Source organism: Xiphias gladius, chromosome 11, assembly GCF_016859285.1.
Source record: "Xiphias gladius isolate SHS-SW01 ecotype Sanya breed wild chromosome 11, ASM1685928v1, whole genome shotgun sequence".
Lineage (NCBI taxonomy): Eukaryota > Metazoa > Chordata > Actinopteri > Istiophoriformes > Xiphiidae > Xiphias > Xiphias gladius.
Genome location: NC_053410.1, coordinates 11,587,327 through 11,648,274, shown reverse-complemented (window position 1 = coordinate 11,648,274; position 60,948 = coordinate 11,587,327). Strand labels below are relative to the sequence as shown.

Sequence of the window (60,948 nt, the reverse complement as noted above, 5' to 3'; positions counted from 1 at the left end):
AAAGTACTCCTCTCAGAAAAATGTCCTATCAGTCATATTATTGCAATAACTATTCCTGGTGCCTCAGTGTGTCAGTAGCATTTCGGTGCTGTAGCAGGGTCAAAGATGACCTAATTTTAATCACTTTATTTTGTTGGGTACTTTCTTCTATAACAATGCATCATATTTTATAAGGTAATAATATGTTTTGTGTGTAAAATCTTTATCTGCAAAGTAACTAATAACTACAGCTTTCAGATAACTGTAGTGAAGTAAAAAGTAATGCTTCCTTCTGAAATGTGGTGGAGTAAGTATTACAGTAAGTAGTATAATTTGGAAATACTCAAGTAAAAGCACAAGTACGTTAAAACTGTACTTAAGTACATTACTTGAGTAAATGTACTTTGTTAAATTCCACCACTGGAAAGCGGTACTGATCTTCTCGTCGGACACGCTGCCACAAAGTGAATAAGCGTATTTCCCAAAGCTATTCCTTCAAGTGAAAATCAGTTGACACAGCCACCGAGTCTTTTAGGAGAGTTATGTTGTCTATATTCTTGACTATGCAACAATTAAATATTCTTACATTTTGGACACTATAGCCATACATATAAAACAAACAGTAATAATTCTCTATAGTAGCATTGACAAAATAAATAAACCTCATAATGTACAGTTAATATTACACTCATCAATTTCATTTTTCTATCAAAAATGTTTCACGATATTTTATTTCCGCTAGGTCATATTCGGTCAGGAGGAAAAACAAAAACAGGTAGAAGTGTAAAGGCTGGGCGTCTCTCAAGCACAACGAAAATTCCAGTATTATGCAAAGCAGTGACAGAGGGAACAAGGCGATGTTTAAACTTTTCATCTTAAGCAGTGAATAAATTCACACAATGATATTAAGCACACGGAAATTTTTGCTTCAAAGTCAAACACGACAGTTTTGTATTGGTAGGTTGTGTGGTTACACCTGCTCACGTCAGCGACATCACAACCAGTTAAGAGTGACTTTAAGATGAATATGAACCTCAGTATTCCTGCTTGTTTTTTTTGTTTTGTTTTTTATAGTGAGGAGCCCAAGAGAACAAAGTTTGTCCTGACTTCTCTTTTGAAAGGCACACAAGAAAACTTAACTGTGATGCAAAAGTTTTTACAACATAACTGCTAGTTTTTCCGTCCACAGTGGCAAAATGACAAGCTTCAACACCTTGAAAAAAATAAATCAGCACTTACTTCTTTACAAATTGCTGAGTAATGTTTCAGCGAGGCAAAAAAACACCTGAAAATAGCTTGTATTTCTTTAAAATTCAAAGCAGTATATAATGCATGATATTAGTCAGTTGAAAATGACCTTGGAGTTCGCTTTTACCGACGGAGAGCAGCACTCAGAAACTGATATGCAAATGAAATTCTCACAATGTCCAACAATAACAAGCTACATCCTTGTCACTGACTGTACATGTGAATTTCTTTCCACTTGAAGACACAGTGTACTGAAATACGTCGTCATTGAAAGAAGATCTTTTACTTAAATGTACATAATGAAAGAGGAGTGTGTAACCTGAAGTAAGCAAAGCCATCTGCAACTTAGTCTTTCATGGGTTCCTCGCAATAATGAAGAGGTTGATTTGTCATCCTTATATGCTCTTTCTGCATTTTAAAAATACTTCACTGCCCACCAATGTTTATTTAAATGACTTTTGTTCAATCGCAGTATCCAGCAGGCTTACTGAGCAGCAAGAGATGGCGGGGACGGCTGCCAAGAGGCAGGACATGCGAACCAAGCAAGTCCCACATTTCACAGGCTTTCATACAAACTTCTGATGTATCTGGTTTGCCTTAGTGAGCAAATTCTTTCTTTGCACTGAAACAATGTGCAGACACACAGCAAAGGTGCCCCTTCCTCCAATGTCTACATCCCAAACTTACAACATCCTCTCTCCTCCCTCGCTGCCTCTCCACTGATTTACATCCTCATTTCACCGCAAGCGTGACCTTCTATGGTGACAACATTCACACTTTTTTACCCTTCGCACAATCTGGCCTAGCTTGAAGTTCACAGAAGTACAGCAGATAGTGAAATATCCAACAAAACACTTTTCATTTATTATATGACTGAGTTAAGGATTTCTTTACCCTTTCGGTTTAGGCAGTTTATTGTGCTTTATTGCAGGAGGAGCATTTTAGAAATGCGGCAGCACCAAAAAATCTCTTTCTGTCTTTCTACTCATTCCTCACTGGTATCTGGAAACATTCTGGAAATCAAAACTACCTTGTCTTGATTTTCTCTCAGATTTAGTAGAGAATTGATTCTTGACCCAAAGCTTTCTGACAAGCAGAGAAGGAGCAGCTGGAGAAACCACTGACTTATTCTCCTTGTTTCTTCCAAAGATCTGGACAATTTTACTACTTACAGTTGCCTCTTCAGATTACTCTCTCTCTTCAACAGATGCACAAATCACAGAATCACTGGACAATAGTAGGTCAAGGTACAATCCGCTATTTCTGTTGGTCACACTGTATTTTTTGATGGTCTCTGATGAATCTCGTTGCTGGGTCCTCACAGGTCGGGACCACTGTGAGCTTTCCAATGATGTACATTAGACATAACATAGATACAATGTTATAATGATGGAGTTTAAAGTCCTGCTGTTAAGTACCTGAGCCAGATTGCACACACAAACAAGCATTTTCACTTGTGCTGTGTCCGTCTTTACAAAGTCTTACATGGCTTTGACAGCCTGTTTGAGCTGAACCTGATGATGCGACACATTGTTTAGCACAAGCCTACGTGCTCCTGTAGGTCTTGATGATATCTTTGATTGTCCTCCTACAGATGGGGCAGCACGCATTGGCCATCTTCTTGAGTTTGAGGCCACAGGCGTAGCAGAGACACATGTGCCCGCAGGCGTAGAGGACTGTGTCCACCACGTTCTCGTAGCAAATGGTGCATTCGTCACTCCACGAGCCCGAGCAGGATGGGAAGGTAGGGGACTCTGGGTGGCTGGAGAATGGAGAGCTCGGGGTTGTACCTGAGGTGATGAGAGAGAAAAGACATTAGGGACGTGTGAATGAGTGTGAGATTGAAAAAAAGAAAACAAAAAATGGAGGAAACCTTCAGGGTAGTTCAGGCAGACTACACACTTTGACACCCTCTGTTCGCTGAGACATATATCCAACGCACCTTTTATTTAAGCTGTCAATACCGCGCCCACTGTTTTTCTCTACCAATTAAGTGTTACGACAACTTTATGGAGGAGTAAGTGTGTCTGTGCTGCAATCGTTGCTCCTTCTGCCTGCCATTATCTGCCAGGGAGTTTTCCTGTCATACCAAGTGCATCTTGGGACTGCGACTGATGCCGGGGATCACTGCTTCACATCACCGAGGTAAATGTTTGCCTCATGTGCTAGCTTGCATATCATGAGTTGATGTCTTAGTGCTGTTTAGTCAGTGTTTGTGTGCTGCTGGCTTGTTTATTGCTCCCCTGCATGTTTTAATATTATAACAACATTATATAACAAAAAAAAAAAAAAAGATAAGCACAGAAGAAAAAAAATCACAACAATCTGGACAGGCAATACATAGCATATGCCATGACCTGGCTTTTATAGATGTTCTCAAAATTAAAATGTGTTGAATCTCCCACTACAATGGTCTAGATATCTTTCTGTGGGGGGATTATTAGGATGGTCTGGTTGTTGAGACAATAACAATACCCTGGGGGAACTCAAGGAGGGGAAAGATAGAGAATAAAGACAGAAAAGAGAGAGGGAAAAAAGTGGAACACACGGACAAACCTGTGGAGGAAGAAAAGACCGTGTGGTAGTTGGAGTTGAGGCTTGAATTGAGGTTGATGTTAAAGGGTGTGTTGAGGTTGGTGTCTGAGTTGCCGCTGCAAAGCATTGTGGGGGTGTTGGGTGTACAGGATGGGGAGCTGGGGACCGACGGGCCTCGCAAGTCTGGGTGCAGAGATGAGCCTGAAGGTACAGGAGAGACAATCCGGGTCACACCAAAAAATTCATTGACAAAAAGATTATCTTGGAAAGTAAAAGGAGTCAAATATTTCCAACATTCACACTGTGCATCTCTGAGATGTTAGTCAGAGCATGTAATTAGAAAATGGAGGAGAGTGGATGTCTTGCTGCATCTCTCTCAGTGTCTCAGTCTGTCACTCTCTCTGACACACACACACACACACACACACACACACACACACACACACACACACACACACACACACACACACACTCACACTCACACACACACACACACACACACACACACACACAAACACACAAACACACAAACACATACATTAAAGCACATCACTTGTGCTTCAACCGTGTCTGTGTGTGGGTGTGTATGAGTTAGTCAAGAGCCTATGAGTTGGTGTAGTCTCATCAGAGACACCAAGCAAACCCCCACCACCCCACCCCTCCCCGCCTCCTCCTTCATGAGCCCACGATCCCTCTGGGCAGGGTACAAAACGCTTCCACAGACTATCTGTTGTCTGTCCCGTCTGATCTGTCCCGAGCTGCAACCCATAACCACCAGCTCTGGCATCAGTTCTCATATTGGCAGCTCATCTGTCTTCACCAACCCTGTTGAGAATACCAACCCTGATTCCACAGACAAATTCGGATCTAGTTTGTCTGGCAGGCACACTGCATGGTTGTTTACACATTGTCCTTCAACTGACCATGGCAGAAATATTTCTCCACTGTCAGGCTGGCCATTTACTTGGCACCAACATCCTTCCATGTGTCAAATTCTCTAATATTGGCAGTGTACATCTTATCCCGCAATTGTCTTATCCAAATTTCCCTAATATGACAGTGTGGAGTGCAGAAACAGCTAAAAAAAGAACCACAGATGGTCAGAAATTACAGAAAAAATGAAATACTGTAAGCTTAAATAAAGAAAAAGACGCATTTATGTGGTCTATTGTTAGCACAAAAATGTATATAGTTAGTTGCATAACTCTAGCTACGTTGCTCTGCGTCCTGATGGCTTCTCCATGGACCACGTCGACCACTACAGTCTCAGTTTCAGCCTACATAAACAAAGCATAGCAGCTTTTTAGTCATGCAACAACCAGTTTGCTGCTAAGAAATCAACAGATGTAGCAAAATATGCATGAGCATAGCTCTTCTGGTAATGCGTACAAAAGTCTTTCCATTATTTGTTCGCATTTCAGTTTTGTGGTGATTGGCGATTGTACATCTTTACTGAGACACGCTTTCTTCAGAGTCATCTGTTTATTTATTCTGTATAAATGTTACAGTATGGATACCGCAGCTTTTATACACCCTTCCATTACCTACTTAACATGACCTATGTTGCAGCCCTGCTGTTAGCAAATGTCTCGGTCGACTCTAATAAGGCAGAATGGATAACCTTCATGTCTATTCATGTGCCCGTTCATCAAGGGTACCTTTCATCTTCCTATGTATTATGAATTTACTGCTGCCTGTGCAAACAGGAATGAGTATGTGAATGTCTTCGGCTATGCAGGCAGCACAGGAGACTTATTTGTGGTGGAGCACGTGTATGGTAGCTTTCAACACTTGCTTGTCAAACCCAGAGAATTCTGCCATCAAGCTATTTCGTTTTCTGTTAGTGTCTGAAAGAATCAGGTTTCTAAACCTGCATCGGCTGATCTTTGGCCACTTGTGGGCAATGGAAGCAAGCTATAAACCCAACACTGACATAATATCACCTTCTACGTTGATATGGCAAACTTGTTAGCAAGCAACTGTTTATTTACACATCTAGCAGCTGCGGAGCAACATTAGCATTTGGTTGGAAGCATGTTTGTGTCCACCTGGCGAATATAAGGCTGATATTCACTCTCCTTTCAGCTCTGTTTTTGGTCTCTACCTGGATTTGGGGAGGAGGGTATAGTCCCCCACACCTTCAAAATCCTTCTTTAGTCCTCATCACTTTTATTGGTTCGGGTTATTTTCTTACTGAAATCTCCCTGAATGTCGTGGTCTTATTGTCCTGCCACAAAAGTTCAGATGAAAGAAGTGAGGGGGCTACACAGTAATGAGTTTATAAAAATGTTGATATAATCATCTGAGTGGTCTTTAGTTTTTATCATGTGCTCAAATCAATGAGCTCAAGGAGCAGCAGCAAGTGGTACAGTGAGAGCTTTGCGGACTTTTTTATGCCCTCCATCTTGCCTCTCAGGCTACATACAAGCTGCCATTACCTTACTGGTAAAGGTTTTTGGGGCACTCTGCAGGAATACCTGCTGACATTACTTAGGGCTGAATCAAAAACATTCTACCAAAAACCCACTATGAATGGACATCACCAGCAAAGTGCTCTTTGTAGCCAAGATGAAAATACAACATTTACTTATCAGAAAGTACAAAGTATCTGAAGACGGAACTTAAAAAGAATTTAATTTTAACATTACCTCTGTCGGTTTGTCACTGAGAGTGACCCCTTTCACATACACATACTCATTTGATCAGTTGTTAATATAGAAAGATAATATAAAAAGCTTTAAGATAAAAAATGAACACATGCAGAAACAAACATATGTAAACGCAGAGCAGGACACCTCTCATGATTTACATCTTATCTTAGAAATGAAGATTTTCTAAGACTATTATTGTTGTTATTATTATTATCGTCATTTCTAAGATATAACCATGTGAGAGTGGCAGACTCCCATCTGTTCCACTTCACAGGCTCGACAGCACCAAGCCACGACAAACTGTCACTTGCTTCAGCAGCTAAGATGTTTCCATGGCAACTCATGGCGTGCAGCTGCAGCGAGTGGGTGAGCAGAGACGTCACAAATGCACTCCCCACTCCAGCTGTGGGGAGTGTTGGTTGGGGGGGGGGGGGGGCGGTCCATGGGGGAAAAGAGGACATGCAGAGACGATTGTAGGACCACTGTTATGGGAACGTGCTGTGGGTGGAAAACCCAGCATCTCAAACCTCCATGCAATTACATTTTAATAATGCATATGGAGGGAATCATAAGGAGCTATCATGGGCCCCCTCCTGACACATAGTGCTGGCTGCTGGGAGCCCACGCAAGACAGAAATAACCTCCTCAGCCCTGGTCTGACTGACTACATGAAAGGGAAGGGAGGAGAGGAGGAACTGTAATCCAGAAATGAAGAGAGAATGAGAAAAACCAACAAATTCCAAAAAAAAAAAAAAAAAAAAAACCCAATGCATTCATCTGTGAACTTCACCTCTGCTTATAAATTTTCCTGTGAAAACAACTATAACCTGCTTTGACAGAATTATTATAAACTTGGCCAGAATATGACACCGGTGGAGGAAGATGTTTTCAAAGAATTAAGCTGAATGTCTTTAGCGGCGGCAGCTGTAAACAAATCAAAGGCAGTCCAATTTGCGCTTGCTGCACTCTGCAGTATTTCACAGTCACCTCATAATTTACTCCAGTCCATTTCCAAGCAATGTTTCAGCTCTATCTCATAAAAACAGAAAATTTAAAATCCTTTAAGTGCAGGACTCAGCAACTCATACTAAATATTTTAAAAATAAATGAGATTTTCACGAAATGTGGTGACGCTTTTTCCCTCCTTACTGGAAATCTGTGTTGTATGTCAAATGTTGTAGATTCTTGGCGATATCAGAGACTTCATTTATCACCTCAACTGTGTCTTTTGAAATTCTCCAAACTAGATGAAAATTGCCACACCATGCTGTAATGACTGCATGCACAAAGAACATTTCTTGAACATGTTCCCTGCAAGACAAAGCAGAAAACTATGCTTCTCCACACATCAGCAAAAACATATCTTCAGCCTGTTTGTGTTTCAGCCTGTGATCATCGCACAAGCATTTGCATTGTATGTAAAATGTATGGTTTCATTTTAACCTTTCAAATCAACAGAACCCAGAAATTCTTTTGGAGAGGAAAATTATATAACAATTTACGACCACTGTTTGTCATTAAACCACCATTGTCAACAGCTCCCAAACCTATTAGCGTTTATATGCTCTTGTTCTGCCCATTTTGAATCAGACAGTCTTAAACCGTGAATGCGGTCCCACATCCAGGGTGCAAGATTCTCAACATCACGTGATTAACGTCAGGGTACATTCAGTTAATGTTGCGGTATCATTGTGTGAAATCTGCTGGGCTCGAACCGAGCTGACAGATACTTCTGTTCAACTGAAGGTTCACATTCTTATGCACACTGTGGGGGACGAATGTAAATTCCCAAGAGATATATGAGTTGATAAAAAGTCAGAGAGCAGCCCTGACAGCAAAAGAGGGGCAAACTATTTCATGACTCGGGTGAGTGGGCATTCATCCTCCCAAAGTCATCCAAGCATCACAGACTGCATTCATTTCTGAATGGAAAGTTACCAGTGACATCCTTTAAAAATCTGTGGAACATGTTTCAAGTCCTTGAACATTTAAATAATTAAATATTCAAACTGTTGCCAAAAATAATGGTGATAAGAAACTGTTGGTCTGTGTAGGTACCTTTTAATTTTTCTTGGAAGAAATGTGGTATTTATTTACCTTAAATAGATGAGAGTATAATGTAACAGTATAACTGAAATCTAATGCAACAAATTTTAATCCTAATTTGTCAAATAATAGAATATATTCAAATAGGATTGCAAGCAGGTTTTAGGTTAAATCTTATGTTTTCTCTTTGGCTTGGTGGGTTTTCTTCAATTCCATGTCCCCATGTCAAAGAACATGGGGAAGATCACACAGTGATCTGAATAGGAATAAGAAAGCACTGGAATTGAATGAAAACTAGCAATTATGTTTGGGGACGAGTTGTTTTCTCAGGGAATAATAACAGAGTGCCTTTTTATGAAAAGCCTCCTTTTTTCCTTAATTTACAAATTCAAAAATACTTTGTTTTGCATTTCCAAACTTATCTAAGATTATAAAGCTGTTTTTAGGCAGTTAAAAAAAAAAAAAAAAAAAGCTTAAGTGAACGTACCTAAAATCCTGAGTTGTGTGATGGTGCCATGCAGACCGTAGAACATCCAGAGTGGCCTGGAGTTATCGACACACAGCTGCATCCCTGCACTGATGCCATTATGGCTCATCATGACCTCCCCATCTGAGTTCACCACAAAGCCCAAGATATCTCCACTGTGGAGTGGCAATGACACCCGACACATGGCCCAGAATTCCTTGCGGTCAACCAGGGACTCTGGGTTGGATGGGAGGTCACTGGGTCTCAGGTTGGCTGGGTCGCAGGACGTCACGCCATAAGAAAGAGAACCAGGCCGTGTGACGCCTGCTTTCACCTTCACGAACACAGTCTCTGAGCAGCGCATCGGCCGGCTGGTGAACACCAGGGTCCTCTCGTCACCACGGTGATCTAGCCGCGCAACCGTGTGCTTATCCAGCACAGTAACATGGATGCCGTGCACTGGGTGGAAGTGCAGATCCGTGTCCAAGTTGCTGGGCAAGAGCGAACACTGTTGTGAGTTTTGAGAGTTTTGGGGCACGTGGCAGGAGGTGGAGCTTAAAGGTTGCAGCTGTTCCTCTTCCTCGTCATCTTCCTCCAGATGCATCTCCTGCTGCTGCAGGCTCAGGTCACACAGGCTGATGGAAAGCTGAGGGTCATCACCATTTCGCTGAATAGAGGCCTGGTGGGCGGCTGCAAAAGAACGAGGACGCAGGCAGTCCAGAGGGACCATCTCACTGTCTGTGGAAAAGGAAAAAAAAAAAAGAAAAAGAAATGTTATGTAATCACTTGTTTGTGGGGTTTTGAAATGAAGATTTCAACATAAATCAACACACAATGTCTTTTTTATTGTCCGCTAATGATTTATATTTGGATAACATCATTATTTTATTTAGAAGGTGCCTAATGCAGTCCCATTTGCAGTATTTGAAAGTGGGGAGGAAGTGGCCAGAGAACCAAATTTAATTCATGTACCCACTTATTATTCTGCATATTCCCATGTACAACACTGGTTTGTTTTATATTCACTGCCTGTGCACTGGTCAGTCATTATACCAGTCACTGTAAATAAATGGTGGCCTCTGGCTTCTCCACTTTATAATGTGTTCATTCTAATGCACTCTCTGCAAAAAGGCTTGTAGCCCAACAATATGAACAAACACGTCAGTATTTGCACGTTTAGAAACATCTAAACATCAGGACCTTAAGTGAGGGCAAACTGTAGCTGCAGGCCTGTGGCTACATCACAGTGAAAGAAACATAAGTTTTATGTAACACTGAAGATATAGGAGATACATATGAAGCCACTGAAAGACAATACAGCTCATCTGTGTTTGAGCCTCCCACTCTGACTTTAGCTCAGAGCCCGGTCTTAAAAAGCCACATTTTCTCTCTCATCTTATTTCATATTCTTATTTTCATTTTCATGGAGTGCTACCAAAATCAAGAACCTAAACTATGAGTGTACTATATTATTAATATTATTATAGTTATTAAATTCAGAGACTGGATATTTTAAAAAGTTACTCTTAAACAAAGCCGGTTTATCTCAGTCAGACCTAGAAGTGTATGTTCAGTATACAGTGGGTTTCAAATAGCTTTAATGAGGCGCCATGAGTCGTAGGTGTTTACATAACGCACTGTCTCAGCAACAGTGACTTAATGTGCTGTATTCTACCTCTGTACACTGTTAACATTCAGGTATGTGTCTGGATGCTAAAAGCAGCTTTTTTTCTGATCATTGAAAGGGAGAGACATTCCAAAAACTGTCTCACATGTCTGCTCCTGCTGTGTAGCCCCCTCACAAATAGCTCTTCCTATGCTAATTTTGGTCGCTACGAAAATGAAAACAGAAAGAGATCATGTCTTTCCACGTACACAGTCAGTACAAATGGATCCGCATCGTGGCCTGCTTAGGGACACTGCCAAATTTAACGCAGCCCTCTAACGTGGGCTAAAATTAGCCTGATTGGACATTTGAGGAGAGCAGGGAGGGACAGCCCGAAGGATGAGTGACATGATGGCTGAATTGTGTGGCCCTTAGCCTCCATTTGTTTTGGGCTTCCCCTATGGGAAGTGGATGGAGAGGGAGGGTGCGACAGAGGAGGAGAGGATAAAAAGAGGGTGGGGTGGACACTTGAGAGAAAGGCCATACCTCACCAGCCCCTCTTTATCACACAAAGACGGCACATCTCCGGCCAGCCACTGATAAACTGCTTGAGCTTAATTACTTCCTTAGTCAAGAGTGTTGTCCACAACTGAGTATGAGGCTCTTATTATTAGCAGCATTATCATCTTCAAGGCAAAGTTAGCCGACTTTGTGATACAAGAGATCATTTCTATTCTTGCTATTATGGCTTCCTGCGGTTCACAGTGTCTGTTTTTTGAGACTGGTGCAGCAGTCAAAACAAGCTGTGAAGAGAATAGTAACATTACAAGGAAGTTGCTATCTATTGCGAAAAAAAGATATACAAGAGATAAGAGGAAACAAAACTGTGAAAGATAAAGACATAAGCACAATAATTATTTATGACATTTTCCTGTGTTTGGTCTCAAAGGAGTCTTGGATAGAATTTTACACATAAAACATCTGGAAAATATGAAGAGCACCGATTCACTGAGATTACACATCTTGAAATTCCCCTGTGAATGGTTGCATGCACAGCGGTAAAGAACTGTTCTCACAACAAACACACACATAGCAGGGACATGGCTCGAACAGTCCCGCTCAAAACGGGGATTCCCAAACAGGCTGCCAGTGCCCCAGGGGGCACGTCTGTAGTTGCCAAGGGGGTAGAGGGAAAGATTGTGACTCAAAGCAACTTGAAAAAATGGAAATTAAAATTTGATAAAAAAAATATATCCATATGCAGAGTCAGCTATAACACAACACCACAGGTTGTGATTAAGACTGTGTTAAAACTGTTAGCAAGTGAGCATAGAAGTTGAAACACTTATCCTAATGTCAAGGATGTATGGTTGAAGTAGTTCAAAGTAATGGAGTTTTCAAGTAATTCAAGTTGTACAAACGCAAACTTAATCAATCCAACCTTAACACTGACAATTCAATAGTATGAAAAAATATTGCAATTACATCCACTTCAATATAACAAAACAATTAATGATGTCCACTTTACTGAGTGACAGGGCCGTGAGGGTTTGGAACCACTGACTTGACATATTACACAAACATCTTACACACAACAGCAAATAATTCTTATCTTTTTGTAGCTGGGCTGTAAACACTCTTTGTTGAGGAACGAAATCTTCCAAACTCCTCGCTCATCAAAATGTCACTCACACGCAGACAAGAGCGGTTTTGTCTTCTGTCCTACATTATGTTAGAAAATTAGCTGTGATACCCACTGAAAATTATTTTTTGAGTTTTAACATTTGGTGATGGACCATTGGTCTTACAGTCATATGTACTAAAAAGTGGTGATTATATTCTCCTTTAAAATGTAAAACGTCAAGTCCTTGAGGCTTTTAAATAGCAAGGCAAAGTCTGAATCACTTTTTTCAGGCACGTAAACAATACAGACGTGATTAACTGCATGGCTTTGAAGAGCTCCAGTTACTCAATCTCAAGAGAAAAGCTCTATTTAAATAGAGGAACACATACCAGAGTGACACTGTTCAGCAGGGTCAATGGCTGACCTCTTGGCTCTGCTTTGGCTTTTTAGTATGCATTGTAGCTGTGAGAAAAAAAAAAAATCAGAAATCAGACTCGCTCAACTCTTGCTGAACATTAGGGAGGAATTTCTAGCCGTCCCCCACACCCTCGCCAAAACATACACTGGCGGAAAAAAAAAAAGTACTCCATGGAGAGGAGCTTAAGGTTTACCTATTCAAACAAGTTGCAACCTACAGAAACTCAATCCGGGAAAACCAGTTCCTGAAAAGTAAATGTGATATTGGCAAAGGAGGATGTCCTGTATACAACTGAAAAACTGCCATCGTGTTTCACTGTGATCACATGCCAACATGACAACTGATGTACTGCAGTTAAAAAGCCATTTATAAAAATACACTGCCAAAAGAAACAGCCTGGCTCCAAATCACCTTGAAATGCATTTTAGAGAGGCCTACGTGTATTACTGTACTTGGATTTTGATCTAAATCATTCAATTCAGGATTTTTGTGTGTGCTGTGCCTTTTTTAGTCTTGAACAACTCTCAGTCAGACAATTGTACTGAATAGACCAGGGAGGGTTCATTTTATCCCTTGGACTGGTGGAGCAGGATTAGGAGGCTTTTGGGGGTTTTACTTAGGCTACAACCTCTATACAAGGTCAGCTGCACCAATTGTGTGTGTAGGTGTATGTGTGTGTTTGGGGATTTGCCCTAACTATGCATGCCTAGGGGGGGCTATCCTGGGCTCTATCTAGAATGAGTGAGTGAAGTCATCTGTCATGAGGAAGTAGGTTGTTGGGGGGGAGGGGGGGGTTGTGTGCCTGTCCCAAAAAGGAGAGGGATGAACCTTTGCTTATCAAAGGAAAAAAAGCGAACAGGCTCCAGGGGTAAATCTGCATTGATGAGCTTTTAAGGAGTGGTATCCCAGTCAAGATAATGCCCAAAGTATATGAGTGTGAAGCAGCAGGGGCTAAAAGGCAAGAGGGTGCTATGATATCGATACACAGGAGAAGCCCAACAGTTTGAGTATCTAAGATGCCATGTGCAATAGGAGCCACATATGTGGAGTATTTGAAAGTTCACATCGAGTCTCTGGTTTACTGGCAGACGTTTCTGAGTTTTGGACCGCAATTGTGGAAAGAAAACGGGACATGCTTAGATGACAAATGGCAGCAGCGAAAATAACGCCCCCAGCACCTCACGGTTGTCACGAGGGCACAGTGTTTCCGCGGTCAATTAAAAGCAACGTCTGAACGTGACTTAACTAGAGTGTCTCAACATGCATTAAACAAATTATTTAAACAAATTTAAACAAATACCTGTCTTGAGTTTTTTCTTGAGTCTCCTAGGAATTACATTTATACACAACTAATTTTCAACATTAAATAAGTTTTGAAAGAAATACAATTGCAACTTGATAATATTATCTGATTATTATCATTATAATATAATATAATTATACTATATTATTATATAATTATATTATAATATAATGAGTAAATGTCGTTAATTTACATATTTAGCAAGTTGCAAATATGTTGATGCTGAAAGTATCGATGATAATGCATTTCTTTGCACCAAAATATCCAATCTGGCAGTCCAACATCTAAATATAATGCCTACAGCATTAATAAACTTTTTTATTTGTATGCTGGCAGTGCATGGTTGTTATAGAATGGTCGTGGTCTGGTTTAATACAGAAAAAGTTGTGACTTAAGACAAACGTGTTTACATTTAACCAAAACCACTATCTTTCTCTAACCTTAACCAAAGTGCTTTTGTTGCCTAAACCTAACCACAGACGGGACTGTGGATGTGAACTCCAGTCTCTGGTCTGACAGTTGAGCGCTTTGTACGCCTGCTGTCCACTCCAACCACCTCCTGGTGACTCTGCTGCCATTAATATATATGTAGCACTTCCTTCATTAACAAAGGGGGGTTGCCTCTGGACATAATCCAGGCAGTGATTATGCTGCCACCAAAATGGAATTGGGAAAACAGTTTATATCAGACCTTTGTGTGTTTCTCTTCTCTACCATTAATCTTCTCATTACCCCTCAGATTTGTCCTGTGAACATCTGGACGGTGCCTGACCCCTAGGTTGGGCACCAGTGGACTACACTACGAAACTGTATAGAATAGTAAAATACTACTTACACATTAATGCATCAGCAACAATCTAATAATGTCATATATAATAATTAGAAGTCAAATAGGGGACATTTTACTTTAAAAATAGTACTTTTACCTTTCATAGTTAATGTCCATTTTGCTGGTAATACTGATCTCAAACACATTTCACCGATTATAAATTCATTTCGTTGTTTTGGTCAAAGTGATACGAAGAGAACTTCTGTGAAAACTACAGAGATTTGCACACTAACACACACAGAACACAAGGAACACACATACAATACACAGAGTACGCAGTCATGTCTTCACTGGGACTAGGCTTTACTCATCTGAAAGTGATTAGCCTCTCTGAAGGCTTCCCCTGTACAGCCCAGCTCCCAAGATCCAGACCTGACAGGCTCCATTACAATTTCTATTTTGATTTCTCTGCAAATCTCTTAGATTCCATCTGGGCCGATTAAATCCCAGCTGAGGCACGATAGTCTGTCCAGCGGCATTTATTTTGGTTCAACAAATCAAATAAATTCCGAGCACTGAGATCACTTGAAACACAGCTCTCATGAATTCATGGACCCTACTCCCGATGTGTACATGCTGGCAGATGTTAGGTCAAAGGACAGTCCTTCAACATTTTAGTTTACGCCAGGGCTTTCATTTCATTGCAAGCAACTGTCTTACAGAATGACTTATCAGCAGTTATAAAAAGGGGCCGAAGGAGAAATAAAGACATTCTAGCAGCCAGATTTGTGCATGACATATCAACTATAACATTTGCAATGGGGATGAGGATCCTGGTTAGTTTTTTGTTTAGCTATAGCGTTAAAACCTAGAGGACTGAGCAAAGTGAGTGATTCCTAAAGCGTCTACAATCAATTTCTTACTATGAACAATGGATCAAATGACTTTGTGTAATGTGTAAGGGGTCACTCACAGAGACTAACCCACAGAGAATTATCATCCATCTGTAGCTCTTCAGAGTTTTATAGCGTCCTCTAACACACAGATTTGGTTCACTATTACTGCTCTCATCAGCATAATTTTCGGCCGCAGCAGGCAGCTGTTTTAAGTGAAAAAGCTCTAAAAACCCACTGTATGATACCTGCTCAGCACCAAACTGTAGACAGACATAGTTAGCGATTATCGGGTGAACATAATGGAGGATATAGCAGCTAAAGAGCCAAATATTTCCATGAGGAGTTGGTAGAGACCAAAACCAGAGCTAAAAGGAGGGTTAATACTGGACGGCATCAGGTGGACGCAAAAGTGATTTAGAAAGAAAGTTAATGTTGCTCCTTAACTGCTGGATGTGTAAATAGGCGAATGTTTGCTAACAAGTTCACCTTATCAACTTAAAAGGGGAAAATATGTCAGATGTTGTGTTTACAGCTTATTTCTGCTGCCCCCAGGTGGCCAAAAATCAGTCATTGCAGGTTTAAAATCACAGTGAAACCGAAAATAGAGCAGCTTTAGCTTCGGTAATGTGACAGAATATGTGGGTGGGGTTTAGTTATGAGAGGGAATTAAATAAAATCCTACAGGTATGAACAGCTCAACAGTGGGCTTGGCGAATAAGGTGAGATACAGAGCTGTAGAGAGCTATGGAATTGTAGAAAAATGTTGACCTCCGCATACACTTCTCTCACAGGCCATGTGACATCGGGAAGAGGGGGATAAGGGCAACTGGTCACCCCAAATTACATTTGATTGGATATATTTATGTAACCACCCACAGGTTAGAGACCATCATCAAATATATGTTTAAAGTTTACAAGAAGAGAAAAGAGATGGATTTTGATATGAATATACTCAAAAATAAAAAAGAACATATTTAGCAAATAACAAGAGATAAATGAACGATTAACACAAGAACATATGATTAGAATTTGGAAAACATATTTTTTCAATTCACTGTGCCTTTAAGAAAAGGAATATAAACCGTACAAGAAATGGTGAGCTGTAAGCTGCCATAATGTTGTGTAATAACCCAACAGACACTAATGGTTCAGTGGCACCGTTACCATGGTTGCCTTCATCTAACCCTTTTCTCCTGTTGTTGTACAGCCAATGTACTGCAGATTGAGAAGACTTATTATCTTAATAACAGTGAACCTTTGTCACCAGCAATTTTCTTCTTCTTCTATTTCTCTTCAATTTTCATGGGACATACTACATATCCAAGCTGTAGCAGCTCCAACCTTAAGTTCTGCCTCCACAATGTGTTTTTTTTTTTTTTAATCTTTAAAAAGGTTGTTCATGCTGTAGCTTTGTATCATAGCAAGCTAGTCTGGAAATAAATTTTAACACATCAAGGACATTCACAGATCAGCTATTGTATGCTAATAATTATGAGAAGTGCCTTTGCCCTGGAATTTATGTTAGATCTAGGTTAAATCTGCATCCCAATTCCCCTCTAATCTAATGCCTCACGTACAGTACTGTATTGATAGGAAATTTAGTCTGTATTAATAGGATATAAATCCAGTTGTGCAGCAACAGATGTCATGTAAGATGAAACTACTACCAGAAATTCAAATATTGAAAACATCACATTTAGCAAGATGAAAAACAGGATCGTCCATGTCTGTTACATAATGCATTGCGGAAGATTAGCTTTCACTAACGCCATCCTTAAAAAATCATGTATGATGATTGCAGCATGCATGTATCAATTCTGTCATTTTTTCTGAATGATGGGACTGTACCACATACAAACAAAAATTGTTAGAGTTAAAGCTAGCATGTTAATGTGGGACCAGTGACTGGCTGATTACTGGGAGCATAGTTGCAGCTTCAGCAGCAAACATTGTGCTGGAAAGACTCAAAACCATGAGCTAAGAGGGACAATGTACCTACTTAGAAATGGACAGGGTTACCAAAGCCTTGGGCCACAATCTTCTCTAGCCTTACGATTTTTACCCAAAAAAGGTATCAACATGGGCCTAACTAGTCCTCTTGACCTGAAGATAAGCTGCAGGCTTCACTTATTTCCAAAAGAGGAGAACTTGGGACAGTGTCCATGGTCTTGCAAAATTGTAATGTGACTATAATCAGGTTTAAATGTCTAGTCCCTTGAAAAAGTACCACTTTTCGTTTGATTTATTAGTGTGATCAGAATACAGAGAGGGAATGTTGAAGGAAGGAGAGCAATAGAGAGAAAAGAGACGGAGAGGCTCTAGTATGATTCATGATTTTAGTCTAATTCTGCCAAAAGAATTCAGCTCAAGGACATTACTAAACGTTTATAATATGGAGACATTTAGCATCTCTTTTTGCCTTTCTGCCTCACTGTCTGCTGTTTGCCTTTGGCTGGAAACTGCCTTTTGACAGATGACTTTGCTTACTGTTATTACCATGCTGAATTTTAGGTTTATTGTTTTTGGAGGATTTGGCTGTAAGCAGCAGAGCAGAAATCGAACATATTACTAAAACATCCATTTGCAATACTTTAGGGTAATCAGACCCTTCAGGCCTATCATGTGTCTTCATCAATCAAAATTAACAACAGAGTTTAGATCTGCTCCCTTATGTGGAAACAGGTAAGGAGTACACATACAGATAAAGGAACGGTATAAAACTGAATCTAAAGTTTTACTTGTATTTAAAGGTGGAGTAAGCGATTCTTGCTGATAGTTGAACTCAACAGCGAAACAAATACACCCCTCCCTTCAGTGCTCCTTCAGAAGCTCCGCCTCCCCAAAATTATGGAAATGCATTGCCAAGGCATCGAACACAATGGTGGAATCCAAGGCGTCTTATATGGTTTGGAAGTGGACACTGTTTCTCAAAGCTGAAGCAAAACAAACCTTATGATAACAAACCCATCAAACAAACAACATGCACACAAACAAAGCATCAAAAATCCAATGGAATAAAAACTAGGTTAGTTGTTGAGGTCGCCACTACAAAGCTACAGCACCAGAAGAGAGGACCATGGGTTTGTAGCTAAGCTAACAAGGAAGGTAACGTCACCTGGTGTAGCATTTCCAAATTAATCCACTGCGCTAGCAAATTTGTGTTTTTAGGTCTTCGTGGCTATAAAAGCTTTGCACGTTGCATGGACGTGCATACTCTATGCTGTGATATAGAGCAAACAATGAGAGAGCAAAGCCAGGGCTGTGTAGGAACACCAGATTTTTTTTTTTTTTCAGCACACACACAAAACGGTCAGCTAGCGGGCGGTGAGGAAATATTCACAGAATTTGGCAAAAAGTGTATTGGATTGGAATTCCTTACTCCACCTTTGGTGGTTTATAGTCTACATTCTGTCCTTCACTGTGTCGTACTGAGCCATTTTTACCTGCACTCTTACCAGGCTGACCCTACACTGTGTATCTGGCCACTTGTGTCAGACTGCACCTCTCTGACCTCTCTATACTTAAAACCATTTTATCCACAAATCAAAAGCCAGTGAAACCCCACATAATCTATGTTGACAAGTGAAACAATAAGTGAGATTTTTATCAAGTGAGCGTGAGCGAACACAGACAAAAATAGACACAAAGAAAGGAAAGTACAGCACAGTCAGGATTACAAAGAAATATTACAAATGTGCCCCCAATGAATTTAAAAAAAGACCAGTCTACAGCCATGCTCTGTGAAGCTTTGCTAAGAGACAGCAGTGCTTAGAGCTAAATGCTGACATCAGTAAACTAACATGCCGATTAGAGCTGAAACAGTTAGTTGATTAATTGATTAGTAGTCTCGCAGAAAAATAATACGCAACTATTTTGATGATCGATTCAATGTTTAAGTCATTTTTCAAGTAAAATATCCAAATATTCACCAGTTCTAGCTTAGGATAGTAGACTGAATATTTGGCGGGTCTGGAGAGCTGTTCAGGGAAAACAAGCAAGTTGCTGACATCATCTTAGACTTAAGGAAATACATTTTATCAAAAATGTCTGATATTTTATAGACTAAACAATGAACCGATGAAAATTATTGACAGATTACTCAATGATGAAAACAATGAATAGTTGCCGCCGTAATGCTGATGTTTGGCAGGTATTATGTTCAGCATCTCACTTTAGCTTGTTAGCATGATAATATTTGCTAATTAGCAGTAAGCCCAAAGAAAGACTGAGGCTGATGGGACTGCCATTAGTTTTGCATGTATCTGGACATAAACCAAAGTATTGCAAAAATTAAAATTTTGACTTGATGGTGCTGGATGGGGGGACATTAATATTTGCACCTTAATTCATGGAAATAGCTGACGAGACATTTCAAACGAAACCACACGGTGACGCTATAGAAAAAGTCAGGGGATCACAAAGTCAGTGTGGGACCCATAAACCTCTCCACAAAATTTGCTTACAATACATCTACAGTATGTAGTAGATTCTGAGATAATTTTACAGGATAAGTAGAAAAATTGTTCTTCAACTTAATCAAGGATGAAAATTCAAGGACCACAATGATGACTAAAAATAAAAATAAATAAATAAATAAATAAATAAATAAATAAAATAAAATAAAATAAAATAAAATAAATATATAAATACATATATACATACACACACACACACCTCATAATGGCGCTACAGGAAAGGCCGGGATCACTTAAATCATTAGGCTTCATCCTCTGTCTGTACAAAGTTTCATTCACATCCATCCCACATTTGTTGAGGTAGACGGTCAGGAGTGACACAGCCGTCCATAGAGCCATGCCACTAACATAGCTAAAATTTACATCTATGCAAACTGTTTGAAGAAACACCAGCTTCCGCAGCTCCTTGCAAAACTGTTCCCTGAGCTGTAAATGTTAGTGATGTCTCTCAGAATGGTAGTGGCCATGAAAAGCAAACAGCTGGAGGTTTTCTCCACCACGATGCTCCACAGGCCTAACGTATCCCAGTTCCGTGTGCAGAGATGATCGATGTCACAACACTCTGCTCTTAATCACCTGAGAGGTACACAGCCTCTTGACAGTCTGGGAGCCATTTTGGATTCTTCTCTAATGACTAAAGAGACAGGCTGCAGATGATGTTAGCTGATGCCTGTCTCACGGATCACTACCATTCTGTCAGTGATTAAGTGACTCATCTACCGCTAGTAAACAAACCCCCAGTAGGGCATCTTGCATCCATCAAAAGATGCCTTTGACTCGCTCCGCTTATCTAACTTGGAAGGAATCCATCATACCTGTACAAAATGCTGAATGCTGTGTGGTCTCTCGGGATTTGTCTCATAAACAAACACATTCTGTTAAGACTTCAGCCATACATGTGTAAAGGGAGCACCATTACTTTTTTGACTGCAGAAGGGAATAGCATTCCCACATGTGTTTCTTTTTTGGGAAATACAGTACAACTGAAAACACTTGCAAGTTGTTGACCTGATTTCTGGAGCTTCTGGAAAAACTTGATAAAAATCAGAAAGTTAACTACAAAAAAAAAAATAAAACTTACCTTTCAAACTTTTAAAGCATACTGTAGCTGTTGGGAATTAGTGTTTTTGTTTCATAAAATTGTATCTAAAGCCAGGTATCTTATAACACTGTTCGGAGAAATATAAGTAAGTAAACAGAGACATTTGTGAAAATACAGCTGACAAATTTAGCTTTGAAAACAGTTGAGCTTGAGACATACAGTATCATATACTTGAGGAAACCTTTTGTCAGTCCCTCGAAGGGCTAATGTGTATCAGCGTAGCGCCGCAGACGCTCAACAGTACAGGCCATTCTGTACAAAACCCAAGCAAGGCACTTTAGTCATTATTGATAGCTGCGTGAGTAGGACAAGTTTGGTGATGTAACAGAGCTTTCTTAAATTGCATAGGCAGCATTGTTGGTCTGGACAACCCCTGAGGCTCAGTTTGATTTCAGCAGATTAATTTAGCTTCCTCTCTTACGCAACACCATCTCAGCTTTCAAGTAGTCCCACTGATCTCAGGCTCGCCTTTGACTCCTTGCATGGGTGGCTAGCTACTGAACTGTACTCCCTTGATAACAGCCTAGAGAGGAAACAACACCACTCTTATAAAGATACTTAAACATCAGAATAAGACCTGATAGCAGGAAAACTGTTTGGCAGCAGGCTTCATTAAGAGACAGTGAAACGGCAGCGATGGACAGCAGCTTTGATGAATTCCTTAATACAGCATGCAAGACTGTAAAAGCTCAAACAGACACAAAGAATGAGAGTCCTGTGAAGCGTGTGTTTGATGCAGATTATCCACAGGCTAAAAAAACCCCAAGAAAATGTTCACTGTAGTACTGCTTAAATGGACAACTTTCATAGTAGGTCATTGCTACTGAATGCAAAAAAACATGTTCAAAAAATCAACTTTTTTTTAGAAGAAAACACAGGGTCCTATGTTCCCCAGCTCAATATTCTGTTAACACACATTAATCCTCCTATTGTGTTTTGGTTAAATTTGACCTGTTTCAAGTTAGGATATTTCATTTCATTTTATTATCCAGTTTTTTTTTTATTGGAACAAGGCTTCAAAACAGCTATATAAACACAACAAAACCAAATGTTATCATTTTATTTGATTTTGAAGTTCCCTAAAAAAAATTGTTACATCTGTGGTGTTGCATTGGGGGTCAAAAAAAAATGTAAATTTTGTGGTTATGAGTGGATAAGTTACTTATGAGGTAAAACACTATGTTGGGTACAAACAGATGTTTTTTGAGTGTTATGTGGTGAATTAAAAAAAGGGATCATATGTGACCCACAAACACAAAAGGTATGTGCCCCTTTCTAGCACAGTACAAGGGTTAACTTTTTTATTTAATTAATTCATTCTTAACTTGTTAAGCTATGTACTCACTTTTTTATATCAGTTGATGTGAGTGTTAGATTCATAAAAAACATGTATAGTAGTGGGCTAGTCTTCACCTATGGAAGCGTTAAGCTATGACCTTTGGTGATTCAATGACGAGTTGACAGGTTCCCTCAGCTGTAGACCTATTATATAGAAAGCCATATGGCAGTGCTGGGGAACAGAAAACCCCACAGTTCTCACAATACGAGATACGATGATTCAAAAGATACAATGGCTAAAAGTGGAGATCTGCCATCAATACTCATATATATTTATTTTCTCAATTTAAAAACTCTAAGGGGAACTCTGGCGATTACTGCACTTTCATTAAGTTAGGGGACTCACTGGAGAAAGTCAAAATCAAAGCAGCAGAGGCCATGATATCCTGACTTTTAGTCCCTAGCATGGGTTAAGCTCCAGAAATGCTGGATCCTACGCTGCACATAATGCAACTCGATACCGTCTTTCATTAGACCCTCCCTTCCTGGTAAATGCCCACATCTTTCAAACCCCACACCTGTAGTTTGTAATGCAGCCTTTAATGCAGTCTCAAGCCCAAGTTGATATAACCCTGATGACACCTGTGGTTATCGTCATATTTTATCAGACTTTAAAGCAGAACTCTAACAATTTTATACATTAAACATTAGCCACAACTAGCATAACACACGCGAAGCTCCATCCAAATTGTAGGTGGTCAAGTTGCATTGTGGGTAATGTAGTTGCCAGGTTTTGACAAAGACGAAGAATGTGTGGGATAAAAAAGGCGATAACTCTGGTGAGTCCGACTCATAGAACTGTTTTACAGGCTAAACTCAACTCTTAGTGACAAGCAAACAGATCATCCTCTGTAAAATTGGTGGAGTGCGCCTTTAATAAACATAAAGCTCTTAGAACACATTATCTCACTGACTCGGCAGTGGATATTGCTTAAGTCAAAAGGTTTACCACGACACTTTTTCTCTTATATTTTTACCGTCTTGCACATTTATCACAAAAGCCAAATCAAGGTCACCTAGCCAAGCTATTCTCTACACTCCATAGAGCTTACTCACAGCTCCACGCTCCACTTGTCCCAAAAAAAACAACTGCAGCAGATCTCTTATTCCCACCTGGACAGATTGTGTGATAGCAAGCCCACAACAGGTGAAATTTGGCTCAGTTTATCAGCTGGTGTAGCATTACTTTCAGACCGTTGTGTAAGCATCATTAAGAATCAAAATGCACCCTTCTGTTAAAGGAAAATATACACATGTGCCAGTTTGCAACACCAGACTTTGATGTGTCCTCTCATATTTCAGAGACTAAGTGTCTGCTGAACTGCAGCCAACTGCTGAGACAATACCGGGCCTTTGAGATATACCATGCTCTCGAGTAGTGACGCTCTCAGGCTATAGAGGAAAGCTGATAACCAAGTGATTCTTCATCTGACAGAGGGGCCACGGCTTTTCGGTTTAAGCCATCAATGTGGGGATGAAGGCGATCGATATGGGAAAATCAGAGTAGAAACAGTGGGATTTCGGGCTGCTGGCCTCATGTACAGGCAAAGATTGCGTAAATTACAACTACAAATTGCAGAAAATCCTTTTTTTAATTGTAAAATGGAAAAAATCAGTTATTTTACCATATATTTTTGTGAACATGACTCTCATTTACAGATATTAATCTGTCTTAGGGGTCACATTAAGTCAAATTAAAACTTGGATCCATAGACTGAGACATTCCACTGGTTTGATTGTCTTGGAAAAACACCCCAGTCATGTCATTACCTGACATCATCCCTCTTCTTGTCTGGCCTCTTGGGATGACCAACACACTCCTCTTGTTCTTTGACAAGAGCTGTGTGCTGGTCAGCACCATGAGGCCAGTGAGACCCAGATAGTCGCACTCTGGCGCTGGATGCCAAACAGCCTATCATGAGATATCACACCTCAAACACACCACAAGATATGAGGTTACATGGCACTATTTACACAATATGGGAGCCTTGTCTATTTTTATTAGCCTCTACTCTTTTGGAGAGAGGCAGCACAGTTCTTGGAAACGGTTATAAATATGTACTGAGGCATCCATAAGGAGTCCTAGTTATCTATTTTGCATAGTTTTGTATTGTTTTCAAAAATTTTTCAATGCATGATGTGTTTCATAAATGCATCTCAATCTACAATTCAAAAATGCTTCAGATATTCAGTGTCGTGAAAAACTGCTCTTAATGATTGGGGAGGACCTGTTTGCCCATTATTTCTTTGATGTAATGACCCTTTTAAAAGCATGGAGAACTTGTTAAAATGGATTTCAGACATTCTGAAATTCCCCCTTTAGAGTAATTTCTTTGATAGTAATGACCGTGGTAACTATACAATCTACCTAATCTCCCACCATCTTTTTCCACTGAGCTATTTGGTTGGTGTGGGAAAAGTAGGGCTGCTGTGCGTAACATCACCTTTAACCATTCACAGTTAAAAAACATCAGATGCATTCCCAGTGGTAAGGCTTGATAGGCTTGATGGCAATAAAAATGAAAGCCAAATACTAGTTCACAGTTCAGCCATTTCTCAGAAAGGAACTAGTTCAGAATTCATTACTCACCTAGCAGCTGGACCCCCCTGGTGAGGCCATAGACATCTATGAGAGCCCACAGAGGTTCAGAGACGTGTACCCCGCTGAAGAACAGGATGGGGCTCGAGTCGTTGATTCGGTAAAATACCCGGCCCTTCTTGTCCACCCAGAAGGAGATGACGTTTCCCTCATTGGAGAGCTCCTCTGGCAGGGCTTTTGCCCAGAAGCCGCTCTGGGAGACCAGGTCAGGGCAGGCGTACTTGGGCAAGGTGTCTGGGTTGATCCTCGATGGGTCTTTGCATGTAAAACCGAGACGCAGGGCACCGCTCCAGCAGCACTGCTTTTTAGTAATCTACAGAGTACATATTTTTAATCAATGAAGATAATCATCTCAGATGAGTCTTTAAATTTGGTTTTCTATTCGTTGTGTGAATTATAAGATTAAAAGTCTAAGATTACAGCCACGTTAGTAGCTCTGTGGGAAGTGCTTTGGGTTTGGGTTATTTCAGCTCATCCTGAGGGGGAAATGATGTCTGAACTAAATTTCAAGGCAATCAAGTAGTTGCTGAGATATTTCAGTCTGGACCAACATTGCAATCGACAATGCCAAGCTGCAAGTGTGGCTAAAAACAACCTATTTGTTTTAAGCAAACTAAGACCAGCTACCTTGGTATGTTTATCAGCTGCAAACGATTTTTGTCTTATTTTGAACCTCTATTTACTTTGCATTTACCGTGCAAGATAACAGTATTCCTCACATGGCAATGCTTGCCCTGCTCTCTCACTTTCGAGACATAGATGGCCTGATAGGTGAAGTGGAAACTTGTTCTAAGCTGCTGCTGCTGCTTTGGCCCACACAAGAGCAGAGAGAGAAAAGAGAGAAAATGAAAACAGCAAAGGAAGGGAGATGGGGGGGGCTAACTAGATGACTAATGTTGGTCATAGTACAACCCTGGTGGCAGCATAATGTTTTAATAATTATTATTGCTAAAAGCAGATACAGAGCTCTTGAATGCTCATACATCAAGTATGATGGTTGTTTAAATTAGTGAAACAAAAATTTGGTGAAACGGATCACTGTTATTTACCTCTTATAATGAAAAATGAACTAATAAACCATGTTTCATTAGTTCATTTTTCATTTTTTGAGTTGACTTCCTAGCGTGGCACATTTTCTACAATGAGTAGTTCCTACATTTTGGTTACACATTGCATCATGTCACAACAGTTCACATTGATGCTTCAGAAATCTTTTGATTTCAATTACAAACTAAAAGTTACTGGGTCACAACTGACCCAACTTTGATCAGTACAGCACCAACACAATACTGGGTTAACTTTACCCAGTACTCATGGGTGGAAAACCATCGAGACACAGGGTTGTTTGATCCAGTGGTAGTGTTATTTTTGTATTACTTTTAAACTTTGGTTATTCATCCAAACTAGAATAAGGTATGGTTGCAAACTGTTATAACCTACGCTAGCCCTTTTTAAATTCATACCAATATTTGTTACTGACAGTTAATACTGTATGTGTATCCCTTGCTGTTTTCAATTTCATATGCACATTGTTTGTACGACTAACAATACATTTGTGACATTTTTAAAGTAAAACTTGAGCTTGTTGTATCTGACGGGGTGGAAGTAACCACACTGTAGTTTGGGTTAACAAAAAATAACATATTCTGGATCAAAACAACCCACTAGCAACATGAGCGTCTTGCTTACCTTCAGTCGAATTTGCTCATACAGAGCGATGGGTCTGTTGCTGAAGGTGATGGCGTTACAGAAGCTCCCCTGTCTCTTGACGGTCCTCTGGGACATGTCCATGACGATCTGCGAGCCCTTGGTGCTGGGGTGGAAGAGCAGAGGGAAGGAGGACAGACTTCCGCATGGCTGTATGGGCAGGCAGCGCTTGGGCTTGTGGTGACATCGGTGGGATGTTGCGGGAAATGGCCCATTCAGAGAATCTGCACAGAGAAAGAAAAGTTGTTGTAGTTTGGTCTACAGGTTGGTAGCAGAAAATACATTACTCAAAAAAGGGGACACAATTTACAGAAAATTTCCAAATTTTAGTCTTTGTTTTATTTAATATGTTTACATCACGTCATTTGTCATTTTCTCTCACATATCTTACCTGCCCCTTTAACTGTTCTGTTTCCAGTTTCTCAAGGTAGCACAGTACAACCACACCCTACTGTGTAGACACAAACAATGTGCAAGGTAAAGTACATGCAAAAATGTCCGGCGATGGAAAAAAAACCCCATGAGGACAGAATTGCTCCCTTGGTTATTTAGTTACGGAGAACAATACAGCTGATAACAGTACTTCATATGAAATACTCTAATTTCAGTAAATGGTCATTTCTAGTAACACCCATTGCTTTTTGTTATTCTACATCTTGCCAAATTTTAAACTGGTGTGTGTTTCATTTGTGGTTTGTTTCTTACTGAGCTGGAACACATTTGTTCAATAGTAAGGAGGAAGTAGTAAAGGAAGCAGGAGGAGGAGGATAAAGTGAAAAAAAACCCCCCGTTATCTAACATGTAAGGTGCAAACAAAGAAACTCTTATAATAGTGAGGCACAGCTGTTATATGTTATGTCCAGTTATGGCTCATGTTTTAATGAGCCACAACTGGACATAACATCATTATCAATCACAATATTTATGCCTGAGAGTCAAGTACCCGCTATGTGGGTATCAGAATGATAAAAAAGAAAATAAATGAAACATATAGTATAAAAAAAAAAATTACTGCTACTAAATGAGATTTAGCGTTATTTATTGTTGTTTTTTTGGTAAGAGGAAGTGGCAAAATGAGAGCAGACCCACAGGAAAACATCTGACTGATTATGTAGCTGAGTTTTTACATTTTTTCCCATGCGAGCGATGTGTGAATCATGACTGCTCCCACTTACCGTATCTCATATTAGAGCCAAACATCCTTTTTCACATCACATCTCTCGTTTTAGGTTTTGCTGAAGAATTTGCTGCAAGCCATTAAGAGCCTGATTTCACACTCACTCCCTTTCACGAAGACCAACTCTCCCCATTTTTTGTTTCCACGTTTCTCATCAGAGCACAGTGCCAACGCCACTGTGGTTTAGTGGAGGATGCATTTTCTCACGGATATTGGGTTCTCATTAAAAGTAAGACAGCCTTCTTTCAAATTGAAAAAATATCATCTCATTAAGTGATTTTATAGTTTTCTGTCCTACATTACTTTAGTCCTCTCCACAATGACATTCACTTATTAAAGTACCATAAATCCAGCCAATCTGCCCAGACTGGAAACCAAATAAATAATTTAGGCCTAATTATCACGCCTTTGTCCTTGAGAACTGCTCGTATTTTCACACCTAAATTTGGACGACTGTGTGGGGGCTGCCTGTGTTTGCCTGTGAAAGAAGTAGACTATATGAGCCTTTTACTGAAAGACAGCTATTCTTCTTGCCCATTGAGTGACCTTGGAGGGTCAAGAGGTTTATAAAGTGCCCTGGAGACAAATCAATTATGAGTGTCAGGATTGGCAATGACTAATCATACGACTTCTGACACCAGGTCTGTTATAAGCTAACGTTTGCTTTGATTCCATTGAGGAGATCGAGGGGTGAACCGTGGATGAAGACATGACAATTGTAAAATCGTATTAAACAAGAAAAACTCTCCAGCGGGCACCATTGCCATATATTTCTGTAGAGTCTTTCCCTTTAAATCACAATCAGAGAGGCTCTGCCAAGTGCTCTCGGCTCAGTACAGTTTATTTGTTAAGATCTTCGCATGCTCTTGTCCCCGCAGAACAATGCTGAATTTTGCTCCGTGCACAACAGTGGTCTTGAATGAAGTCATAACAAATCCTTCTACCATACTGCATCCGTGATGTCATGTCAGACGTGATGTCTTCGGGAAAACAAAACGGGACTGTATTGTGCTCCATCAACGACCAGGCTCGAGACCGAATAGAGTATTTCCTGTGAGGTCTGAAAACAGCAGCAACACCTCACAGGCCTCTGCAGGCACCATAGCAATACTCCTGCTTTACCGTCTAACAAGAGAATCCAATATCTTCTTTCATTCTCACCACATTAATATCTTTTCTGCTGTTGTGAAATTGAATTCTCCAGTCTTTTTTCAGGAGCAGCTTTATTTTCACATCACAGGCAACTTGGAATGGGTTTACAGCATTCAGAGCACACGGAGGACTATATAAACCACGGATAAATTCAAATAAGTAAATAAATGGATAAATAAAAATATCGCATTTGATTTACTGTAAATGACAGCTTGGTTAGAGCCAAAAGTGCTGATGATACAGTGGCTGTTGAAATGTGTTTAAAAAGTCATGAAACCTGACAAAGATGTCAGGCTAAACAGTGACCAGAGCCCTACCATGATAAAAGAGAGGTGCCGTGACGAATGACAGGTGAGCAACTTAAGGAAGGCTATTGTTACTTAACGCACCATCGCACACAATGTGACGGGCCTTGCTGTCATTAATTGGAAAGGACAAACAGTAAAGACACAAAGAGCGCCCCTGGCCAGTGTCACCTGGCCTCCTATGCTCCTCTGTGTTTTATCCCCACAACAGAAGCCCTAATGTGGTGTGACGTTAGTATCAAGGAGACTAGCACTCACAGGCAGCAGCATAAGGAGCCAGAGGACATATGTATGTTTTTAACTTTTGCAAATAGTCATAGAATTTGGGGTTTCAATAAGAGGTAAACAAAAGTGATTCTCAAACACTTATAAAGTTTTAAAACATCTTCTCGTAAGTATCATGATGTACCAGTCCTGTTACTGCTTATAAAAACTGTTTAAAATTGAATTTTATGTTTAAATTTAGGTCAACAGTCAGTATTGATTTAAAAATATGTGTTTCACCTATGTGACTTAAAGCAGAAACTGCCTCTACCACACCATGCATACCAGGCTCTGAAAAAAAAAGAGTCTGGTATGCATGGTACAGTGTTTATATAGTTAAATACAGGGATTAAAGCAAAAACAAACAAACAAGCTTCTCACTGAATTTTTTTTTTTTTTTCAGGCCAAGTCATATTCCCCGTCTACAATTTGTAAAACAAGTTACAGAGTAGGCCCCCACAATAGGACATGTACACACTGTCTGGCTTTTGTTTTCCGTTGCGGGTGACGGGCCGCCTTTCTGGATTGGCTGCTTTCTTTCCGCCGTATGGTCGCTTCCCATAGGTTTTCATGCAAAAAAGGGGAAGGCAGCTGAGAAAAAGGCGGACAGTGTGTACAAGCCCTCAGCAGTCGACTTCATTTCGGCAAAACCCCAAGCGAAACCATTGCAGCTCTTCTCTAATGCAGCCACTTTTTTCCCCTTTACTGCCATACTAAACCCTCTTGTGGCATACCATGCAAAAACCCACCCCTGGCGGTTTGATTTTTTTGCACCCTGAACTAAAAGGCTTGCCATTCTCCCCCGTTTCACAGAGCCAAGCCCATCTCCATTTATTTCTGACAGTTTTATCGATCTCCGACACTTCGGAGCCTTCCTTCAGTACAAGCATGTCCATGCTAGTTAACCTGAATCACCTGGTAGCGCGATTCCCAAGTGCCCTAAAAGTAACCCCCCATCCCCCTCTCTTTTTTTCCCCTTCAGATCTTCACTGATCTCATACACGGCCTCTCTGGATTCCAACTGATGGAAATCCTTCGTAAAAAATGCTCATCACAACCCCAAGGTTACATTTTCAAATGGGTTCTTTTGTCTGACTAACAGTCCACAACCCAGGGATATTCAATTTACTGTCACAGAGGATTAAGGAAACAAAAAAACAATCACTTTTCAGGAGCTGGAATCTGGAAATTTTCAAAGTACTTACTGTTGAATTTTCTGTTATTCTACTAATCGATTAATTGATTGATCATTGCATATCTAGTAATGTTATTGCTGCTTTTTTTTAAAGGGTTTGTTTTTCTTAATGAGGGGATAACACAAGCCAAAACTGCAATACAAATTTTGTTGAGCAAGTAAACAAGAGCTAGCGGTCCCTATTACTTGTAACCTCAACGAGGGGATGATCATTAAAAACCGTTAAAAAACTCAACGCATAAAACAAATCGCCTCTCTTGAAAAATGGTTTAACCTCTTCGCCAAGGTCACACTGTGAAGCCTAAATTTCAGTAATACAGTCGCCTAGGAGAGTTGAGACCTGAATGATTCATGGGCCCTTGAGCTGGACAGGGGCCCTGACACAACAAGGATTATAGACATTTACATTTTCGGGGCCCTTACTGAGCTCTTGTTGGAGGGCAAAGAATTTTCTAGCAGCACCCCTGTGGCCCCTCACAGTGAAACTGGAAAAAAGGACCATGTGGTTGGCCCATGTCCATCTGTCCATCTGGGATATGAGAATTGTTTACTGTTGCCTGGTCATGTACTTTATACCAATTAACATCATCAGAACAACTCCTAACCATATTGTGTCTGCTTTATAGCAAACTAATATGGTCAAAAACAGCTCATGTAATATCAAGACATCTAGTTACCGGTGAACATCTTTGCCAAAGTAAAGTCACTGAAGGCCAACCTCAGCATCATTGAGAAATGAGCACTGCATCCCACAAACCTTAATAAAATACTAGTTACTATCAGTTAGGACTGCAACTAATGATAATTTCCATCACCAATTACTCTGAGGATTATTATTCTTGATTAATCGATTCATCTTTTGTCTATAAAATGTCAGAAAATCACGCAAGCTGCCCAAGAGAATTTCCTCAAGCCCAAGTTGCCGTCTTATCATTGCTTGTTTTGTTCAGCCAACATCCAAAAATAATCAATTTACAGTAGTATAAACCACTAGAAAACAGAAATTCTCCACATTTGACAAGTTGGAGCCTGAGAATGTCTGGCATTGTTCCTTGAAAAATGACAAATGACAAATTTTCCTGCAATCGACTAAACAATTAATCAACTAATTGTTGCAGCTCTACAATCAATACACCAATGTTTAATACATTGACTTTTGTTATGGAAACTTCTAAGTTGTCTGAATATAAAGTAAACAATGAATGTACAGAAATTATCAGTCAAACACACTTTATCATCACACACATCTGATGGTTTTAAAGTTATTAAAACATTTCATTTCATTTGCAATTTAGTGAATAGTTTCATCAAACGTTACATGACGTGATTGTGTGTCACTGTCAGAAAGCAAAGGAAAACTACTTAGATTCTTGTTTTACAGCCGTAATTGTGTTTGCGATAAATACAGCAAACTGTATCTTGGACCGACCTGTTGGCCAGAAGGCTGCAAGGAATATGAATATGAACTGACATGTGGAAATGGATTAATATAAATGTTCAATGCACCTGTCAACTACCATCATCTGAGACGCGTATATATGATGGGTCGATAGCCATCTGAGCAGGAAAAATACAACCACCGAGGGATACGAAGTTGTGACACTATTTGCCAACGCGCTGAATGTGATCACTCTCGACTGCAGGCCGTAAGACAAGCGCGTAACGTGCCAGGTCGGAAAAGTTATGTGTAGGCCGCCAGCTTGATTCAGTTTGTCCTGTCTGGTTGCTTTTCATTACTGTGAACAGGCTTCGGGGAGAAGTGTAGAACAAGACTGAGAGACTTGCATCTCCGGGGTGATTTGTATAATTTGATGCCGTGGAGGGTCGTCAGATTTGGCAAAACGCGGTTTCCTGCCCATGTCCCCTTTTATTCAGGGCCGGTCGTGACTTACAGAAGGTGGTCAAAACTTGGCTCAAGCAGCTACTTTCACGTCTCGTTCACTTCGGGCGGCCAGGACGCCTACAGTTTCCATGCACACGGGCTTGACGCTGCAGCAAGCCCGCTTACAACACGGCTATTATCGGCTTCTCTTGAAATAAAAGTATCAATGGGTTCATTAATAGTAAGAGATCAATGCTGACTCTCCCGCCCTGCGATGCCAGGCGTCCTTACCGTAGATGGTATTTCTGGTGATCTGACCTCCCATGGCTGGATGCAAGGTGCGTTCCCCTCCTCCGTGAAACTACCGGCCGGATCCACAATGTTCACGTTGAGCTCCGCGTCCTCGGCGGCGACATTATCCGGACGCGTGGCCGGCGGCGACTCGGCGGCGGGTCGTGACCGTCCGAAGCCTCGTCGACGGCAAGTGGCGGGCGGCGGCCGACAGACACAACACGCAGGGGCTCCGTCTGGTCCGCGCAGGGATCACGCTGAAATCAACGTAAAAAGGTGGTAGCGGAGGTGGGGCTTCCCGGGAACATTAACGCTGTAGCTACCAAAGAGCCCGCACAGGCAGTAAATCACCCCTATAGACACCATTATGTAGAGACACTTAACGGACACTTATCTCCCTGTAATCTGCGTTTAATCTACATTAATACTTGTGTCTGTGCTGCTGAGAAGTTTTCTTTCAATTTTTCAGTTTTTTATTAGATTTTTTTATTCCCCATTTTAATTAGTCAGGTTTTGTCCTCACTTTCTCCAGTTCCCACACTTTTTTTTTTTACTTTTTTTTTTTTGTAGATGCACAGCCTTTAGAAAACAGGTTATGTTGGGTTTTTCCACCCTACCCATTGACTAACCTGTTTGCTCTCCCTTTTAATCTCCTCTTTCACTTTCAAAATACAGGCTGTTGTTGTCTGCATTCAGATTGATATAAAAAAAAAAAAAAAACTCAGACACTCCTCGAATCACTTGAAAATACAAGTGCTCGGAGAAAAATCTACTGACACCCACTGGCAGAAACCCACTGAATCTCCCTTTACGGACCCGTCTAGAGGAGACGAATGAAACTGACAGATAATGCAGTTTCATTAGTGTCACCCTTCAGGGTGCTTCTTCCAACCATTGAAGGTTTAAGGGTTTGTTGGTTTATGTTTGTCTGAAGCCAGTATCTTTACTCAAAATAGTAGTGTTTCAAGGTTTACTTGGCAGCTTGTGGGAGGTTGAATGCTGATGTATTTTGACAGTGGAGTTGCCACGATGGCCAGGCGGAGACACCACTGTCTTCAGGTTTAAAGTGATACTGGAGCTGAGAAATTTGGCCCAAACAGCCAGGCTGAATAGTAAATTAACTTAACCGTAAAGGTTGAACTCGGGTCTTTGGGGTTTAGTAGCACATTCTCTCTTTCTGTGAGAAATAACCTGCATAGAACTATTTTCAAAAGTTTAAATTCCTAGATCACTGCCAGACATGGTGGTGTAATCTCTCATCAAAAGTGGGGTTTAATAAAAGACAGAGTTTTATGTCCTCCACCTCTTCCCTTAAAGTAAAGGAACAACTTGTCAGGGCGTCTCTGAAGTGTCTGGCTTAAGAGGTTCACAGTTGGCAATGATGGCCCTGGCCCCCAGCGGGCACCTCTCAGGATCTGCCTTGTTGACTTTGCGTTTACATAACTTGTCTTGGCAGCCAGGCCTGTGAGACTCTGTATTGGCTCAGTAGCTACAGTACATTATATATACAGTATATTCTCATGGTATTTATACAAACTGATTGCGGCCAGCCTCACTGTCTGTAAGCAATTTACAAAAAGGGTAAAGCCATATGACTGGAGTTTTTTCATGCAGCATTTTACATTGGGATTTTCAATGAAAAATGGTCAAACAGATTTTATTTGTCACAGGGAATTGAGATGAACTAAAAATATCAAAGCAAAAAGTGTGAACAGAACACTTAAGAATTTATGGCAGAAACCCTGTAGCTATGACAGTCACACTTAATGGAGTTTGACATGCCACCTGATCACTGGGTTGTCAAAAATCTGACAGGCTGTTCTGTAATACAAGGAGATGTATTGTTCACTATGAAATGATAAATCATGATGCCTTGTGTCCAACAGTAAGATCAAACCAGCATGCCACTAATCATGCAAAGATGAAGGTTGCCAAATATCAAGCTATTGCTATATATTAATTAAAAAACATAAAAAGCTGAAAATTTTTCACCTAAATTTTGCTTAAATGGCCCCTGATATTGCTGCACACCAGGAAAAAAATGACATGCCTGACAGTATACACGCACATATTCAGTATGCAGATACTACCCAGGACAACATCTCTTACAGCTTTATTACCTGTGATCAAAATCTCCTCCTACACGTCTTGTACACCACATAGGTACAAGGTACCCAGCCTGACGTGGCGGCATAGTTTGTATCATTTTGCGTCTCTTTCTGGCCTCTGTGTGTCTTTCTGGTTGTGTTACATCTATGTGCATCTCTTTGTGACCGTTTTGTGTCTATTTCTGGCCGTTTTGTGTCTTTTTTTTTGGATTGATTTTTTGTTGTTGTTTTGTGTCTCTTTGCGGTCGTTTGAGCCACTTTCCAACAAGAAATGCTAACAGTCACTTCAAAGACTGGCTCCACACAGGTCCAAGAGCCCAAATGGTAAAGGGTCCCCTTAGCCTGTTCAGTAATCCGTCCATGAAGGGAAGACAGAGAATAGGGTTAAGTTTCAGAGTATATACTTTTACATTCAAACACTGCTATATTCTCAGCACTTTTCAAATGATTATTATCACCTAATTCTTTATGTAGTACTTTGAACATTTCACTCAAGACTGGATATACACTGTATACCCTATCACAACAGACGGACACCTTCTCCCACAGTAGATTATTTTAGATGGGTGCCTGGCAGCCAGCAGATGCCTGGCGGGGTGTGCAGGCATGGGGTCTGCGCAGACATCTTGACAGCCCTGTTTGAGGCAGCCGTGTTCGCTTGCTCTCTTTGGGGATGATCCATGTTAAACAAAAATACCCTTCAACTCAGAGTTTGGCCCCTTGCCCTGGAGCCATATGAAAAACATTACAAAGCAACACAAGAGCAACATATGATCCTCAACAGGGGGGGGCGTCAACAGAAAAGGAACCACATCCAGCAGGCACGTATCAGAGGTGAAATCAAGTTGTCACATAGCATTGAAAGGTGACCGTGACATAAGAAAGATACTGGGGAAAAATGTATTGATCACGAGGTGGTGATCAGGCACACTGTGGCTAGAAGGGTCTGAAAGCATTCATCTAAAATGACCGCAATCCATCTTAATTATTGGCAAAGTATACTTGCAGAAAGAATTTGACTACAGTTGTTAGGGGCTCTCAGTGTACCTACAATGCGGTGCCAAAATGTGCAGATAAACAATCTGACATTCAGCTGTTATACAAAGCAAATAGCTATACAAAAAGTTCCTAGTTCACTACAGTTCATTATCCCACTTTACTGCATTCCACAACTGGGTTTCCGTAGAGTTTTCATCTAATCTACTTACTGATTAACAGTTGTCCAGAGGCTTCAATTGTTTTTGTGCTAAAGGTTGTAGATCGAATAAGAAGAACATAACAGCATTATGAGCTTGATTTAGATTTTATTTAGCCTGGCGCTCAGTGGTGTGCAGTGATCCTGAGACTGTGAAAATGAAGGATCATCACTGAGATTAACATGTGTTTAAAGACCTGAGGGACTATGGACTTACCCACTGAGAAGCCAACATCTCACTGTATCATATAAGATAAAATAGTGCAACATTCATTCATTTCTTTAATCATTCAGTGACTGAGCTAAATGGCAGCCTAAAAGCAGCTTTAAGTATTTTTATAACCCTCCCTTTTTACAGTATAGCCTGTGGTTCACAGTGGTGTTGCAATGCCTTCCTCTAAGGGTAATTGCTTTCTGACTTGTGACCAAGATGGATCAACAGCTCAACTTGACACCAACTCCTGGATCAGGAATCAAATGTTTTCCATGTAAGGTAACTGGGAAGGCAGGACCACACGGTAGACGTAGGTAGTGGCGTCAAAATATTTAGAGTGACCATATTTGATGGTTAACACGGTTTTCAGTGATCCCATTGTTTACAAGTCTGTATAAGTTAAAGAACACTTCTTCATTTTATATGACGACCAAGATGAAATTATTAGGTATAGAATTAGTATAAATAAATATGTTGTGAATGTATTTTTTATACTGTTTATAAGAGAACTGCTCTTATTTTGTGGTGCTCTGCTTGTGCCCACTTGTGAAGAAATAAATTCCACATCAATCTTTGCACATGTAGGACTTTTATGTACACTTGCAACACATGTGTAAGGTTTTATCGTTACAAGTCTCTCAACTGATGAGCATGTTGTATGTACATTTACATGTGAAATGCTTACACTTGAGAGACTGATGTTCTACTGTACTCCCTGGCAAAACTGTATACTAGACACTTTAACTAAAATGAAGGCTGGAGATTTGACCTGGAGTTGGCAGCTAGGAGCTCTAACTTACTGGACACTTGACTCCCTTAATACGTGTCTTGACACTTAAAAGAACATTTAACATTTGAGTCTCAAATTCTGGCCTGGTAAGATTACCTCTTGTGGGTGTGTAGTCTGTCCTCACTCCAGGTCCTCGTGGTAGAGAGGAGATTGTCTGACCAAGTCCCACTCTATTTACCCAATGCTGTCACTAGTTGTTTCTCTCTGCTCTGTACATATAACATCTATACTTACTCTTCCTGAGGTTTTATTGGGGCGAATCTTTCCTTATCTGAATGGGTCTAATGGGTCTAGCCTTATATTTAACAAACTGATATTAGAGTGATATCTTCTCATCTAATTCTGCTCGAGAAAATGAATAACATATTTCCCAAAATGTCAAACTATTAACACTTGAATTGGATGTATCTTATGACTTAAATTAGTGAGCCCCAAAAGACTACACCGTCTGTTAGTAGAATGATGTAATGCGAAAGTCATATTCTGTATTTGTCGTTTGCCTTGTTGTATTAAAAAAAATCATTTTCTACTCACCCCCATGTTAATCAAAACTCCAGTGACATTTGACTAACTGTCAGACACATGCCGATTTAGACGCCACAGTTACACCTCATCTTCTCCCAGACTGCTGAACTTAGAGGAGCCACAAAGCAGCATAAAATGTCAATCACATTTCTCAAACTAGCTCATGCACCATAATCAGGTGTTTGCAGCCAAACAATTGCACTGCGGGTCCAGTCATTATCCCCTTCTATTCTCCGCAGTGAATATGCTTTGTTGTAAAAGGCACCAACAGTCACACCAGACCACGTCACCAGAGCGTTGTTAGTGAAAAAATAGCCTAATGAGGTATTCAGGGAAATATGATAGACAGTTTAGTTTGCTTTTTTTTTTCTCTTCTTTTCTTCTGTCTAAAAAGATGGTCCCATTAACATAAGCAGTCGACAGGGGGTGACTCCTCTAGTATCAGTCAAAACTTCTCTGCCAGTGAATGCAAGTAAAATGTTGTGTTCCTGTGACCACCACATTCACAACAGTTGGGAAGTTTATTATAAAACTGGCCAGATAAAGAATCTAGTTGCTGAAATGTATAAGGTCAAATCTGTCGAAAAGGCAGAGGGTAGTAAAAATGCTTTGAAGTTTGAAGGGTCTTAGCCAAATATCTGTGTAACAGATATACAAGTTGTAAAAACTTAATTTTATGCCTTAGACTGATTGTTAACCATTTTCACAGACCTCACATACAACATGAAAGATCGTCTACATACTGAACTAAAAGGCAACCTAAAGGGTGCAGAGAAAACACACCATCTTCAAACAAAATCAATTCTAGTTTCTTCTTCAGCTTTTTTTCTCTCAGGTGAACTAATGAGCTGAGCTAGTGTTATATATGAATCTCTAACTCAAATGTGACATTAGCTTACCCACATCATGAAGCCCACTGCAGTGAACGGCTGCAGAGACGACATTTTGCTAGGCCACGCTAGAGAGCTTTTTAGCGAGACATTTTATTTCATGTTACTTCTTCTTTTGCTCTCTGTTATGATTTAGCTACTGCCTTATTTACTGTATGTGGTGTCACAGAAACAATTGCTCAGATTTTGGAGCATCAAAACTGATTTTTCAATCACAGGAAGGGAAACAGGAAAAAGTGTCTAAATTAGCATTAGCTTAGACTATCTCACTAGCTAGCTTAACAAGCCAAAGTGGAGTTGTTGCTGTTAGATTTTTACCTGTTTTCTAGTTCTTAAAAACTTTAAGTGCTGTTTTACCTCCCAAAATTAAACATTTGTATGGCATAACTTTTAAATGGTAAGGTAAGGTGTCAAAATATTTAGTTGCTGCATTTTGGCTTTGTATGGCTGAATAGTTCTGTAGGTCTAGGAGACAGCTAAGACTTTCTTAGGTGTGGGAACCAATTTGAGATACTTTTTCATAGTTACAGTCCTCATTTAACGATGTTTGTATGTTGTGTTGGGCTACCATGAGCTGCCCAAACAGCTTCACTGTGTCTTGGCATTGATTCGACAAGTCTCTGGACCTGGTCTCTGGTGGTGGAGAGCGCCGTCTAACACATCAGTCCTAAATCTCCCATAGGTGTTCAGTTGGGCTGTGACTGCGAAGGCCATAGCATATGAGTCGCATCATTTTCATACTCATCAAACCATTCAGTGACCCCTCACACCCTGTGGATGGCGGCATTGTCATCCTGTGTCTCCACTAATTTTTCAGGTTTTTTCCTTTAATTTGTCACCTTTCTATATATCAGGCCATGAGTTTTGCAGATTCTAAGAAATGGTATTTGTGAGTGAGTGGTATGGTTATTTACTTCAGGAACAAGCATTCTTCTCTTGATTTAATCCCTGTGTTTTGTTGAAATCGGCTTTACTTTGTCATTGTTAGGAATCCCACAGACTCCACCATGGAATGTGTAAAGCATAATAAAACTTAAAAATAAACCTTTTATTTTTTAAGAAGATGCCTTTATTATGTCTAGAGCAAAAAGCTTTGTTATTACACCAAATAAGAAAATATTTTATGCTTTGAATGGTATAGTGTATGGACCATGCATGAAAAAAATCCATATTCCTTTTGTTTCTGAAGAAGTGATTGACAGAAAAAGAAATGTACAGTATGTTATCCTACATAGAGACATTACTTGTGCTTGGCGCCATTTAGAGCTCAGAGTTGCTTGCTAGACCTCTTATGAACAAACTATTATAAAACTCCAATAACAGATATCAATTTAGATTTATTTGAGATTATTTGAAAATCCATTCAAAGGAACCTTGTTTTACAGCTGGAGTTTGCTCAAACCCGAACAGAAGGAATGTTTCATTTTCTCATAACATTAGGAACATCCATGAAGTATGAAGTATGAAAAGTACGTGAATCATATGAAGGTGATAAAACAATGTTAAGTATGTTTTTTGAGCTGTAACCAAAGGTCCAGGGTCTCCAGGATTAAAAAACAATGCATTATAAAAGAGCCTATCAGATTTTCCCCAGGGCAACTTTAAATATATATATATATATAAAAAATGATTTTATTATATTTTCTTTATCTCTCTGGATCTTATTCCACTGTCACAATGCCCCTCTCTAAAATATATTGTTTATATGTTTGAGTTTGTAGATGAAAAGCCACTTTACAGATAGTTCTGTCAGATACTGTATGAGGCACATTTGTTACTGTAGATTGAGTGATTTAATAGCTGCTGACAGTGAGTCTGCAGAACTATCGTGCATTTTCTTGGGCCTGTGGATATTTGCGATTGTGTGATGCCCTTATCAACAACCAGATATGATTGTTACAGAGCATTTATTGGCACTTGTTAAAACAGCATCTGAAAGCAGGCCTTCCACCACTTTCATAGGTGTTGGGTGTTCAGATGATTGCAATTGATCTTCCTCCAGGGAGAATAAAATCCAACCCAAAGGAAAAAAGATCCTCATAATTACAGAACCAGGATCACTATATCCAGGGTTTGAATGCCAGTGTGATTTTCATCACATATCCATTGTGCACTTCAGTACAGTTTCCCATACAAATTTGAAAGAATTCAAGAACAATGCGGTATCATTTTCTTGTGGAACTTAATGTATGCTGACCTAGAAATCCATGCATGTTAAAATGGCAAACTAAGACTGCAGTAACAGATAATGTAAGGGCTTAGCAGACAATGCTGAAGGACAGAGAGTTAACTAATTAGTCCTACAATTTTCGAAGGATGTTTTTTTTAGGCTATTGTGTGTTCACATCCAAGGATCACTGCAGTAGTTGTGGTCGAAATCAAACGCCATCCATTTCACAGATGCACCCATCTGCTCAGTTTGTTGTTCATTTGATGCAACACAGCAAAACAAATGAATTCAGCGCAGCATTTTCCTTTCTCTTCAAACAGCACCTGCTTATAATCAGCTGAAGAGGAACTGAATAGGTGCTAATAAACCAAAGTCAGGTACAATCTCACCACCCATTATTTTGGTTACTTACTATTGTGGTTTGGTTATGTAATAATGGTGAGGTGTCATATGACCAATGTGAGAAAGGAAGACACAAAACTGTAATTTTAAAGTGCATATTTTCAACTCAGCATTGAAACCCCAGGATATATAAGCTCTGCTGTACTATGAAGAAAACGCTGTAGTGCACTGCAGCTGTTTACAGTCCTTCCACCATTGTTGGCACTGTATTATAAACTGTTTAAACCTTCACTAATATAGAGCCTGTAAAGCAGTGCTGGAGCAGAGCGTGACTGCAAACATGTTGGAATGCTAACTGAAGCATAGAATAAACCAACCATGAATAAAGCAGGTTTATAATGAAATATGACATTTATAATCAATAAATATTTAAGGTGGTCCCTCTAGCTTTGGCCTAATGTATAATTAAAGCACTTTACATAAGTTCATAATGATGTAATGACAATAGATGACATAACAAAAACATTGTCTGTATTTGCCTAACTGACTGATCTTATACTGCTGCACAGGGCGTGTTTTATTAAAACACAAGCATATGGAGTGTTGGACAGCTTACAACTACATTTCATTTTGGAATTTTCTGCTGAATAATCACAGTAAAGCTGAGATTCAGTTTGACCTTTTTCATAACGCCCAACAATATGAAATAATGGCATTTCAAATTCAACTTGGTCCATCCTCTGAGGAGCATAAATATGCTCAGTAAATTTTCCGAAAATCATTCTATTAGATTTTGATATTACTTGTTTATGAGTGGACATTGTAGCCTGATGCTGGTGGTGGAAGAAATTAAGTCAGACTGTCATCATAATATTAGGATTATCCTCTGGGGACCATGAATACTCACAATAAATTATCCATTACGTGTTGACTGACTGTGTGCAAAACAAACATTTGACCCAAAGGTGGTGTTAGAGCTCACCAAATATCCAAACTCAAAATAATTTTTTTTCTGAAGAACAAGTATGTCTTCAGTAAATTTCATAAGTTCATATCAGTGTTGCCACTATGATGTTGCATTGCTGGAGCCCCATTTTATTTAAATGGTACAACAGCGATTTATTAATTCACTGTTTATTATGCAGGTTTTTAGTAAAATATTAAAAATCTCTTGTAAGACAAATATAGTTTTATGATGCTTGGTGAGAATTTGAATCCGTAAAATGCACTTTTGTGACATTTGGCCAGGATTTTGTGTATCTCGTGACATTTCAAGTTACTGAGGCAATGAAAAAATAACATGTAATTACCCTCATGGAAGAGACTGCTGTTTGCGCTCATTAAGAATATCTGATATTGCTTCATCTTCAAACATAACCATCAAGATCTGCAGATTTGAAGTCAGGGTTGGCAACTATGGAAGAGCAGAAAGAGTGTCCAGTTGAGACTTGAAGGGCCTGTTAAAGTTTTCCCAGGATGTGATAGTGTTTATTCTTTATATGGCACATACCCAACAGGTAAAGGCAAGTAATGACAGGGTTGGATCTTCTTTTATCCAATCAGACAAAGAACAACTTTGAATAAGGTTTATCAGGTTCAGTGTTTACCAGTTTCAATGAAAAATACCTAGATGTTTTTTTTTATTTAAAAAAAGATGCAGATTGGTCCAAACTGATGTGCCCATGCATCCAGTCATTTTTATATTATACTATACTACTTTTGTTTTTTATCTTACATAATACAATTGCTAAATGCAACTTCAACCTACAGTAGAAACATATTAGAAATGATAACTTACTTTTTAATATTCAGGAACTGCTTTTAGTTACTTTTCATTGATGATTCCTCATATATTTAATCATGTCCTGTAGTGTTCAGTGTGTCCGCTGTTGAGAGAGAAGTGTCAGTATGGTAGCTGTAGGACGTAGATTTGAATGTGATTATAGCTTTTCTTCAACCCCAGCATGAACAAAATACTGACGTTCATATGCAGTTTTGAACCAAATGAACAGCACATCAGATGAGCTGCATATAATTAAATGCTCCCTAAATTGTTATTCACACATGTAGTGGAATAGACACAAATAAGCTGCAAACCAAGATGATTGTATTTAGTCAAAAAAACAATTGTGGTATCACCACCAATTTTCTTTTATACAGAAAGAAACAAAGAAGGCCCTTGTTTTCCTTAAAATAGGCCTTTTTATCAAAAAAGAAAGAGAAGAGAGAGACTATAAAAGAATTTGAGAGTGAGATGTTGTTTTCTCTTTATCCTAGAGAAAATTTATGTATCATCCTTATGTCATGAAGTATTCATTAAAGACTAAGTCCTGAACCCTTTCAGGTCTTATCTGGTCTGCATTAAAACTGATAATTTAGGCAGAACCTCAGAGAAGATTTCAGAATCCACATCCAAAAACTGGGCTTTAGGGGTGATATCCAATTGAAGTGGTGGTGGCAAAATTCTGCTAAACAGCTCTTAATTTCTTTGAGATTTCTGAAGGAAACCTAACAAAGCTTAAAGGTTTGCCAGACTGCACAGTTATGTGGAGAAATTCACTGATGTCTTCAGTAATTTCTCTTGAGGAAATACACTGACTCAATGCCATCTGGTGAGAATCACAGAGGTTTGGCAACAAGATGTAACTTGGAAAGCCTTTTGTATTACTGACCTTCCCTATTCAGCATTATATATTGGTTTGTGAAAATGTCAAAAACAGTTTTATTGGTAGAGAATTAGACAGCTATTTCCCAGAGATGTTCAGAGATGTTCTTGATACTTGCTACATTATGATGTTTTAGGATGGTAGTGAGAACAGTGCCCCATTTGTGGCCATCTGTTTTTGTCTCAGAAGTAGTTATTTTTCAGCATTTTTTTATTAAACAATATTAAGGGTTGTTTTGAATGTCCAGGTAACAGACCTGCAGGCATCCAACATGTTGAATTATAGCATCAATTTGATCATTGCAAATATACTGAAATCTGAACTCAAAATCAAAGTTCTGCATGCCATTTTCAGTATAATGCCATTATGAAATTTCTTCAGGATATCAAGTAGGCGTGATTTTTATTAAGGGTACAGTAAAAGTACCCCACTCTACACAATGAATGAACGTGTACGAACATTTAACAATAAATATAAAATCACTGTATCTCTTGTGTGTGGGCAATTATTTATGGGGAAACAAAGGTGTAGATGCTTAATAAAAAAGGGCTAATTTGATGGGGAGGTCTTTTCCCCCTCCAGAATCCCCTGAAGTGGACATTAGTGGCGGACCAATGCCCGAAGCTGGATCTCATGGAGCAGAGCATGCAGTTAAATTAGCACTCTCTTGAAAAATGCAGATTGCAAATGTATAGCAGTGTGTTGCTATCGAGGCACCTGCTGCCATCTTCATCCATTGCTGAGCCATATGAGGGTCTGAGGGGAAAGAATGCAGTCCGGTGGTGCTTTTACAGCCATCAAAAGCAGAAGTCCGAACCACTGCACCAACATTAATTGGAGGGGTTGGCAAAAAATACTAGGAAATCCAGTGAATGATGAGTCTCCATCAGTATACATTTGAAAATGAGCGCGGTTTCACACACTCCCGCTCAGGGATCGGTGCTGTGGGCTGCCCACCTCTGATTAGAGGGCTTTAACATTATATATATATTATATATATATATATATATATAGAGAGAGAGAGAGAGAGAGAGACAGGTAGAGAGAGAGAGAAAGAGAGAGAGAGAGAGAGAGAGAGAGAGATGTATGTATATATATAAATTTCATACGTCCCAAACAGCATCGGCCTTGCAAGGTTTATCACTCAAAAAACACGTTTAAGTGTGCAGTACCTCTTTAAAGAGGAGGCATTAGCGTCTTATTTTACCAATGGCGTAAATACTTGGCCCACTTGGCTGACAAATGCAGAGGACACAAATTGCAACACTGAAATCTTTCTGCTCCTGCATTAATCACTGCAAGACAGAGCAGGGAGGGAGAGCCATGAAGGAGAGGCTAATGGAGCAAGGAGCACAACCATGTCATCTCTTGGACAAGTTTACAAGGCATCTAGTATACAAACTTTAAACTTCTTTCCACACACTTTCTGGAATTTACTGGCAAACCCACCTGGACATCAAACTGGAAACTTCATGAGCTCAGAAAATTTGTTGTAGTCATCGAGGATATAGACTGAAAATGGACATGTATCTGCAGTTTTGGTCCAGAAAATATGTCAGGATCCCTGGACAGTCACACCAGGTCTTCTCAATGTGTCCTCAAAATGAATCTCTGTACACTGCAGAGGGCAGAATTCCAAATTACCCTGAGAGGTATCGATTATATCACAGGCTTGAATGTTCTGAATGCTTTTCCTCACCTCTGACAAAGAAGTCTTTCACATTTGTTCACTAAATCTAGAAGTCTGAATTGTCCAAAATCAATTTTGATGGCAAGTAGAAAAAAAAAACAAAAACCAAAAAACCACAAGCACTTTTTCTTGAGGAAACCATCTCAATTTACGGTTCTTGCTTGTCCTACAGCTTTCTGGAGCTGACAAAACAGTCTCAACTCAAGAGCGCTGGAGATTAACCAAGTGAATTTACTCAAGTGCTGTACTTAAGTACAATTTTGAAGTACTTTTACTTTACCTGAGTATCTCCATTTTATGCTACTTTATAATTCTACTCTACTACACGTTACTAGTTACTTTACAGATTCAGATTTTACATTTAAAAAAAAACATATCATAAGCTTCATAAATTCATAATAATATCATAAATTATAACTGTTAAAGTTTCGTGACTTGTGAATCCTCACAAATCCAGCAACAACACCAACAGTGCCTACTTGGCACATTTCAGATATTTACGAGTTGTTAGTAGTTCCACGAAAAGTAATTTCCCCTCTACACTTCCTACATGGTTTCATTTAAATAACTGCTCAAACACAGGGAGGAAAAATTATATAACATTTAATAACAATAGCAAAGATTTTAGAAACGGCCGAAAAATGAATTAAAAATTAGTTATCAGAACTTGGATTTCCATCTTTCCTGCTCCATTAATAAAATCACAACTCCTCAGATTTATCTTGTGACACTTTGGAGTTGGTGCGACCCCTACTGTAGGTTGGGAAGTACTTGACCAAATTAAAATACTGCAAGTACCTTCTAATAATGTAGTTAAAAACAACTCTACCTCGACCAGCTGCAGAAGTAAAATGCTGCTTACACATTAATGCATTGGTATTAATAATCTAATAATGTCATGTATAAATACATCAATCACAGGAATCATTTCTCTGCAGAAAAAATACTTTTAATTTTGATACTTTAAGTACACTGCTGAGAATACTTCTGGACTTTACTTTGGTAAGTTTTGAATGCAGGGCTTTCACTGGTAATGGAGTTTTCTTTTTTTACATTGCTGTACTTAGGTTAAGGATCTGCTTCTTCCACCACTGTAACTCAAGGTCCACTTACTTTCAAATTTATCCCATGGTTTTCACAATTACAGATGACATCTTATGAAACAGAATATCATGTGTAATTATGTACTGTATCAGCTCAGATGAACAAATAAAAAAAATAGCATTTTGGATACGAATGCTTTTTTCCCAGATAGCACATTTTAAGTAGCTAACAAATATGAAAGATGTTATTACCAACCCGCAGTTCAAGTATAAGTCCATAATTTAAGATTGAGCTAGCATCCATGAGAGCTCGCTTGTATCATTACCCTTTTCCCCACAATCGGGATGAAGCAGTGCTTTTATTTCCGAAGTCAGACCGTAACAAGATAAATGACGCCTCACTCCAGAGTATTGATTCGTCCATGTCACAGGCAGATGCTCTGTCACTGGCTGTGACTCACAATCATATTAAGTTGACAACAAGGTGAAGGCCGTGTTATAACTGAATGACAGCTCAGCTCCTCTAGATACAAATTAGTTCACATTGCTTTACCTATGTCTTCCTCCACTGTCAGTGCACAAACATAATCACGCTCAGAGCTACACATTCATAATAGCTATTGCAAATCATTTTAGCGTTAGTTAATGATAAAAGACTTATTAAGGAAACATAACCATAGTGCATGATGTGCTGATTTTAATTATATTATAAGTCCTCTGTTTGTGTAAACATGATTTTCCATTGCCGTGTCTATTAACGGTTGTAATTTGAAGCTGCACGAGAATGCGCAGACTGGTCCAGATTTCCACTCTTGTTCCGCCTTTTGTTTCTGTGCTCTCCAAACAGACGCTCCATCAAATCTCTTTATATTTGACTGAGTAATGGGAGTTACATACTGTCACTGCATGGCCCCCATTCAAAGGGACCCAGTGTATCAGCTGTCATTCACCATGATTGCTGTCATGCGTGTGTGTGCCTGCTTCCTCGTGAACAAATGCCAGTGGGCGCTTTTTTTGCATGTCTTGGTACAACTCCTCATTTGGAAATTTGTTTTTAATTCAGCCTGCCGAAAATTACAGTGCTACAAAACATTGACCTAAAATGACGGGTCCCGTGACCTCGGTTACATTTTTCAAAATTTTCTCTTACTGAATTATCCACTGCTGTACTTTAGCCAGTCATTAGGATTTTACCTTTTTTTTTTTCTCTTTACAAGACAGGCCAAAACCAGGATGAAATGAGTGCCTGTGTGGGTTTTTCAGTTTTCACTAACATGCCTCTTCTATATTACAGAGCATCTCAGTATCATCTTGTATCTCATAATAACATGATCTGTACTCAGAGGAATCCTACAGAAATGAAAATTATTGGCTGCTCTCCTCTCCTGGCGAAGGTCACGACCCCTGTTCAAGCTCATCCATCCCACCTGAGATAGACCAACATTAACCCAAGGTAGACCAGGGGTTTGCAAACTTAATAATGTGATGATTCTCAGGCAAGTTCCGGGGCATCTTTTTACAATGATTTCGGAGCGGATTTATGGACAGTTATTTGCGACGGACATCAGAGTTGTGTGATATCCTCAGAAAGTGCAAGTAACAATGAATCTAAAATCATGCATATCATGTCTATGTGTTCAGGTTTGACTTTGTTATGACGTCAAGAGGGAGTGCCATTTTTGATGCAAATTGCAAGCCAAATCAACAAGCGCAACTGCACTGAGACTTTCCTTTGTTTTTAGAATACCAGCATGCATCTTTCGGTTTCACCACACGCCGTGTCTTTGCTTCACCTCGTGCCTCCCAGTTTGAAAACCTCTGTGATGTCACGTACCTCCGTGCACCAAAACAGAGTTGAGCAATATTTGAATTAAAATGTGATGATAGCTGTGGCGTTGTTTGCATCTTTTAGCAGGCTGCTGTCAAACAAATCTGATAAAACCACACATTTCTTATTAATTCAACTTTTTGGCTTGTAAGAGGGTTAAGGTTAGCGATAGATTGTATTTTTTGTCTGTAAGATGGCTCATCGTCTCACTTTAAATATCAAAGCTGCAGACATCTTTTTGCGAATTTGGAAGGCAATTGCAGTGTGCAGGTTTTTATTGTAATTTGACACTGCCATCGATCACATAAAATCCCTAAGACCCTCCAAATTATGAATCTACGTGATATTTGAAAGGGAACTGAGTGTGTAAATGCAAACTGAGTAGTCTTTTGTGCAGCACAGGGCATCATTTCTCTTGACTGTGTCTGTACTCATGACACAGTCTGTCTTCAGCACATCTGTCTTTACTCACACTGTAAAGCTGACATCAGCTCCACACATGCAAACCCACGCACACACATCCACCCTCCCCCCAGCGCAGGCCATGTAGACACTTTTAGAAAACATGGATGGAGGAGGGGTAAATAAATTAAGATCAACAACAGGCATCTGTTTGAAACAACTGACAAGATCCAGGATGCAGCCCCAAAGCAGGCAGAGTGAAGGTCATTGGAAAAAAGGAATTTTACATGTCTTTCATGCTGCGAGCAGATGGGTCCAATTTTTGGCCATGTTTTTATTTTTTAATCTAGTTCCACATAAATTACACTAAGAAGAGTTGGGTTTAATCACCAAGGATACAGATAATCAAATGGCTGATAGGTTGCACTCTGTTGTCAAGGAAACTGGTCAGAAATGCTCTTGGAAGCTCACAGCAAAGTGCTGACCAAAACCATCAGATAAATGCAGTACATGGAAACCTTGACAGACAAAATATTCATCCTCTGCTTTATTTTATTTTATTTTATTTTATTTTTACTGGTATGATGCTTTTTTTATTTGTGCAAACACTAAAACACATTTGTCTTCAAGGCAACAGGTAAGAAGAGGCTGACACTGACAACACTTTACTTTAAGTCCTAGTGTTTGGGGCTTATAAGCAGCATACAAAACACTGAATAAATGTAGTTGTGAGCAGATATAAGGACATTTTAAATGTCTATTAATGCACAGTATTTGTCAATAGTTTGTCTTCTCGTCTGAAGACATATTTTATACTATTACAGCTGTATTTTACCGCACTATAATTTCATCATGCTTGTCCTTGGCAGAGTTATAGCTATAAACAAAAAACATTAATAAAGACTGATGTCTGCTTAAAGCTACATTATAGTGGGTTATAAACCACCTACCAAATGTTAAATAAGGGGACTTGAAATAAAGTGTTGCAACATTATTATTATTTTTACCAGCAACTATTGATGAAGGTCATGGAAACACTACACTGAATACATTTACAGTACCTTTAACATATACAAAGACGCAGCTTATTGAGAGTAACAATGGACAATGGTCAAGGTCTTCGAAAGCATGCGTATTACAGTAACACTAAACCACTCAAAACACGCAAATTGAGAGAATTTCTTTGCAGCTTCCAGAGGACAAAACCCTTTTAACATGCTTTCCAGTGAGAGTAACATAAATAAATACATTAACATTTGTATAATTTTAACTACACATATTGATTATATAGATGCAGTTACCTCCAGAATCCTGCTTTTCTTTCAGTACTTGTTGCACGCAAGTAAAATGATTTCTTATCCTTATGCGGCCACTGTCTTTTAGGTAATTTAGGTTATACCATGTTGTGTGACATGGTGGACAAGGCAAGGTAAAGTGAAACCTGAACAGGCTTATTAAAAAAAATACAAACCTCAATGAAAATTGATCTGTTAAATTTAAGAAGGACGGTGCTTAAAATCCGTGACAAATATTCTTTGTGCGACTGAAAAATTGTTGCAGCTGTGATATTGCTCACATTAAACCATCACTTAAGGGATAAGATATTGCTGAAAGTGTGAGCGTAGAATAATTCATGATTGGTGTGTCAGTGTGTGAGTGCGTGGTCACAAGAAAAGACGACTCGCATCCGTGAAAGAAATCACGACACATAAAGATGCGAGAGCTGAGTAAACACTTCACAATAAACATGATTACATTTTCTCATGCTGGAATTGAATCTTCGCTATGAATCTTTTGCAAAGCAAATATTCAAAATGTGAAAAAAGATGGATTTTTATTATGAACTAAAATTTGCTCTGTCAATTAATGAGATTTAGCTCCCTCTGGAAGGCAATTAAACAATGGACCCTGTGCTCCCATCCCTGCCAATATTCTGACAGTTCTCCTCTATCAACCAAAACTATCTAATACCAATTAGTTTCTGTCTTTTCAAATGCATGCAAATTAAAGTTGCAGCAAATTAACTGGCTTTCCAGCTTATCCCAGGCACTGAAGTGTGGACCCACTGCGCTATATCTTTTATTTTGTCATTATTTCATCCTCCAGTCAAAGTCAGTTCACTCTCAAGGGTAATATGATGGGAAGTGGATTAACCTGACCCAACTCATAATATCTGATTCAGCTGACACCGATGTAGCTGTTTATCTGTTATGTGTGACCAAGAAAAAATTGTCTCTCTGACGGTTAGTGAGAGAGAGACAGAGAGAGAGAGAAATATGGAGGGCGAGCTAGAGAGAGATAGATAGATAGATTGATTGATAGAGAGAGAGAGAGTCTTACTAAAAATGTAAAAATGTGGTGAGATACATGACAGGAGCTCTTTCTGTAATCATAATCAGCTTGTATTTTATGTAAACTGCTCCCAATGATCTAGCCCCCTCTAGTGTGTAAAGAAATGATCACGTAGACAGAGACGCCTGCTTCAAAGGTCCTCTTTAGCCACAGCCCTCATACATCATACATGCCACAGACATTTCCAGTGTATTATTCAAATATTTCGGCATTTATAACATGTTTTAAAGACAACAGGGAATTGATCTTAACAGGAATAAAATCTCTTTTTAATATCAAGTTGCATCTTGGCAACATGTTTTCCTCATAGCCCCCTCCCAAGTCAATTTCTGCCCACAGCATCTTATAGTCTCTGCTGGTCTTAACTCTGCTGTTGCATGCATTTGCTTTTCTGATCAACAGCATCAAAGAAATGGATTCTTTCATACCACTAGGGGGCACTATGAAACAACCCAGCTATTAGGAAATTAGCTGGGGAGTCATAAGGGGTGGTTATTTCTTCAGCAGTTGCTGTTTATTGCCGTGTTACTGAAAATGAAATTCAAAACAAACAGGTTTGTTTGGTACATTTTCTCCTCCTACTCCCCTGCTATTCCTCCAATTTGCCCTCATACCGCTTTTCTCTCTTTTTTTCCATTTTCTCCCTTTCTTTCTTTTTTTTTTTTTTTATAAACCAACCGGTGGTTATGTTGTCTGGAATATGCTAATCAGCTATGCACTGGCAACTCCCTGGGTGAAGATCACTTATTAAAAGCATAGTTGGGAGGGTTTATGCAAATTAAGTCAAATCAAAGCAAGCTTCCCCTTGGTTGGTTACCCCTTTTGCATGCACGGCGAATTTTGAGGCCAATATTTTATTCCTGATATTACTTATTTGTGAAACCTGTGCCTATTTCACATAACCTCTGAGCTCTCCTTGTTGTGTATTTAATGTTGAATTGATGTTGCTCTGCTTTCTCATCTTTTTTGTCAGTGTGTTGCTGCAGACAAACAGTTTGCTTGTCTGCAAAGGGAAGAAGTTTCATTTCCCGTGAGTGGATTGACAGATTTGTTACAACGAAAAGATGGATAATATCCGTTGTGGTCAAGGTTGCCGTGAAGTAGTCTGACACAGACACTGATTAAGCCTCTTGAGATCTAAAGGGATTGTGGGTCTTAGTTGGGAGAGAAAAGGAGAAACAGAGGGAGAGGAGTGAGCAGGCTGAAGAACAAAACCGCAAATTGGATTGGATGAGATGCAAGTGTCCTGTGGGTGTGTTGGCTTTTGTGTAACGTGTGGTTAAGGTTGGACCAACAATCAGATATGCTTCCTTAACTCCAGACAGTTAGGTGCAGGAGACAAGGGATAAGCAGATTTCAGATCAACAGGGGAAACAGCATTGGGAATAATGTGCTGCATTGTTTGCGGGCAGTGTTCACTTCTGCTTCTTGTTCATTATTTAGGAAAAAGTCATACTTTCCGAATCAGCTGTGCCCATTTTGCATACAGCCATGTATTGTAATGAAGTACTTAATTGGACCTCTTGACATGCTTATTGGTTTATGTTTATACCACAGTAATGCAAACACATCTGACTTCTGAAATCACCCCTGCCCTTTAGCTCACCTCGTGCTGTGCTAATTTAGAGTGCAAAGGTGAGTCCTCTATGTTCCATATTTATATTTTGACAGTAAATTAAGTAAAAAGAGCAGAGGTCAATGTCTCCCCTCCCGGTATATATGCAGACTCTGCAGTCTTGTGTTGGGTACTAAATATCACCAGGTGTCCCTATTACTGTTTTAGGTTGTTGTCAAACTGGGAATTTTCAGCTTAAAGAGACAAATGAAAGGTAATTTAGGACATAAGTGATTACGCAACCATTCACTCTGGCCAAGCAACGAGATTGAATAAACAAATTGAATGTTTGTTCATGCTTTCCGGGGCAGACCAACACATTTAGTCATGCTTTACAAATGACTTCTTCTTGTGCAGAAAGCTAAGTGTTAAAAACGGAAACATTTTACCATCTTTTTTCTGGATTGTAATCTCTCAAACACGTGGCTCAGTAACAACTGTTTAAAATCTATAATTCCCTTTCGAGTCTTGTTTTAGTGTACTTTTTAATAGATGTGATGTGATACTTTTCACTAAATACCTTGATCTATGCCATATCATATTAGAGTATAACTGATATGCAGACTACATCTAAAATGGATGGAACATCTGAGCATTTTTTGAAAGGCAATCTGTCCATTTTAGATGAAAATAACTCCTAAATCTGTTTGGTAGCTGCTGAAACAATACAAACAACACACAGGCAGCTTTACTGCATGTGTATGAAGGCTTCACAAGTAGCTTTTGTCTAGACGTATTCATTTAGACAGGTGCATTCCTCTGTGCCTTTGTGGGTCAATTCAGTAAGGTTTGGACTATAAGGGAATCACTTGAGCACATTTCAGCGTTTAACCCGAGCATAAACCCCATCAGCGCAGTAGAGGCAGCTGTGGATGATTCCTTAATCCAAGCAGACACTGAGAGAGGGATTCATAAAGGCAGAAATCCTTCCAGCGGCATCGTCCCTACAGCACACCAGCAGGGATAAAATTCCCTAATGTGAATGCAGAAGGGCTTGCTGATTGCAAAGTCTAATTGCAATATTAATCAATTACAGAGAATAAAAAGCTCATTTTTATGCCTAGCATGGGTGGCTGATGTGCTGACTTCATGTAGTCTTTATTCACTGGATCATATGAAATTTGTGCTCAGTTGTAAGAAAATAAAATTATCCCCCCTCACTTTGATATTTGCAAAGTTGCTCAATAACAATGAGGTTCTTATGCAGCGGTATAGTAGCTACATCATAGAAGTACAGCATATTGAATGTTTGCTGGACTCGTGTTGATATAGTTACACAGAATCAGTCCTGCATTACTTTTGAACGCAGGTCAATAATGTCTCAGTCTGCATGAAAGCAGCCCCCCATAAAAACCATCAGGGGGCAATCGATGTGCTTTCATCCCCAGAACGGAAATTGCACTCACACGGCTCAGATGCTATGAAGGTCCCCCATCCAAAGCCAAATCATTAACATCAAACTTGCAGGAAAGAAATCAAAATGTCACTCTGCCCCGCAATCTCTAGGCAGATGAGTATTGCGTCTATTTCTTATACGATTTAATTCTCCTCATATCTACTCCCAGCGTAGCCTACTATAGGCCTGTTTCTTCCAACATGATTTGACTGCATTAAATAGGGAGAGTTGAGACAGTTGTGAGAGTTGGAGAACGTTTTCGAAAGCATTATTGAACATGTGGCTCCACAAATAAGCTACGACACTTACAGACAGATATTATGAGTAATGCCTCTAAATTCCCCAAAGACTTCATTACCTTGGCTACATGCTTAATTCATAAGGAACGGTCCATTCATCCAAATGACAAAATCATAATTTTTCACTTCCCCTCCAGTGGTGTCTATGCAGATAGGTTTGATTTTTTCATTTACCTGTTTAAAATATGTGTCTCTGAGATTTTTGTTGCCATCCAAGGTTAGGTGAATGTAATGTCTTTTGTATGCATGTATGTAAGGGTATGTACTGTACTGGTAATCTGAAGAGTTGGTAATCTGGTAAACTTGTACATTGTTGGAGACCACTTGTCAGGCTAGTAAATTTAAATTATTTTTGGTAAAAAACAGCTTGGTGAGGGTTAAGGAAAGATGGTTTGGGTTAAAGTAACCACTCGGTTATGATTCAGGGACCTTCGTTGTCATGGTTATAACAACAACCCCTTAGTTTCTCCCCATGTTTTATGCACACGTGGAACATGTCTTCCGAAAAGGGACTTTCAAAAGTAGCCGGACAATCCCTATTTTCTGTTTTGATCTTCTGCAATAAAGTGGGAACAGATTTTTTCTCACACATAAGCCTCTGAGTTCTGAGATCTTTTGTAAGAAATCACGAAAAAACTATCACAATATACTTGTCAGGTCACTGTCTGCTGCTTCAAAACACATGCAACCACCAACAAAGATGTTAATTTATTGGAAATGCTGTGAATGTTCAAACGTTTTATTAAAGCGCGGTAGCATTGACTTTAGCATTCATCCTTTTGATCATCTGGCATTCAACTTCAGTTCAATGTATGCCAAGGTCTTCTGTGATGCAACCCACAAATGCAAACCTATATAAAAACAGAAACTCTCTCTCTTTCTCTCTGCCCCCCCCCCTTCTCTTCTCTCATTTCTGTCTCTCGTTTTGCAACTTCAAAATGGTTTCAACCCTCCGAAGCTCTTGTCACGTTGTTCTTATGGTGGGAATGCTACTTGTATGTTTGAAAGACGATAAATTGCATTTATGTCGTCTAAACAGTGTGCATGTTCTTGTACCCACTGGAAGACTATATCGTTACAAAATCAATCAGCAACCTAAAAACAACACTGGCTCACTGTAGAGCTAAACTGAAAAAAATCTCAGGCTGATGACATGTAATTGCCATAATTACACTATAATGACAAATACTTTAATCATAGTATAACTGGGTTTTTTTTTTCACCATTAAGGATCATGATTGGTATAACCTATTATCTTCAGTCAAAGCATGTGTCTAATTTGAGCTTCACTGAAGGTTTTCATGGAATTTGTTCTAACGCACCTCGTTTGGCATTTTTTCCCCCATTTGAACGGATAAACTCATCCAAGTCATTGAATATTTACCTTTGTTAATTTGAATTTTTAAATAGTGTCATTCATATCGATCCAAACACATTGAGATAAAATCTGTTATTATCGCTTCTCAAACATGCCTTTGTCAAATTTTCAATATGCTGTCAACACTTTGTTGGCTTGCTGTTACAGTGCATCAAAATGTCCCTAATTTGGGAAAGCATGAATGTCAGAAATTTGATTTGCTTTGTTTCTAAATTTAATCTGCTCCTCTGAGGGACAGTATCACAATGATAAGAGTGGAGGGGAGTATTTTATGTATGTTTTCTTTTTGCTCAAAGGAGGGTAATGTTTAGCAAGGTAAGGCAAGATCTAAAATAAATGTAAATGTCTAATATAAAATGTGAGTTAAGGCTCTTGGTTCAAAAATAAAGAAAGGCTCAAATATTCGGTAAAAAGGCAGAACTGTTTTTTTTTTTTTTTTTTTTTTTGTGTTTGCCACAATTTTGACCATTGCCAATTCCACTTCTATTGTGCAATTTGTTGACAGTAGAAGTTATCCATTCATATATTAAGGTTTAAAGCTATAATCAATATTCTTTACAATAATAATGTTTCAAAAGCCAAATTGAAAACAATGTGACTTTAATTTTAATATTTCTGCTATCATCAGTGAGGGTAGGCTAAATAACAGAAATCATTATAAAACTGGATCAACACCTCTCTAAAACAGTTTGATCAAAAACCCATCATTATAACCTTAAGGGAGATAGGATTTATTGCAGGCCTTGTAATAGACTGCATTAGTTTTAGCTAGGTGTACCTAATAAACTGGCAAATTAGTGTATGTCTATCAAATACATGAAGTGAAGTAAAAAGTAAATTTCCCTCTGAGGTGTAGTGGTAGAAAGTAGCATAAAATGGAGTGCCTCAAAATTGTAGCTTAATACAGTTTTTGAATACAGTATTCAGAGAATACAGTATATATATTTTTTTCATATGGAATCATGTGGCGTACAGAAAAGTCTTAATGTTCATGGCTAGGAAATTCAAGGGGTTGTTTTAGCTCAAGTGATAGAGTGCAATGCTTGGCTTTTGTGGTATGAAACCAGTGAAATATCAAGGCAAATGGACAATTTAGGCAAGAGCTCCCACACACACAGACAGGAACACACACTTGGTGTCTCACAAACTCGCACACTCATCAGGGAAAGGATACAATCGTTTTTTGACTTGAATCAATGTCGACATGTTCTTATTTCCAGAGCTGAAGCTTTTTTCCAAACTCCGAGACGAACTGAATGGAAATTCTGCGGCATCGGCTGGCGCAGGCGACACAGCTGCCTCGGTCAATAGGCGAGAGATGCTCATGGACTCGGCAGCAAAGCACAGGAGCAGACGACAGAACCCACAGAGCCCGATCAAACAGCTTGATCTGTAAAGGCCCTGACTGGGGAACACAAATTGACTGGGGGTCCAGGAGAGAGCACCTCCTCCCCAGTCAGCCAACTTTCACAGTTCATAGACACAGAGAGGGACACATTTCTGGAGGTGTGCCACAGTCATTAAATACAGGCTATTTTTTGTATTCTGCGCACGCACCTGCTGAAGATTTGTCGCTTGGTTCTGATAACATAGGACGCGGAATCACCTTTACCCCCGACTCCGTCCCATGTTGGTGATGGAAAGACTTATGGTATTAGACACCACAGGAAAGGATTTTGCTCTTGTTACACTCCTGACTGCTGATTGAACACCCCAGCGCTATCTGTTACCAGGAGTGTGGTCTGCTGCCAGAGGCACTTCTTGTGGTAGTAGATTATTTGCTTCCGCTCAGATGGATGTACTTTACATGGCATTAAACAGAAGCAATATGGGATCTGCCTAGTACAAACCTATCTCATCTCTCTCTCCTCCCTCCTTCCCTTTTAGGTGTGTGGGAGAGTTTCATGCACGATTAATCTCATAAATCTATATCTTATAATCAGTGATTTTTATTTTAAGGGGATATAATGTGTAGTAAATGGTCATTTGCACCTAAAACAATAAAGATCAAGTTTACACATGTATCCTCAAATTGGCAATCATGTAATTTGAAATGAAAATGGGACCCATTTCCAGCGTAGAATTTTAAAACATGCATCAGCATTACATAGATGTGGCAGCCACTCTGGGCGGCAAAGTATTTGAAATGTCTTGAGAGACAGTAAATAAAGAGCCTAATGTGTTCTAGTGCACACATCTAAATAAGGCTTGTCAAGACAACATAATCTTCCCTTCCCATGATGCCTTGTATATTGTGATGCCTCGGCTTGTTTGTTTTCTGTTCAAGCGACTGCTTTGAAAGGGAAATGACAGTGATTTCTTGTCAAACGTAATGACTACCAATTTGGAAATCTAAAACATCTGCAACAGAGGGACATTGTGCATCCAGATAAGCTTCAGGCCTGGACAGGCATTATTTACTAGAGACATGTACTTAAGTGTTCATGATTACAAAGTAATCTCAAGGATAGATCGACTCCAACGTCAAACATAAGGAAAATAATTAAATGAAGCTAAACCAACATTTTTATATCTAGCTGAATCAATATATTACATTTTCAATATAGTTTCTAGTACATTTGATAATTGAAGAGGAATTATCAACTGTAAAGAGAACATTTCAGAATTTAGCAGAAACATAATTTCTCAGCAATAATGGTCATTTTCATATTTATCATTTACATTGAGTCACACCTGCTCACTCTAACCTGCCTCACCCATGGCTGACTGACACCATCTGAAAGCTGCGTACCGATCTCAGAGCTGCTGAGAGAAAACTGCGTAAATCCAGTGACCCTGCTGATCTCAAGGGTTATCAGACTCTCATATATTCCTTCTCATCCAGCTTCAGTCCTGCCAAAACTACTTTTTACAATGATAAAATCAGCAGTACTAGAGACACTCAGAAATTATTTTCCTCCTTCAAAACATTATTCAATCCTCCACCACCTCCCCCAGACACAAACCACAAAGCTGATATCTTTGCCTCTTTTACTGAAAAGGTGGTGGCCATCAGTAGCCGATTCTCCAAAACCAATCAGATACAATCAGTCTCCCCTGGTTAAGGGCACATTACTCTCCATGGCCAGCCCTCTCACCGAGGGCAGCTCACCAGCAAGCCTAACATGTAGCAATCCCACTCTGCTCTTATTGCCCTTCTCTGCCTCCTCCGGTCAATGGCTCACCACCTCCCTCACTCAGCCCTCCAGCTGAGGGCAAGGAACCAAAAAAGTATAATATGTAGCAGTCTTTCTCTGTCTCCCTAGGTCAATAGCACATCACTTCTCTCATAAACCCCTCTGAGAGCGAGGTATCAAAACTCCTGACAGGTAGCGGTCCTACTACATATGCGCTGGACCAGCTTCACTGGCTTTGGGAACATTTCCAACCACATTCAAACAGGTTTGGGTAACACCTAAAAAGCTTTCACTCGACCCTGCTCAAGTTGAGAACTATGGACTGGTTTCGTTACTAACATTCTTACCTTATGCTATCAAAAGGGCGGTTTTCAAACAGGTCTCAGAATTACTCTCACAGAGTGCCTTCCTTGATCCAAATCAGTCAGGCTTTAAGAGCAGCCACTCCACTGAACAACTCTGTTGTCCATGAGAGAAGCCCTAAGGGCAGCCAGAGCTGCAGCTCGGTCCTTGGTCCTTATCTTGCTGAAACTATCAGCAGGCTTTGACACAGTGAAGCATCTTGCATCTGTAGGCTACTCTCTGATATGGGCATCTATGGCAAAGCGCTTTCTTTGTTTGAATCCTATCTCACTTGGCATTGCTTCACACATTGTTGCCCCAAGGCTGGGGCCCATTCTCTTTTCAATGTACACCACCTCCTTGAGTCCAATTATCTGCTCGCATTGCTTCACATAGCACTGCTATGCAGACGACACCCAACTATACCTGCCATTCCTGCCAGATGACAAGATGGTCTCAACACGGATCTCTGCTTGTCTCTTAGACATATCCACATGGATAAAGGAATGCCACTTTCAACTAAACCTTTGTAAGACTGAAGTCAATCAATCTCACCAACACAATATAAACATCAAAATTGCCTCTTCACCTGTCACCCTGACCAAGCTAAGAAAGAAACCTGGGTGTGATGTTTAATGACCAGCTATCCTTCTCTGACCATGTTGCATCTGTCTCCCGGTTGTGCTGCTTTGCTATATACAACATAAGAAAAATCAAGCCTTTCCTGAATCAGTATCCCACCCAACTCTTGGCACAGGACATGATTATCTCTTGCCTTAACTACTGCAATGCCCTTCTAGCGAGCCTCCCTTCACACATTGAAACTCTAACAGATGGTCCAGAATGTGGCAGTGATAAGGTAACACACTGCAGTTTTGCTTGTAATTTTGTTATGACATTACTGTATACCTGATGGCTCTAAGTCCAAAATTGACTTTGCTTTTAGTTCTCCTGAGAGAAATATCTGGCTATTTAGCTGCTAAATGCTCCACTATGTTAACCAGCTAGTCACAAACTTTTTCTTTCAGCTGTTCAGTGCTGGGCTGTGGATTTATCAGAGCTATTGCTGAAAACAGCTCCCTGCTGCTGCTGCTGCTGCTGCTGGAAAAAGGGTTTATGACAGTAGTGAAAGTGAAACCTGCTAGTAAAGTAACAAAAGTCGCAGGCAAAAAAAAACAAAAAAACTAAACAAACAACAACAACAAAAAAAGACCTGAAAAGAATTCTTCAGACATTCTTTCCTTATAATAAAATATGTAACCAGTTTAAATGATACATTCAAAAAAATCCTAGTTTGTCATGAATTTTAAGTGGTCAAACTACTGCTTTTGCAGTTTGCTGAAGAGAAGTTGTGATGCCGTGTGCACATCTAAAAGTAACTAAATATCACTAACTCAGAGCGACCTTGTCTTTATTGATATAAGTAAACATAAATAAAGGGAATAATAATACAAACACATTCTATTGCTTAGTTGTACCTGAACTGCAAAGACTCAGTGTTTCCTAAAAGTTATTTTGCATTATTATGCAGGTACATGAATGTCAGTGTCTCCTAAAAAGTAAGTTCAATGTAAAATGTATTTGGTAGAGTATAGTAC

The 60,948-nt window shown here is 39.6% G+C and overlaps 1 protein-coding gene across 1 annotated transcript; it reads right to left on the bottom strand.

The window, feature by feature from the left end:
* Nucleotides 1-218: 218 nt before the first annotated feature.
* On the bottom strand, nucleotides 219-33,150 carry LOC120796175 (E3 ubiquitin-protein ligase NEURL1-like). Its single transcript, XM_040138630.1, has 6 exons — nucleotides 32,969-33,150; nucleotides 26,745-26,986; nucleotides 25,047-25,368; nucleotides 8,947-9,663; nucleotides 3,784-3,963; nucleotides 219-3,017 (listed from the first exon to the last, which is right to left on the bottom strand). Exons 1-6 carry the CDS (start codon nucleotides 33,000-33,002, stop codon nucleotides 2,773-2,775), a joined length of 1,740 nt encoding a protein of 579 aa, XP_039994564.1. The 5' UTR covers nucleotides 33,003-33,150; the 3' UTR covers nucleotides 219-2,772.
* Nucleotides 33,151-60,948: the final 27,798 nt, after the last annotated feature.

Excerpts from the sequence above, each read along its gene's own strand:
- LOC120796175 (XM_040138630.1), bottom strand. The coding sequence starts at position 33,002 with ATGGGAGGTCAGATCACCAGAAATACCATCTACG. Across the intron at positions 25,369-26,744 it reads ATGAGCAAATTCGACTGAAG|ATTACTAAAAAGCAGTGCTG; the intron begins GTAAGCAAGACG and ends TGTACTCTGTAG. Across the intron at positions 3,018-3,783 it reads GGTCTTTTCTTCCTCCACAG|GTACAACCCCGAGCTCTCCA; the intron begins GTTTGTCCGTGT and ends TCATCACCTCAG.